The sequence below is a fragment of the Cariama cristata genome, unplaced genomic scaffold, assembly GCF_000690535.1.
Source record: "Cariama cristata isolate BGI_N322 unplaced genomic scaffold, ASM69053v1 scaffold941, whole genome shotgun sequence".
In the NCBI taxonomy this organism is placed as follows: Eukaryota; Metazoa; Chordata; class Aves; order Cariamiformes; family Cariamidae; genus Cariama; species Cariama cristata.
This window is the reverse complement of record NW_009600772.1, coordinates 27335-99423: the sequence shown is the minus strand read 5'-3', so window position 1 is coordinate 99423 and position 72089 is coordinate 27335. Positions and strand designations below refer to the sequence as shown.

At 38.1% G+C, this 72089-nt stretch overlaps 2 protein-coding genes across 2 annotated transcripts; one reads left to right on the top strand and one right to left on the bottom strand.

Moving 5' to 3' along the window:
• Positions 1–17030: 17030 nt before the first annotated feature.
• On the bottom strand, positions 17031–32813 carry PDPN (podoplanin). Its single transcript, XM_009710128.1, has 5 exons — positions 32744–32813; positions 20393–20478; positions 19667–19799; positions 17542–17577; positions 17031–17146 (listed from the first exon to the last, which is right to left on the bottom strand). Exons 1-5 carry the CDS (start codon positions 32811–32813, stop codon positions 17031–17033), a joined length of 441 nt encoding a protein of 146 aa, XP_009708430.1.
• A 20062-nt stretch (positions 32814–52875) lies between these two features.
• On the top strand, positions 52876–67015 carry LRRC38 (leucine rich repeat containing 38). Its single transcript, XM_009710127.1, has 2 exons — positions 52876–53611; positions 66762–67015. The coding sequence occupies exons 1-2, from the start codon at positions 52984–52986 to the stop codon at positions 67013–67015; spliced, it is 882 nt and encodes a 293-aa protein (XP_009708429.1). The 5' UTR covers positions 52876–52983.
• The last annotated feature ends 5074 nt before the right edge of the window (positions 67016–72089 follow it).

Genomic DNA, 72089 nt, shown 5'->3' with positions numbered 1-72089 from the left:
GTACTGCAGCTTCGCAGGGAAGGTCTCGCCTCTGATTGAAAACGAAATTAAAAAAAAAAAAATCAGTGGCTGAAGGGAAATTATTTGAATTACTGGAGGTGATGTGTGGAAAGATCCTCACCCCCTGAGGAGGCGCGGGCGGTGTCTCGGGGCTGAGCACCCTGACAGGCTGAGACCCATTTTTGCTGCACATACGTTATGCTGTCCCGTGTAAACCGAATTTTGCTCACTGTAATTTCTGAGCAAGTACCTGAGAGGAAAAAGTCGCATAGTCACCTCCTGAGAGATACTTGGGTTTGTATTGCGGGGTGTAACAGTCTCTCTCTTTAATTTGAAGAGAGAAAGAACTTTCTCTCTCACAAGAATTTTGTAGTGATAATACTATCAAGGAGATGTAATCCTCCTGGGCTAGGGCTATTTTTTACATGGAAATGTTAAGAATTTGCTGGTTTTCCAGAGAAAAACCCTCCGACTTAAACCTGTAGGAGGTGGGAGGCATGAATACAGTTACAAATTAAAGTTTAGAAGTGTTTTACATTTCTTTATTTTGTTTTCACATTCATTGTGACTGTACATCAATGAGTAACATAAAAACTGTCAATAAGCCTGGACACACAAAATACTCATAGTACCAGGACAGAGGAGTCCCATTCCGGGAAGCTAGAGGGTTTCCTTAGCAAGCAGCGAAGCAAATCACATGGCTACCCACTCCTGTCAAACTGAAGTTTTTTAAAACACTCTACCATATTTCCAACAAACATAGCTACAAAGATAACCTCTCAAGCTTAAGGAAAATGCACACTCTGAAGCCAGAGAATTTGAATGCCTCTGTGGTAATGCTTAACTTTGCCAAGCAACAGGAGAGTGAAAAATAACAGTCATCATCCCACCTGGAATACTCAGAACATGTTTATATCTTTAAACTTTGCTTATGTATACCAAAATCAGTTTTGAAACCTCTGATTTTAGTAGTAACAAATGCTCATATAAATATATTTAAGCTACTTTAACTTATTAGGATAAATTAATTATAATTTAGCTGTATTAACATTTATGTTGATAAGTAAGCTAGACTAATTACACCTGTGTAAGTTTTGGGGTTATTTTAAGAAAAAACAAGGCTCCCATTTGACACATCAGAGCCTTATACCTCTAAAAAAGAAAACAGAAACATAGAACAAAATACATACCACATCAGCTAAAGTACAAACCTTTCTACCTTCAAGATTAAGTGTAAGGTTTCCCAAAAGTATCACAAATAACACAAGTTATAATGTTCCTCTACTTACTGATAGGTCTAGAAAAAGTTTCCAGAAGAGCTTAAAACACACACACCTTTTAAAAAAATAAATTACCCTATTGCCTTTTAAGTTCTTGAACTTTTCTCCCCTGTATTCTAGAGTTACTGTTATTGAGATAAATGAGTCAGAGTAGGTATCAACAAGTTAACCAAAGAACTTAGAGTGCTAACTGCAAAATACTGAGCTTTTTAATGCTTCCTTTAAGCTTATTCATTTTACTTTGTTTTTATAACTTAACTACTACAGTATTAATGTTTACTCACTTATTTAAGGCTGAAAGGAAGAAAGACTTTTAGTCAAGTACCAATACTACTTCTCTATTCCATCCTGGTTAAGACTTGACTGACTCTTCAGAGGCTTAATTTGAAGACTCACCCTGATGCTGATTGGAGGATGTCCCTTTAAAAGTCATAGTGGAAGGCCATAGTAATTTTAGGCTGATGGCTAGAGTATGAAGGTGGGTATTTTCAGTGAGGTTGGTTGTTTTTCTTTTACTTTGTTGTGGTTTTGTTTTGTGGGTTTTTTTACAGATTTTGCTTGGTTTTGGCATTTTGTAGCAATAAAATAAAAGTGTTGTATAGCTGAAGTTATTTTCTTGGTTTATGTTTGGCTTAATTGAAGACTTTTAAAAGACTTTTTTAATAGATTTTAGTATTAAATGCTTATTCTTAAACAGCTTTTTGATGCATGTGTCTTAAACTCATTGTTTCTCCTTGCTCAAAAACATGATTTTATTTCTTATTCTGTAAAAACATAATGCCAAACCAATAGGAAATTCTTTATAGCTGTATAATCACTTATGAAGACTATGTAACACTCTGTTACTTTTAACACTTCCTACTTATTTTATTAACTGTTTTTTGTTGTGCAGTATTATATTGTAGATGAAAAACAGACTCTTGAAAAGCAGGAGCTCTGAAGTAAGTAGAAACAGTCTTTTCTCAGGTAGCTTATTCCAGCTGTTTGCTTTTGTGTATGTAATTGCTACCAATATAAGGTTATAGTTTTGTGATAACAAAGGCTAATACTTTCAAAAAAGTTCTTGTTAAAGTTTATAGATTCTTGGGAGGTTTATGTTATAAATGTTAGAAGAATTTTGAATGCTGAGACAAACTATATTACTCAAACTTTTATTTTTTAGTCAATAAGGCTCTAACTGTTATAAGAGTAAATAAAACCAAAAAATCTAAATGCTGAAGAGTTTGCTAATCACTCTCTGAGACAGGATAGGCTTTTACACTCACTTGCATTTATTATTTTATCTGTAAACTAAGGAGCTCATACTTGTACATGTTTTAAAGAGCTATTAGTTCACTTTCTTTGGTCAAAATTCTCAGAGTAAAAAGCAGTAATCTTCTTTCAATGTCTGTATGAAATGTAGCTGTCATAAACATACTGTGTATGACCTGAAAAAGTGGAAAAAAACCACTTGCCTGGTGCTGTCAGTTTTGGTAACTAACACTTGCAACATTATTATCAGAATGAATTGTGTGTAGTCCTGGTCTTTCTGTAGCTATTCCTAAGCCCTTTTCTCAACTGTGTCATCTATTTGGTAGTAAATTTGCTGTTGTATCTGTATCCTATTTATTTTCTTTCTTTTAGAAAAGGGTGCACAGTCTCATCTAGGTTTGATATTTGTAATTTTCAGTTTGAAAGGTCTTGGGGGATGTTTTAAAGTCTAAAAGGATACTTAGTGTCTTAAAGAAATAACTTTTGACCAAAAAACCTTACTTTTAAATTGTAAGTATTGCTACTATATGTAGTAAAAGGCTGTTGTTTAGTATTGCATAGTATAGCATTTCTATCTATGTCTTACAGTAGATTCTTTTTCTTTCCAAAATTCAGGATGACTGAAGTAGTATGGAAAACAATAAAGCATGGAAGAAAAGTGAGAGGAAAGAGGTAGGGTACTTTTGTCTGCTAGAAGTCTTATCAGAAGCTTCCAAAATACTGTACTGAGTCTGCCCACAACCCAGCCCCTGCATCACAATAAAGAATTAATAATAGAAATATGTATGACAACAAGTCAATAACCAATGCTCTAGATCTCCTTAGGGTAAAGATAAGAATGCTTGTGATGAATACTAGCTTGTGGGTGTAATATAAGTACTAACCTGACAAAGTTAGTACAGGAACCTCTACTGTACGGAGTAGAATAAATGAACACACAAAGGATGCAAATAAACCCCAGTGCAAATATAACACTATCTATGTCAAATGCTTGGTGAATTTATAAGGGTATCCTTGAATGATAATGTATTGTGTGTGATAATAAATCACATGGAAAATATACACTTTGCTTTTGCAATTGCTTGAAATAACTTGAGTGTTGTTGTTAAGCTGTCTAATAGTAATGCTGATCTCTTCAGCTGTCACTAGGACTCATTAAACCAAACAAGGGTAGACAAGAAGCAGTAAAATTGCCTTGTAGAATCTTTGTATGGTTCATGTGATGACTTGTAATGGATTAAATCCTATCATCATCTTCACAAATGTCTACTGCTTTTTGAGAGGGAGTAATGTGGTATCCACAAACTTTCACATTATCTGTGAAAGTAGACTTCAAGGTTTGGGGAAACTTGAGACATAAGGCATGATTTGTCAGCTCAGTATTATGTATATTGAACTACAGGGATTCCAATTACTCTATCTTAGGGGCCTCTCCAGTAGTTTCTGAGCCTCTGCATTTTTGGTTTATCCCATCACTCTTACCCTAAGCAGCTATGCTTTGCTCAAGTGTTAGTAGACACTATTGTTTTCCAACTAGCCGTCACTAAACCAGGGTCTATATATTTCCTCTTGCATGCATTGAGTGTCAGTAAAATACCTCTGTACTTTCAGTACAATTTTTTTCCATACGCTTCTAATGTAATGAGACCCATAATCCTGTAATCAAGTATGTTTTTCCCTGTTTTCTTGTTGATTATCCAAGCTCCAAATCATTTATACTTTTCCATGCTGGTGTGATTCAGTTAATATATAGTTTTTAAAAATGAAAGGTGGACCAGAAAGGCACTGGTATTTAATGCCCTTTCTTTTAAAGAAATGCAAGAGCTATGCGAGATAGTTGAATCTGGCATATGTCCTTCTGATTAAAAGTGTATTAATTTCTTTCATTAATAACTGTTGCTTTTCACAGATGGAATGTTAGGTGTTATTTCAATACTTCACTTGAAACAAAACATCACCAAAGGGAAAGCTTGGATGAGACTCACTCCTGTTTTGCTGTGAGGCCTTACTAACATTTGAGAGGAAACTTGGGGGGTCTTTGTCGGGTGGACAGTGTGGTTTTAAAGCTACAGTAAGCTCCAGCAGGACAGAATCTTTGTCTCAGTTCAAAGCTACATTTCTTTCTGGAAATAACTAGTGTTTATCTCAACTGCGATAACCAAAGTACTGACACAAATGGAGTTTAAGGGGATGAAGGGGTTTGTAGTTTAGGAGTGTCATGCTTATTTGCAAAAGGTGAAAAAGGATGTAGAGGAGCAAAATACTGTTTCATCTCTGGCCTGGGATTAATATTGCTAGTTTAGAGTCATTAAACAGTAGAAACTCATATTATTTATAAATATTTTGATGTGTCACTCTTGATGTAGAAGTCTTCCATGTATGAACTCTAGGGCTCCCAAGCTGCTTATTTAAATTATAAATGTTTCTAGGAAGCTTACTGCAACATGCTACCTTCTCAGAGTGAGAAATGCTATAGCAGGCCAATTGCTCCTTGTTTTCAGAGGTATCCAGGACCAGTGAGGCTAACAGACTGGCAGCTTTATTAAAAAGGCAGGTGACAGTTTTTGGTTAACTGTGAGGGGAACATGATGGAAACATCCATTGTTACAGTAAACATACAGCTTCCAATATCAACCTTGTCTCAAACACTCTTGTTCTATAACTCAGTTCCTTGTACTATTCTTTACTTGTATCAGGGCACATCTGTGGCTGTTAATACTGTTTTTCCAGAACCCATCATTCAATCACATTGAATGGGAACAAGCTGTCTAGCTTTTGCATAGTCTGTGCTGGTCTTTGTTCCTCTCTTGCCCCTATGTATTGCCAGATAGACTTCTGAATTTTCTTTGCCTGGAAGTTTTTGGTTTTGATTGTTGTGTAGTCGTGTATTTGTGCTTGAAGTTTAGGTAGATCTGGCTATGAGTGTACAAGTCATCTTTATTTTCCTTGCATTTATGTTGAGAATATATACCCCCTGGTGGTGTTCCAGTGGACTTGCACTTCGATTTATGCTATTTCTGGTGGTCAGAGAAGCCTACAAATCTGTAGTCGATTAAAGTTCTGAATCCTAAAATTTTTTGTATTCTGAAAAAAATCAATATTGCTGCTATTGTGCTCTCTACAATTATGAATTAGCCTTTCAGGTTACCTGGGTGTGCACAAGCACACAAACACATAATATCAACACACAGTAGAAATAAAGACAAGCAAAAACTTTTTTCTGAATCTGGATGTCTTGATTGAATATATTCAGAGTGACTGAAAAGGTGACTCTTAATGTGGTTAGAGGCAGGGAACTTCTTGTACGTAGAAGTCAGTGAGCCATGGCAGGAAAAGATATTTCTAGCCAAGATTTTTCTTGTCAAGGGGTCTAAAGTAGCCTTGAAACTAGCTAGATCCAAGTGATACCAATAAGGCAAATTCTTCTTTTGTTAATTGGAACAAGGTCTCTATTATCAAAACTTTCTGTGCTATTCTAGTTTGTCCTCCTAAACATTGAAGACAATGTGCTGCATCTTATGGCTTAAACTAATAATTTATTTGAGAAAGACTGATACAGTTGAACTGCCGGGGTTACTGGTTACTTAATAGCTCTGAATTTAAGTAATATTACCATTTTTTTCTGAAAGAGCATTTTTGGCAGATAAAACAAAGAATTGGCTGAACTTCTAAGATATTTAGGTAACTTGTGCTTGAAATGTCCTGGGGAATGGGACTCAAAACTCAAGCACTTAAGCATTCCTGCTTCTTTCAATTCTTTCTGGTTTAGGTGATCCTTTCTAACTTAGCCTCAAGGTTCTTTGCAGTCCTTGTTTTTATTTCTGCTTTCTACAGCCTGGGTTATCTTTGCACCAGTAGCAGGTTTTGTTATAAAAAAATCTGATTTTTTTCACAAGTTAAAGCAGTGTCCAAGCTTATCAATGGAGTTTTACACTACTCACAAATGTCTCATGATTTGCTTGTCATTGTTCTGAGTTTGTTATTTGCCTGTTATACTGTACATAAGTTCCTCATCTGCTGGCCAAAAAGTGCTTCTTTTCCTATAGCTATGGAGAGGTTCCTTTTCAGGACCACTTCATGGAATTGATGATATGGTTATATCGAGTTAGTCTTAGATAATTGGCTTCCATATGCGTGCTCCAAGTGACCTTCCCACAATTCCCATATGACTGACTTCAGCAAAAAGGTAACCAGGATATCTGATGGGGCAGAGTAATGGTGTCAAGTCAGTGAAGTCAGTTCACTACCTCTTGATCACAGGCTGTGGAACCTAAGACTTTATTTTCTCCATTTTAAGAACGGATGACTTCTGTCCAAGACTGAATAGACATGCTTCACTTGAACATTGCCCTCTCCAGAACTTGACAGCTGCTGAGGTCTTCAGTCCATCAGGTAAGTTATGTAGGACTTAGTAGACATTGCCTGAGTACTATTCCTACTAACTAGCAGTGACATAGGTGTAAAGATAAGGTCCATTTAAATTCTGTTAAATTTATCAGTTGACACTGAATGGTATCAATTGCAAACTAGTTCAGATGTTTTAGGACTGCCTCTATAAACTGATCCAAACACTACAGGATTGGGTCCAGAAAATGGATGACCATGAGTTTTTTTAGCTGAATTAATCACTTAAACTTACTTAAACATAAGAAATACTTATATTGAGAGAAGTTGTTGGCCATACTCCGTGCAAGGGAAAGCATGGTAAGAATAGTGTTTAACTCTTGTTTTGGCTACCTGCTACTTGTGTAGTGACAAGCTGGCTCTGAGGATGAAGTAGTGCTGAGTATGGAGAAAGCATCTGGCTGCTGTCTGTACTACTGCTTCTTCCATCTTCTAGTAACTTGATCAATCCACACACTTGAGGTGCTGTATGAGGTGGTGTAGGCATACTCTTTGAAACTGGTATGTAACTTTGGTTTTGTTGGAAGCATTTTAAAAATAAAATCAGGCTTGGTGGCTAGGAGGCAATATATGATAATCTGAAGCTTTTCTATTATGAAGCTTTTCATGTTCATTTTTCTTGCAAAAATGGCCTCAGTCATTCTTACCACTAGCTGGTGCTAGGATACAGTTTACTGAGTGTGCAGTCGTGGTGCATCTGCATTATTAGCCTGCAGTGAGGAGTTTTTCATGTTAGCATTCTGTTTGTATATTTCTTTATACAGTGCTGCTTGTCAGGTGTAGCAAATGTTAAGTCATTCTTGTGGTTCTTGCTCAGTTTTCTGCATAGAATTCAAGCTTGCTTTACCTTCTCAGAGACTTCTATTATTTTCACTCAATCAAGCGTGCTTATTGTGGACATAAGCTAATTTTTAATCATGACAAAATGAGCTGGGAAAACGGTTTTCAAGGAGTAACTTCATAATTAGGAGTTAAACATTTCTTAAGTTCAGCACTTCTAGGTTTAAATGAACAGATGGCAGCATTTGCCTCCCTTTGAGTTGTGGTTAATAGCAATGTATGTTTTCATAATCTCATTAATATTTTGTTACTTGAAGACACAGATCTTAATGCCAGGAATCGTTTCCTCAGGCTAAGTCCAGCTCTGGATCACAGAAGTAACTTTATGCAGCAACTTATACCATGTAAATTATTTCACTACTTGGCTAATAAAGCGAAGGCTGCCTGTTAGAAAAGTAAACTGTATTTTATTATACGACTGAGCCTTTAAGGGCTGGGGTTTGGGTCAAAATCTCTTGTACCACCAATTTCTAAAGCTATGTCTAAGTTGTGAGAAGAGGGCTTTTCTTAATTCTCTTAAACTGTTTATAGGGGTGTAGGCAGGAAAACACTGACAGTTCTGCAAATGGCTGTCCCTTATTTCTCAGCAAATTGCATCAGTGCTAAAGTGCACAGGAGAGGACATTCCTTGAAGAATGAAGCTAGCTTGTGTTATGCTATGCTCAGTTATTAATGCTTGTTCAACTCCTGTGTGTTTTTCGCAAAATAGTAGATAGGAAATGAGGAAAAGCTGACATTCCCATCTCTTTTCCCATGAGTACACCTGCTGACCCTGCTAGTTCCTTCCCTGTTTCCTGCATAGGATGAATCAAAAATGTCATAAGGCAAAATATCCACCAGACAAGGAATGTGTTATTTGAGGATAACATGGCTGATAAAAGCAGGAAATGGAGTTGCTTCCCAGCTCAAATGAGACATACAGTACTAATTTCCTAAGACAAACATCAGTACATTTAAAATTGCCTTGTTAGAAAATGTTTAGTCATTAAGGAGGAAGTGTTTTACCAAGGATTTAGGTTCATCCACTTCTAGGCAATGATTTAACTAGGTTGCTGCTCAGTATTACCTTTAAGATGTTACCAGATATCAGTCTTATTGTAGGAAAAATTAGTTAAAGGGCTTATGTAATAAAGAAATCCATTTTCTTGAAACATTGGTAGCTTCTTCCTCTGCATAGGAGAAAAGAAAGAGGAGTTCTCTGAAGAACAGGACAGATTGTTTCTACCATTTTTCTCCTCAAACCAGAGGGAGCTTCTATTTTTACCCAGGTTTTATTGGAATTGTTGCTGCGTTGCATTAGTATCACTCTTACTGTGCTCCCTTTCCTACTGGAAGATAAGGTTGCAATTACTTTCTGCTATGGCAGTGTCTTCCTAGACTGCCTTCTCTTAGGAAAACTAAACCTGGTTTATACCACTGTTGCTGTATCATTTCAGAAGAGAAATAGTCCAGTTCTAAACTAGATGCAGAGCACAAAAGATTTAAGTTTACCCGACAGAACTGCATTATAATTAATGGTACTTCCAGAAAGATGAGCCATGAAAAAAATCCTTCTTTCCCTTTTAATTTTGCTGAGGTAGATTTAGCAATGGGGAGGAGAGGTGCAAAAATATTTTCTGTGAACTCAGTCTTTATTGACTAAAAAGCAGTTTTTCATTTATGGAGCAGTGCATCCTGGGTTTTTATATAACTATAAGCACAAAGAGAAGCTACGTCACTGATATGCATCATGAGGCATATTGCAGGAAGAATACATTTGATTGTGGTCTGTACTTCGTGTCAAAAAAAAAAGGAAAATACTCAGCAGAAATCATCAAAGCCATCTGACTTTCTAACGGACTATAGTTACTATAGTGAGGGAATTTTGCTAATTTTTGCTATTCATTTGCTAATGAATACAACTCTAGTATAATGGAACCAGCACATGGCTCAGTAACTCATATCTGGAGGAGCTGAACCTTTCTGACAGGATGGTTAAGTATTAGTACAGTTTGCTAGAGGGTGTGGTGGACTATAGAACTTTCAAAATCCTGTTTTTCTTTTGAAAGTTGTATTCTCATTAAAAAAAATTAGCTTGATTTGAGGTAAGTCTTTTGAATTTCTAGGTTGAGGAAAAGGTAACCTTTAAATCAAATTTTTCTTTTTGGAAGAACCTTTTTGTATGCACTTATTCAACAGACTTGCTGTAGAAGGAGGGGTCTGACTTTGAGTGCTTTGCAGAGAAATTCTTTTCTACCCTTCTGTCCTAGTCAATATTCCTTTATCAGTGAAACTCATTTCTTTATTTCTACTTGGAGAAAACTTGCAATGGTTTAATGTAAAGGAATGCCTTCTTCACCCCTTGAAGAACCATTTTCAGAAGATTTTAAGGTAATTGTGGAAAATAATAGCTCAGCCATATACAAGTGCATTTAAGTGAACTTCAAGGCATAATGTTTGGTAATTCATAGGGTCCTGATTGCACATAAAAATACAAATATTGTGTGTCTATGCTGTAGAACTCTCTAATACTGCAAGAGCAGCCCAGGATGAATCGAGTGGTTCCTTATCCTTGGATTTGCACTGTGAGATCCCAGAGAACAGTTCAGTACTATGATTCTATGGTAACCTGAGTTGTAGACCAGGAAAAGATCAGATTGATAAGCTAGAGCCCCTGTATGCCTGACCCTGGACAAATGTTTTGTTCTGACAGATTAGATGTTTGTCTCAAAAACATTTAATATTTTTCCCCCAATGCAAGTTTGTTTGAATACTGATGTAGCTTAACATCTGAAATAGCCCCCACAGCTGGGCAAGTCCATTGTTTCATTTTAGCTCAATCTGGAAATGTGAATGATAATGAAACTAAATTAGTGAAGAGAATGTTTTGCAGTTCTCTACTTTCCCTTCTCTTTCCATTTTCCACTTTTTTGTGAATGGCACTGTTTGGGTATGGTTTTGAACTCTCAAAATCAATCATCCTTGCCAACTGCTTTCTGGAAACAGAACACAACCTTGAAAATGTGTGGAATGTGCAGCACTCTTTGCCTGCTAAGACACTTGCCAACTCTAGCATTTACCAGAGTCTGAAAATCTGACTTCTCCAGCCTGGAATTGCCTAACAAGCTGCATGATTGAATGGAGATCTTTGTGTTGCAGTCCAACTGTTTGTTGCAGAGCAGGGGGAGCTGTGGGTTTGGTCTGATGCCTAAATCCACAAGGCCTGGACAAAGACACATAGCTAGTGTGATGCTGGGTTTATTTATACATAAATGCCTCCATGCTGCAGGTATGAAAAATGTACAAAGCACTAATTCAAACTTCTGATTATGGCACCTAGTGTCAGGTTACATATTTACTCTTATGTTCTGTATCCATCAGTAGTTGTCTAACAAAACTAGATGCTGAGAACTTCAGTATGATTAATACTTTAGGTTAAAAATGCTGTCTGGAAAAGGATGGGTATGGTTAATCCAATACCTCATCTAGTTAAGCAGATGAGTATAAATAGGTATAACAATGTCTTCAGGCATGGTATAGGCCGGTTATGACTTAAGCTTTAAATTGCAGTGGTTCAGTAGCATCTATACTGCAAAACTTCAGTTGGTGGAGGAGTTGTTTTTAGATGGAACAGTTTTTAATCAAAAACAATTAGAGCATACTTCTAACCTGAGGATTCTTGGTAGATTCAGTAAGTTCCTTTTCCCCTCTGTGTCCTTGGTTGCTATCTTATATTAAAGAATATTAAGGATCATGTTACTATCAAACATAATGGAGCATCGCTTCATTTAAACTAACATGAAGCGGTGACAGGACTATTGTTTAAAGATTCCTGGGTTGGTGACTTCTCCCTTACCTGTGGTTATAACCCTTGGCAAGTCATTTAATTTGTGCATCATACTTGCCTGAACTGGAGGTAGTACTTGCCATCCTCATGTCAATGGTACATCAGTGCTTTTGAGTTTGAGAACTTTACAGAAAGTGTTAATGTCCAAGTTGTATTTACTTTTTAATGAAATAATACGTGGTTAAGATGCTTGCAATAGCATACTCAGGTGCTCTTAAAATAGTGAGTAATTCCATTTAAAAGCAGCTGCTGCATGTTTTAATTGGTATTTAACTATAAATGAACACTTCTTAAATTTATGGGAGTAACTTGAGATCTCCGTAATTCTTCTGGTCCATACTTAATTATTGCTAGCTTTATTGAATTCATTCTTCTGACATTTTCTGTTCTTACAGTAAAAACATACCTTAGATGAACTGTTGTCAGAATTGCTGTACTGATGCCTAGAAGTATTATAAATATTGATGGATCCAGTCATTGCTTTCATAGTATACTACTGCTGTGTATCTTTCCCAGACACAAATACAAGGGAACAACTATGTTTAGGATATTTTTTTAGTGACATCTGGCAATCTCACAGGAAGCCTGGTGCCTGCTTGTCTGTTATGGAGAGCCACATTCATGACTCAAAGCCAAGCTGCAAAAGGGAACATTACTGTTACTAACTATAAAGGAGTGAATGTGATCAGGAGTAAGGGCTTTAAGTTAAAAGCAAGTGTTGATATATTGAATGCTGTTCCCTGTGAATAAAAATCAAACCTGGCCAGCTGGTGAAAGTATGGAGCTGTTGTTTCCTGATGTGTTCTCATGCATAGGAAGTCTCCTGACCTTGGGCCTTGATTCTGCAAGCATGTATACTGATCACTCATTTTGGCTTACAGAAGTATGTGCCCTAGGACAATGTGCTGTTTGACTTCTTGCAAAGCAGAAAAGATTCCATCTTTCACATAAATGCTACAAAAAAACACATAGCTTGTGTTCAACCTACCTTTGAAGTCCTGAACTAGTAATGGGAAGTTAGTTAATACAAGTCAATGAAAGCTCAGTCACAGAACGCTGCAGTAGTTTGCATATGGAATATGGATTTCTGCATAGATTTTTAGTCTATATTTCTAGAACATTTGTATCATGAAGTTACAAATTTAAGAATTTTTCAGTAGCATATAAATACATAACAAGTATGACAGATTTTCCTGAAGGAGTCATTGTTTCTTGAGGTTTGCTTGAAGCTGAATGGAATGTTCTACCTTTGAGATATCTAGGCAGCAAGGTGGTATGAATCATCAGACTATTAAATGTATCAGTGTAGCAGCAGCTGCTGTTTCTTCATGTTGATGGCATAATGGAGGTCTTCTGATTCTTCAGAGCCCTTACTTTCTTTAGCCATATACTGAGTATGCCGTACTCCAACTGATAATCAAAAGGAAATGAATGTCTTCACGTTTTTGCGGGTTCAGATTTAGAGCAGCGCAATAATACTGAGTCTCCAGTGCTGGAAGTCCCCCAAATAATGTTTCAGTGGAGCATGGGCCATTTGGTTAGGGATTGATTTCACCTAAGATTAATTAAACTTTCCTTAAACTAGAGGGCAGAATATAAAGGCACAGTTAAGACCATAAAACTTAGTTGGTGTATGAAGTTAAAATGGCTCTTAAGAGCCATTCTGGAGTAGGAGCAAAGCACAGTTTACTTGAGCAGAATGCAGGCTGTTCAGCTGGTGTTCTGTACATGATCCAGGAAAACTCGGAACTTCCCAAAAAAGGCTGTCTGCTGTAATACTATGCATTTTTCAAATGGGCTCTTGTTAACCAATATTCAGAACTGGCATATGAAGTTTTCTCATTTTGTGGTATTTCCAACTTAGGAGCAACTGACCTGATGCAGAAGAATCTGGTAACATCTGTGCTATTCCCTACAATGGTTGAATAATTCATAATTCCATATGGCATGCATTTGGTCAGACATCAAGTGCATCTTACAGGGTAGTTTCCAATACAGACATGAAATTGTTAAATCTACGGTAACAGAAATTACTATTCTTTTATGTTGCCACAATAAGAAAAAGCTGTAATCTTCCTACTTTCCTATGAGTCTACATGCATTTTAAGCTAGTTCATACCAGTCACAGAAGCAAATAGAACAGTTGTGCATGAAACTTGGTCATAATTCTCTTTCAAGAACCAGTGGTATGTATGGACACTTGGAAACAAAATACCTGAAGTGATCTGGCCTCCTTTAAGTACTGTAACCAAAGAGTATGGGGCAGCAAAGGAGGATAGTGTGGGAAGTTAAACTCTTTCTAGCCAAGACAAATGTCTTCAACTGAACTGAGTCACAGGAACTGGAAAGTGTATTAAGGTGTGTGTGAATTTTATTTAAGGGATGGGACCTCATGTGCTCATCTGTAAGAGACTGAAGACTTGCTTTCTTGAAAGATAACTAATTTAATATACCAGAACTTTCAGAAATCAAATTTTACCTTAACTGTGTGACTTTGTTACATGAGTAGTGCTGCAGAGTGCAATGAGTCATAGGTAAAAAAATTTACTGACACTTAACTGAAGTAGATGCCTTTAAAAAATAAGTGAAATTGAGGTCCCATGGCTTTAATAAAAGTAGTGAAAACTTTGCAACCTACTTCAAGCCCACTTTTGGGCCTTGGATTTTGTACTTTCAAAAAGCTCAATATCATCTTAGCATTAGTAAAGAACTGACAAGATATGCACTAGGCTTAAACTCGTTACAGATTTTCATATAGTGAATACATGACTTTGTACAGCGGTATCATTAATTCTTCCCTTATACTCAAAAGCTCCATAAAACTGAAGTAAGCAGAAACAAACCAAATGAGATTATATTGGAGGTGACACACGAATGTATTATTCCATGGTATTATACTACTGTGGACAAATTCTGGGATGCGTATGCCCTGGTGTATGAAGTTGTGCCACAGAGGATTAGTACTTAAATGCAAACACATGGTAAATTCCTTAATGTTAGCTGTATCCTTGTGTGGGTCATACATATTCAGTAATTTCACTCTACATGTAACAATCTTGATTGTGTTTTAACAGAGCAGACTCTCAAAACAAGGTATACAAGTTAAGCTATGTTTCAATTTCATTATAAATTGCCTACCTGTGCATACTGCTTGTAATATGATGGGAATAGTTATTCAAGGGGAAAGTCATTCCTGTGGGGAAAACTGTAGTTTAGGATCCTCCTTTGGTAAGGGAGTGACTGTTCCAAGTGAAGTATTACTTGGAGTATAAACTCAGCAATTTGGAGACAACTATATTTACTGAGAGCAAACTACAAACCAAAACCTTGTATCCAAATATGATTTAATTCTGAGATTGACAGACTTCAGAGAACTAGTTTCTTTTTGTAGATGGGACAAAAAAAAGCACCCATATCTAGAAATCACAGCCTTTGGTTCCAGTCTGCAGTTCTCAGCACAGACCAGTCTGAAGATAAAGCTTACTCACTGGTCATTGCAGACTGAGTGCCCCATTATATGAGCTTAAGAACTACACTAAAAAGACTTCTAGATTTATTTTTTCTCACATGTTTAGTTTTTGTTAGTTTTATTTATCAGTATCAAATGAGTTGATTGTAGACACTCCACTGACAAGACAAGTACCAAAATAATTTAGGAAAATTGAGAGAACTTTAAAACACTTTATAAGTTTTTTTTTAAAGAAAATAAAGACCAATTATTGTAAAATAAGACAATTTACATTAACTTTTATTTCCAAAGCTCAGATTGATATGATAGTTCATGGCACATGAAAGAAACAGAAAAGCAAATATAGATAAGTTGACATGTTTAATAATTATTGACCATATGGATTATCATGATTTTTACACCAAACACTTAAGTGCCTTGAAGTTTAGAAAACATGATGCATTGCAGCCACTTGACATACAAAGCCTTTGCTTTGAACTCTGTACATTCAGGTACTGCTGCATTAAATATGCCACAGAAAATCTGTGGACTCCAAAGATGCATTATACTTCATTAACATATTCTGATCTAGTGTTGCACATGTTACCAAACAAGCCAGCTATACAGTTAAAAAATGAGACTGTTAAAGAAAAAAAAACCTGTATATACTACTTTAAAAGCTTCTACATGTCAGCTCTAAAGTGTTCTCAGTAACTGGTTAAAGTGACCCATCAAAATTGGGTATTTTCCAAGCACCCTTTAATTCAGGATGTGTATTTCAATCCCTGCACCTCTCTGCAACACGAGAAGACAGGAAATTCCTGGTGCGACAGTCAGATGAGCAAGCTTTCAGTTGGTAGGTCAGTTCCAGCTGGGCCTACCATATTTTGCCACATAATAACGTAAGTATCAAGAGCAGAAAATCTGTATCGATAGTGAAGGACTTTTAGCTTCCTAGTATTTTCTAAATTTGTAAATAATTGATTCTCTCTGAAGCTAACACCCCCTTTTTGATACATCATTTGGTAGATAAGCATGCCACAAGCATTTAACCAGCCAAAACCAGTGAAAAGATTCTGGATATGTTTTTTAAAGAAATGCATAAAATGTAATGTGAAATAATCTTTGGTAGCATTTAAGAATCAAGCTGGCATATATTACCTGCAAATCACATTTCAGATGTAAATCTCATTGCTGCTGGGTTTTTCTTACAGCATAATCTTCTTCTAGTAAACTCTGGGTTAGTAAAAATCTTATGAAATGTTCCATACACTGTAGTCTGGGGCAGGGGGGTGGTGGTGGTCCTCAGTTGTGTGGGATCCCCATAGATCTGGAATTCTTCCACCATATTTTCCATGGATCATCTTCTCACACCAATATAGGAATAGTCTTTAGTTCTTATAAAATAAGAAGCACTTGTATTTTCTGGCATGGAATGGCATGGTTGCTTGTTTCAACTATTTTCAGGGCCTGTAAAACAAAAACCACAGATGTGTTAGTTACATGATCTTTTTTCCTTCCTCTCCTTGTCTTTCCTGTGACCACTTATATTTCTTCCCATTTCATATTTTGCTTTCTCCTAATGTTGGGTGAATAGTATTTGTTAAATATAGTATGGTTTTCTTACTATGGACTAATAACGATTGCTCGTCAGTGTTCACATGTTATCCAGCACTTCCAGAAGTTGGTCCTGTAATACTTCACAGTGAATTTTACTTCTGTGCAGTACAGTAATCCAAAACCCACGCACCCAATGAATATTACAACAGCATGCATGCAGTATCTGGCAAATATTTTTGAAGCATGTGAGGGGGTTTAGATCACCTGCATCATATTGGCATCTCTTGCTGAATCAATAGGCGCTGTGTGACATGAAAATAGGTTATTTTGTCGAAATAGAAGCCTTAGAAACTTCCAAAGTGATTCCTGTGACCTTGCTTAGAGGATGATGCTTGTTTGAAAAGCCTGATAAGCAATTTACTTACGAGTACCTGCCTGACATCTTCCTTACAACAGCAATTATTATTCCTGCAAGGATTCCAACTGCAACTATGATTCCAATAATTATTCCAACCAGGGCAATTGTTTCCAGACCACCTGAAAGAGGAAATTGGGAATGTTAGCATGTTTCTTGTGGAGACCATTGATAAGAGGCTACTCATAGAACTAACTGACACTGTTCTGCCACATCCCACTCCTTGGGGAAAGTTTCCTTATCTTGTGAATGCTGTGGTAGGTTTGATAAGTTCAGGAGGCTGATTTGTAGCCTGCCGGTCTGCAAGTGTGCCTTTGGGCTGGAGGGCTCTGTATGGGTGCAGCTATGGAGACAGTAATTGGGTGAATTGGAGGAAGCAGGTCAGGGAGCAGCAGGTTGTGGCTCCTCCTGAAACTTAAATATAAGAATAGCTTGGACATAGCTAGTGGCTTCTAGAAGGGTTTTGCTGGCAGTTAAGTTCTCCATTGTCTTTATAAGCAATTCTTCTGTTTAATACCTTTTTCAGTTTTTTCTGGTTCCTTGCTCAGTCCACCTGTAAAGCCAGAAAGAGAACAATTAATTAATTACTCACTCTGATTTGTACAGAGTTTTGCATCCCAATTTATAATGCTATATCCAAGGAGAACTTTTACTATCACAATGGTTTGAGGGCTGTGTAATAGGTTGTTCTTATGATAAGAAGTGAGCAAATGAAAAGCTTGAGAGAAGGAGTGCAAAGAGCTCTCTGAAGTAACAAAGAAATGAAAATCTAAGGGACTGATTGTGATCTAATATATACTAGTGAAACTTAAGTGTGATCACATTAAGATCAATAAAGATATACGTGGTAGAAAACAATCATAATGAAGACAGAAATCAGATTTTGATTGTCTGAGACTGATTTATGCTGGTAAAATTTTGCCTTGCTCTCAGTGTATTTGCTGAACAATTTGTTTATTTGTAAAAGCTTATTGTCAGTTTAAAAGTTCCTCAAATTCCTTAAGTAGTTTTTTTGTGTATGGAAGATTCTACAAAATCTGTTTAGTACGCTTTCTAATTCTGGAATTGAATTTGTAGCTGAGTCTCCATCAGAAACAGATGAAACACAAATGCTACTTTTAATTCATTAGAAGTATGTCATCCTGAATCTTTAGCATATCCTTCAGGAAAAGTCTGAAAACTCTATCTAAAATTCAGATCTGCTAAACACTGTTTCTATTATTTAATGGTAAGCTAAGACAAGAGGTCTACACTCAGTGGAGACGAGCAGGCTAGGAAAGGAGATAAAAGCATGTATGATTTTTAAACAAATGTGTCTGATTTACTGAGATATGTAACTGCTGTAGAACACGGAAGCTTCAAAAAGAGGCTAGCCAAAGAGAAGTGTTGCTTATAGCTGTTATCTAGAGCGTTGGCTTAAGCTACTTGGGGGAGAAATAGTAAACAATATACATACTAGAGGACTTTGTAGAAATACAACTGCCACCAGATTTGATTTGACTGTCTCTTTTGAAGCAAAGCCTATATGCTAAAAACAAACTGACTTGAAATGTGATTGACAGACTGCCATTCGTGCGAATTAAGTTTATCACTAATGTATTCTGATAGGTGAATCCGATGTACTTGTGAGCCTCACAGCCTTCCAATATTTGTGATCTGGTTTTTGAGTTTGTGCTTGAGGTAAAGTGCACTCTGAGCATCTGTTGGCAACAGCTACTACTGTTCACAAATCAGAAACCATTCTTCATTTATTTAGACACTCTGCTAAATTTGTATTTGGTTATCAAAAAGTTGGTTTGGAAACAAAGACCTCTTGTCATAAAACAGCTCATCTGACCATGTTAAAGTGAGATTCATTAAACTTGCAACCAGTCATTGATACACTTACAGGACTGGAATATCAGAGCAGAAAGTATGATGTTTGTGTTCTCTTACTTTTTACTGGTATACACAAGAGCGAACCACTAAGAGCAGTTCTGGTCCAAAAGCCATACAAAGCATGTGCCCAAACGTTCTTCTGTACACAATCAGCCACAAATGCATAGGTACTCAGCAAGCTGTCTGGAAGACAGCTAAGCAGGCAGAAGGTAAACAGGTCAGAATGCACTTGATCAACCTTTTGGACCAATCTGTTGCTCATTGACTCCTATATGGACATGGGTGCAGCTTGCTTTGTATGCATGTGACAGTAATTTGTGTCTCCAGGGAAGCCAAGGCAGACAATCTGGCAAAAATCGAGAGGGCAACCAGGCTGTAACAGTTATGTTTTCTGCATTTGAGGACCTTTGAGTTGGTCCAAAAAAAAATTTTTTTCTGGAGTACTGTTTGATTTTCATACTAATCCTCTGAAAAGAAAGTGAAGGCTTCAGAGAATTACTGCCTGCCTTGGAGTACAACTGGCAGTGCACTGGTGAACTAAATGGTATAGCTACATGTTCCTTCTGTCAGTGCACATCTGTTATGAAGTTAGTATGTGGAGTGTGACTATTAAGAAATAATTTTAGAAGTCTTTTCTCTTTCAAAAATCTGCAATGCTACCTTTGAGAGCACCTTAAACTGGGCATTTAAATTTTCCAGATATTGTTTAGTTGATGGCAGTAGAACTTTGATATAATAAAACAGAAATGAAAGATTTTTTTTACCGTCAACATTTTCTGTGTTAGCTTTGTAAACAGTAGAATTATCACTGTGTTCATCTGGGGCCAATGGACTTTCTGTGGTCATCAGTTGTCCAAACTGCAAGAGATTTGTTACACTGTGTAGTCTTGTGGGCAACTACAAGAATTGGAGGGGAAAAAGAGGGAAAAGAAGAGCTCAGTACATTCAGTCTATGTGTATGAAATAAGCATTTAAATTTCTTGGTCTGTCAGGTGCCCTGTGGATGCTTTCTTAGCTATCACAGTCATCTTTGGCTTGTGTACAGTGACAAAAAAGTAAGCTGATTTGTCTTCCCAGCTAGAGGCTTTCTAGATCAGATGACCTCTCACTAGGACTACAAAAGGTGTAGGAGAGGACTGCAGAATATTGCAGACCTGCCTTTTTTTTTCTGGTTTTTTTACACTAGTTTGTCACTTTGATTTCACTGAACCTAATGGAAAGATTCTGAATTAGAAGAGGCAAATGACAGTGAATAAGCAGGTTATGAAGGCTTTTTGCAGCACGAAGAACTGCCAAAAACATTTTCAACTTTGTCGCCTTCAACCTGATTGCTTGCAAAACAAAAGTATTAGTGTTAGATCTTTTTTTATGTTAGAACTCAAGCTTATTCTTTCTAATTTATAACAGTTATTGTCTTGTGGCTTAGATACTATACCAGGAATAAGAGATCAGGGTAACCTAAAGGAACCTTTATTTAGAATGGTACTCACCAGGGTTGGTAATTCTTCAAATTCTGTGTCATTTCTGTCTCTGAAGTCAGTTGTTGCACTTTCTTCTCCTTCTAGAGCTGAGCTAGCTGAATAAAGTTTTTTAAAATGAGTTAGCATTTTACTTGGTAGTCACATGGTCTGGCTACTTTGACATGTAAATTTTGTTAAACATGACAGCTGTGTAGTGTTCCATCTCCCTGCCACTGCACACTTAGGTTTGCAAAATTATTTGGAGTAACTTTGAATTCTGCTATAGTTTTGTATAAAGCTGTAGGACAAAGAGCTTAAATACACATTGCTTAACTCTGGCACAACCTTGAAACATATTGTTTACTAAACACTTTGTCCAAGAAAATGTTTCAAGAAAAGATTCCCCCTCCTCCCTACCCTGGTGGATGTGACTACTCCAAATTTCAAGTTAAGCATTAGTTTTATTTGGATAAATTACTTAAAGCATCTTCCACTTGCTAAAATAGCAAGAGCTTTCTCCCATCTTTCAGCTTAGTCCCAGCTGCAACCTTTATTTTTAGAACTATCATTAATGTTTATGGGTGTAGCTATAATTTAGAAAATATTCCTATACAAATCTATTCAGAGATTTTTCTAAAGTTGCAAACCTTACTTGCAATAAATTGAATTTTTAGGTAACAATGTAAGGTCTCCCTTTTTATTCTAGACCTATATATGTCAGCTGTGCTCTTTGGTATAATGGACGTTTAAATTTTGGCCCACACAATGTTCTTTCTTCACAAATATAGCCAGACTTCATCAATAGGAAAAATGAGATGGAACAAGGTAGAACATGGAAGATATGGATATGTGAAGATAACTGGCAGTATTAAGAAAATGTTGACAACATAAGAATCATTTGATTAAGTTTCTTGCTGTTTCATAAAATTATGACCATACACAGTATGATGTTAATGTAGTGTGATATCTCTTGGGAGTTTCTAATTCACCATGATTACAAAGTTGAGTGAGGCTGCTTGTTATGCTGTTGCCTGAGGCATAAGAGTTCTGCTAATTCCAGATACCACTGTTTAAATTTAAGCAAAGAGCTAATAATAGACATTGTCCTGAGCAAAAACTTCAGGCAAAAAAACCCCTAAAACTTCTGAAAAAGTCTTTCCTGGTTTCCTATTTACTTTAGCAATCACAGCAAAAGTTTGTCCCAACATTTTTTGAATCCAGTTTATACTTTTTCAGCATAATACTGAATTATTGGTAGGAAATACTGCAATGATAGCTGAAGGTTATGTGAATAAGAGCCATGTTCATTCTCTTCAAAAAACCCAGAATTTTTACAGGGAGTTAGAGAAAACTCTGGATGCTTACACATCATTTGCCTATGATGTATGTAAGGTAACAGTTGTTAGCTGCTATTAAGTTAATTATGAACAAAGAATACCTAATTCTTTTTGCTTTGCAAGATAGTTTGATACTTCTGTAATTTGGTAAATAGTAAGGGGTAGATTGGCAGTGCTGTGCAGTGATCTCTTCAGGGAAGAGGACAGCTATTCACATGCATTATTTAAAAACAGATTTACTGTATCATTTGAATATTTTATGTAAGAGAAATATTCATGAAATGTTTTATTAAATCTTAACACTTTTTCTACTAATTTCACCTGTTTTTATTTAGTCACCTAGAAACATTCTCATCTCCTCTGTATTTGAAGTTATACTATTTCTGAATTGTTAAACTAGTTCCAAATAGTAAGACTATTTCCTATGAAAGACTTTAATAATCCTAAAAGCACCATACTTGTGTTGTATATGATATAAAGGCAAGTCAACAGAATTTTTGTTCTGTAACTGAAATTAGAAAGAATGGGCATTTTGCTTGATATCAGTCAAAATTGAAAAAAGGATAGAATGACTTTGGATCAGCTGTGCATATATCACTTGGAAATTATTTTTCTTTAATTGTGAGTTCCATTTAACTTTCCATTTTTTTAACTACCCCTTTTAAAATAAAAATGTCATTTCAAATGAAAATGCTGATGCTTAATTTTGAAATGAGTAAAAAAATGTACTGGTACTTTAAAGGAAATTTTTTTATACAAAGGATGAAAGATTTGACATTGAAAGCGGGGGGGGGGGGAAATCTGTTTGTGCTTGACAGTCTCATCTGAATTCTACTGGAAATTTGCAAATATTTTTCCTTGCTCCTAAAGCTCACTTTTTGAACTAAACTAAAAATTTTTCATCCACCTCTAGTAATGTAAGACTGAGAGCTTTGTCCCATCACCAAGAGACTAAACACTGATCTAAACTTAGATTTTTAATTCCATGTTTACTCAAGTAAATAGAACTTTATATTTTTATACCTTTAAGCCTGAATACAGATACACTTTCTATTTAAGAGCCAAAAGGGTGTGCAAGTAGTACTTTAGGCACTAACAGATGAAGAAAGTATATTCATGTTATGCCAACATGAGGCCTAATATAGTGGCTAATTAAGCCAGCCAGTCTCCCAAAAATCACCTTATAATCTATGGAGAGACTAGAACAGGCCAGGATAAATCATATTTCTCTGTTATGGTAAAATGGTAAATGGTAAAAATAATGCTTTGGTAATTTTTGATTCAAATACCCCAAGTAAACAGCCTTGAAAATGTTCTGTTGAGATAGTATAAAGGGGGCTTGACTTTCAGATGTTGATTTAGCCACCTTCTAAGTATCGGGACATTTTAAGATATGGCACTATTTTATAAGCAAAAAATAAGTATTCTAAAGTAATGTCTTTAAAGTACAATATTGGGATTATGCTATGTAAATCTGAAGTGTAAAGAAAGAAATATCAATAGAGCTCAACAACATGTATTGTGTAGGGATCAGTTTACCTTGTAATCCCAGTCAGAACTGAAAAACCATCCTTTATTCACTAGTTGCAAAATAAGCACAGATGGAGAAAACAAATTACCAGAGGAAAAATCCCAAGTAGAAAGTGAAATAAGTTTTGTATGTTAACGACAAGCAGCTTATTCAGAGAAGCTGCTTATACTCTTGGCATGGCAGTAGCTTTCAGCCCTGAAGAATTACATGATAGTGAAGGCAGGAAAAGAAACAGTGTCACAGAACAAAGGTGTGGAGAATTAGTGAATGTCACAAAGAAACATAAAATAATTATTCCTTGTGTGATAGTTATTGCAGATTCTTGGCAATGAGTGACATGTAGAAGATCTATTTTGGTGCATTTGCCCTCTGTGTACAGTGATTGACAAAAAGAGGTGGCCCAGATTAATCTTGCCTAATTTTAGGCTCTTAATAAAGGTGCCTAAATAAGGTGTCTGCTTGCCCTTTTACAGTCTGTAGGGACAGATAAATACTTCTAGAAGGTAACTGAGCTCACTTGAGACTTAGGTCATCATTGGTAGTACTGCCTTTCCTTAACTGTAAAGGGAAACTAGAATAATATGGCTGCCCTATTAACTTCCTAAAGCTCAGATCGAACTTATTTCTGACAATGTGAGGCTCTTGTCCCAGCCCTACCAAATCTGCATAATACTGTGTTCAAGCTGAGGTCCTGTATTTGGAGAATAGTCCCTGGGCTCTATTTCCAGGTTGGTTTTTCTGGACAGACACTGGAGGTGGTCTGGGTGGTAGTTAAGCAGACACTACTGAACTATTACAAAAAGAGACTGGGAGGTCATTTGTCATCAGCGTATTGCACTTGTAGGAAGGAATATTTGATACTAGACAACTCTTTGTCAGAGGAAGTCATAAAGTAGTAAAAAAATTTTAAATTAAGTAGAAACTATTGGACTCTAAACTTCTTCCCCTGTACCAAGGGAATACATATGCCTGTATACAAGGCATATATACCGCTAACATCAAAGAGAATATAAATGGGATATAAGGGTGTAAGTGCTTTAGTCATTTGTCGGTTTTGTCTGATGTGGGCCAAATGTAGAAAGAGCCATAGGGTTAAGCAGTGCTTCTGCATATGTTCTTAATATTATCTTAGAGGAGGCTGTAAATAAAAACAGTGACTCACAGTGCTATGATTGTCTCCAACTAGTACTATGGCCTCTTCTGTTTGCAGCTATATGTTGCTGCAGATGTGAATTAATCATTGCATCTCTTTCTGCCAGAGTTCCAGCTGGGTGCGTTTCAGTTCAAAGTCCCCAGCTGCTATCAGGCTGCAACTTCTCACACCAGGAAAAAATTTGATGTCTGTAAAAGTTTAATACTGCTTTCAAAACATCCCATGGTTAAGCATCCCATGACCCACTTAGAGGAAGATGAGCTCACTACTTGTTATGCATGGAGTGACAGTTTACTAGAAAAACCTCTTAGGGTTACTTTCAAAGCACAGTGGTTGTGTTGGAAAGGAGAGCAAGTTGTAAAACTGTTGTTTATTAGCATTTCTTTCAGGTATCTCCAAAACCAACAAAGATACTTTTGAAGATGAGAAATGTGGGATCTTGGTTCTTTCCCAGCAGTCTGAATAAACCCAGACACTAGTGGGCAAAGGCAGTTGGATGCCCATATTTTAGCTTAGACCTTGAAGTAGGAAGCCCTCAAAATAGAATGAGTTTCCAGCTCTGTGATAAGAGACGAGAAGCTAAAAATTGCTAACCCTAAAGGATTCCCTCTAGCAAGAGCTTAAATAATCTTTATTGCTCATTGCCCCTCTGTTCCTATTTAAAAAAAAAAGCATCTTCAGTTATAATCTGCTAGTTAATTGTTTTAGCTGTTAACTGTCAAGCAAAAGCTTTACTCTTAAAATTCAAGTGTATTTTTATCTGTATCTTATTAATAAATCATATCTTATCCAGCTATGCTGGGTAGATGCTTTGTGGAATGCTTCTCCAGAAGAGCAAGGGACAGAATTCAGTGGGACTGGTCACTTGGGAGATAGCACTCTTCTGTTTGAGATATTACTGAGCTACCTATCTAGAGCTGACTGTTTTTCAGTATCTGTTTCCTGAACTGTTACAGACCAAGTGGTGGTGTTTGAAGGACTGTGTATGGATGTGTGTTAGCCATCTTCTTTTGGCCATATTTTACTCAGCATTTATATCCTGAAACAGGAATGCACTTTCTGAGGAAGGATTCTTCACTCACAGACCTTACTTTGATTGTCAGCAAAGTGAGTCCTGAAGTCAGTATCTCATTATTGAAATTGGTTTGGTAGTTCAGTGGAAATGCTTATTCATGGTGGTGGAAGCTTAACAAAAATGTGTGATTTGATAAGGTATCTGCCTTTCGAATACATAATGTCTCAGCAGCAGTTCTGTAGTTTTCAAATACAATTTTGCCTGTTTGGCTTCATCCTTAATTTAAATGTATTCCACAGTCGGGTCCAAAACCTACCTCATCAGTTTAATTTTCTCTGAAAGTAGTTTTCCATTATTTTTCTATGATTGCTTAAGCATTTTGGGGTATCTAAAAAAAGCGTATAGGTGTCTCTCTCTTGTGAAGTGTTCAACACTGCCAAATCCAGGCTACAAAACTTTTTGAACTCTGAAAATTTGAGGTTTTGAAGAATATAAGATAGTGGATTCTGGGTTTTGCCTTCTGGATTTAAGCTTTTGGACAGTTAAAATTTTCAGACTTTAGAACAGCAAGGAAGTTTCTTAATGAGAACTGAAATTCTCATTTGTACCTGTGGCTCCCGCAAAATTCATGACATCTGCAATATCCTGAGAACTTTGTATCCTCATCCTGTTCGGGGCCACAGCATTGGTATTTTTTCTTTTGCTGTTAATTCTTTCTGGAAGTTGTAGTAATGTATCATACCATAATGAAGAAATGCCTTGGCATATGTTTAACTGTCTAGACTTGTTTGGGAGAAAGCATGTATTGCTTGTCTAAATCCTAAAGTGCTTACTGCAGTTTCCTTATGCAAAGACTCACAGCTTAGCTTTATATAATGAAGGAAGCTGGATGACAAAATACCGTGAACTTTGGGAAGTACCTGCCAGTTGAAAAATGGTCATGATGCACAAGGAAAGATTTAGTGCAGCCTTATTTAGAGTATGACTGACTTTGTTCGGGTATTCCATGTAGCTGATGATGACAATGTGTTGCTGAATTGTCAGAATCATTTCCTTTGTTTGCCACACCCTACTACAGATGGTTTCCATTGCTGCAGCTGGCTTAGCTGAAAGGAACAAAACCAGAATTTAAGTCTACAATGCCAAGTGGCAAAGAACCACTCAGCTGATTCTGAAGCAAGTCACATGTCTTCTGAATGTTACAATATTCTACATTGCCATATATAGGATAGCCACAGAAAAGCAAAACCAAATATATTTTAACTGGGCAGATACAGAGAAAAATAACTGCTCTTCGAGTGCTTGCTTGGTATGACCCACAATGAAAGTTAAGAAACAAAGCCAGAAGAGGAAAAGTTGGTAACTTACTAAGCTTTCTCTTATGTGTGATAAAATCAGCCACAAAGCTGTGGGCATTCAGAAGGATGAGATTATTTAACTCCATTATAAGACAGTCCTTTAAAATATTCCTTGCAGAACTGGATGGATCTTCTAAGGTTTATGCTTTTAATCGTGTTACTGTGTCAATCTCTGATTTCTTGTCTGATAAGAATGCTGACCTCAGAGTTGCTATCACATGAATGTGGGATAAAACCACTCTCTTACTGGTATTTGCTGCCCCATGAGACCCTGTTGCCCTCTTTGCAGTCTTACCAACAATTTTGTTGTTTTCTCTGAGCAGTAAGGGTTTGATTGGGGCCAACAAGACTGGAATTGTGATCAAGGTGTCTCTCACATCTTTCTCTAAGCGACACCTAAAACTGCAGCATTACAGTGCGGGGTTTATCACTGCATGGCTGACAAGGAATGAGTGTTGGAGCTAAGACAAGTACAAAATTTTATGTAATGTATCAGCAGATTTTATGTGGTGTGTAGCAAAAAGCAGACAATCTGTGTACAAATACTGAGCTATAGGCTGACAAGGAATGAGTGTTGGAGCTAAGAGAAGTACAAAATTTTATGTAATGTATCAGCAGATTTTGTGGTGTGTAGCAGAAAGCAGACAATCTGTGTACAAATATTGAGCTATATAAATGCAGACAAAAAGAATTACAAAATGACCTCTAATACAGTAATAAACTAATCTTTTCCCTGAATCACTTCCTTCCCAAAACTCTGAGGCTATAGCCATATGCCCTTTCACAGCTGCCTTGATGAAGGTTATTAACCCCTTGTATCTGACAACAGAACTGTTTGCATGATCATTTCTTGACTCATTTGTTTGAAATATGCATGCTAAACACTAAACTGGAAACTTTTTGGCTTTAGTTTTGTTCACATGATGATTTTTGGCTAGCTGCTTTATATTGCCACACAGTAAGCAAGATCCATTCAAATATGTTTAGTCTCACTTTCATGCTAACTAATAACATACTAGCTAATATTTGGATGGGTTTCAGTCATAAAAACATTGCAATATGCATTTGGAATTAAGTGTGTCCCCTTTATGAGATACTGCTAAATCTGTATATTACTTAAGCCCTCCTAAAAGAGTGTATGTTCACCTGAAATGGTGTACATAGCTGAATTGTGCCCTCACAAAGGATTATTCTGATGCAATTTATGCTGGATGTTGTAGTTTTTGTAATCAGCAAATACAAAGATGGAAAAACACGAGGAAGTCAAAGCCATGTGAGAATGTGCTCAGCATCAGTTTCTCTTTCCTTTCAGAGTCTTTGGCCAAGATTCTGAGACAGTGAGTTGGAAATCAATAGTAAATTTGTCTCTTATTTTTCTCACTTGTTTCTCTTTAGAACATCCTAGTGTACTTATACTCGCAATCCTACACCTTTTTCTGAAATGCTGTGTAGAAAGTTGTGCATCACACAGCTATGTGAGCTGTGCTGCAGCATTAATTCAAACTGAGGGTATGATATGTGCACACACAAATTGGAGGAGGCCCTTTTAGAGGCTGCCTGTCCGCAGCATGCATCTGGGAGGCAGTGAATAGTAGGACCTGGCAGCATTTGGGTTCCATCCTGTAGTCCCTGACCACATCCAGACAAAAAGCAAACAAACCAACAAAACAAACGTGCAACTGAGACAGACCATATGTTAGAGCTGGGCAAACAGTAGTCATTTCTGTGGTATGCATGTATGTATGGTTTGCCTCAAATGACACAAGGAAGAAACACCGCATGCTCCTATCGGAGCCCAACACCCTGCATGCTATGGGCTATCCTTCCTTTACTGTTTTATTTTCTATTAAAATGCTGTCTAGGTTCTCAGCTGCTTATTTTTGCAGATAATTTACAAGTACTAGATCTGGGGTAAATGCATGGCTTCAGTGGGAGCTGTTGAATTACAGGAGCAGAAAATCTGGTGTCCTTGTTTCCAGTTTTCACTGTGCTGCCTGAGTTAATGGAAGGTCCGCTTGTAAGCTTTTAAATATGACTATTTCCTTTGTAAAGTTACACAGATTTAAAAACTAACTTTTGAGATACAGATGGGCCAGCTTCTCTGCTTTCCCAGTGAAAAGGAGAAAGCAAATTTTCTGTTCTCTGCTGGTCTTTCTTCGAGACACTGCAAAGTAGACTCACTAATTTGCAGACCCACTAATTGAGATCCAGTAAGGTGGTTTTTCTCCTTTTTGTGATTAAGTTTTGGGTATTGGACATGTAGAGCTAGATTCATGTCATGCTGATGTAGTTTACAAGAGGCATGTATAGGGACATATGTACAAGTGCACTCATCATTCATGATGCAGCCTGAAAGGTTGTGTTGTGCTTATTTAGTAGAAAACTGGTTCCCTTTTGAGTCATGTGTGGCTGTTTGTTTTGGTGGTTCATTTTATTTACTACCAGCAGTTAGAGAATTTGATTTTTCAGAAGAGTTTAGAGTTGCCTGACTTTATTTCATTTTGCCACTGAACTGGCAACAGAGTTTGGGTAAATCAAGATACTTTTGAAAATCTTTTCTTATGATTTTTGTCAATTTTGGTTTTTATGATTTTGAACATAAAACTTTTCGGTCTTCATGGTTGACTGTAAATTTCAGTTTCCTTTCTTACCGTATAAACACTTTTCATCTGAATTATCCTGTCCGTTTGCTTACTAAAAGCAAGCAAACAAATGTAAAGTAACATGACCTAGTATAAACTGTTTAATTTTGAGACTTGCATAAGGAGCTGTAAGCTACTATTTGCATCTAGGGAAGATCAGGCATGTGGACCGTTGATACAGCTGAAGTGACGTGACAACTTGTTAAACAATCATGTTAATATTTGTTCATGTCATGCAACAGCAACTGGAGTAATCACCTTCTCTGCAATGATACTTGCACCATGGGAAAGGTTTCAAATTAGGAGATGTTGCCTCTGTAAAGCACTCATTTGAATACTTGTGCTTTTAATTGTTTGATTAATGCAGTGTCCAGAAAAAAATTAGACCAACTTCCATTTCAACTCATTTGGTCTGATTCTGTGTGTGAAGATTTGCCTGAGTTTTTTATATGCTGAACAGGATCACAGAAGGACAAAAATGTTATCTGCTAACCATTCAATAGGAAATGCTTTAGTCTAAAAATTCATCAGCTTGCATAGAATGCTGAGGGCTGTCCTTGGTTGTAAGAAAGACAAAATATCTAGCTGTTTCAGTCAGGATTTAAACCATGAATGGATAACACAAATAGAGCATGTGTGAATGTGTTTTAAGTAGACAGTGATACAAGATTTGTTACTAGTTTTTCTTTCTGTATTTTTGCTAATTTCTGCCATAATTTTATTTGGAAGCTCACATATGAAGAGTGAAATGACTTAACAAGTGAATTCCCTTTTCCTCTTCCACATCAGTATAGTATTTTATGCTTTTACAGCTCTAAGTCTTGCTTTGTGACCCAATTAAAGGAGCCTTTATCCTTTCTTTTGGAAAGCATGTTGCTGACTTTGGGACCAAATATTCCTGTTAAGGGTAGTAGTAAGGAAAGTTTAACAGAAATCTGCATTCATTTTTAACCTACTGATGTTAGCTGTAATTTGCGTGTTCTCTATGAGCAAAGAATGTTTAAGCATTTCTGACTTTTTTACTGACAGTTTTTTACTGAAATGCAGTTCATAGGTTGGCTGGTAGTCCTGTTATTGGGTCAGTGGTAACTGCAATTTATCAATCACGTTTCTGGTTGACAGATGTCCTCTGGCTTTTTTGTAAAGTTGCAGCAACTCAAAGACAGCAGATACAAATGAAACTATTCAAATTGTGGATCGCTACCTGGAAGGGGAAAAATGCTATGCTTAAACCTAGGATCAACAGCTGAATTCAATTTATTTGGCAATTCAAGGAGGAATTTGGAACCAATAATAATTCTTTTGGAAATATACTTCCTGATCGAAACAAACCTGCTTTTCTTGATTCAGTCTCAATCCATAAAATGGAGTGCCCAAATCTAACAAAAGCGTAGCTGTGGATTGATTTATGGCCTGGTCAGGGTTAAGAGGTATCAGAATCTGATAAGGAGACTTTTTTCCTCTAAAACCCTCAGGCCAAATTGTCTACCCCAGAGGTTCGGGTATCTGAATATAACTATTCCACCTAGTACTATACAAGCCAAAAAAATTCTCCCATCTTCACTGTCAGTGCAGGCACAGATTGCCAAAGGTGGCATTGTCATTTTAAGTCTGTTCTAACTCGTAATTGCTGATGGTTATCAGTAGACAGCAGTGATACACATGCTAAATGTTTGCACCTTGCTTATTTTATATCTGGAGTCTATTTTCTGGTGTATCCTTTGGAAATTATCCTAAATGACTGGCTCCATGTGAAGAAAAAAATCATAAAACCTAAACAGGCACAGAAAGCCTTAAACACAGCAAACCATGTTCTAGATCCAGCTGTGGAGTTCAATGCTAACTACACTGGCAATAAAACAGAGGTAGAATCTTGGAAGCAGGAAATATTTTAAGTTTTTCTGGCTAGTAGGTTTTCAATCTGATTGTTGCTGGAATCCTCTCAGAGTTGAGAGAAGATGTGCTTAAAAATTCCCTACAACCTGAAGATGAAAGACCTTTTTTCCTGTAATTCTGGTATCCTAGAAACTGCTTAAGGTAATTCTATAAAATGATGTTAGTTTTGCCTCGTTTCTCATGGCTTTAAACTTTGGTACATTTAATATTGATGCTTTTTAAGGATAAGCTAGACAGATGGGCCTAGAAAGCAATATTTGTGCCTAGCCTAATATCTGTAGATTTTAGATTTTCTGTGAAACTTTGAAGCATAACTCGAAACTTTCGACCTCATATTCTGCCATACAGAACAATAGGAATTGCGATTAGAAGTTTCAAGCCATTCTCTACAGGTAGTGTATATTGATATAGCTCCATTATTTCCAGCAGAATGATACTGATTGTCACCAGGCCAAAATCTGGTCATATGTTTCACTTAGGGTCCCCAAACCCAAGTCAGACAAGTAGATTTTGCTTTGGAAGACTACTGGGTGGAGTTTTGGGTTACTGTTTTCAGAGTAGTGGTACTTGGAACATGTTCTGTAGTGATGGTAGCTGTATTTCACTGCTACAGGCATACTTTGTGTGTACATTGTACCTAAGGCACGTTGCCTGATGGCCAATTTGTTCATAATGAGTCAAATACTGCACTGAAAGACTGAATTTGAATGTGATGGTCCTGGAATCAAGTACTGCTCAGGGTAATTCTAATTGACTGTTAATAAATCAGACTCTACTTTAGCTGTAAAAAAATTTAAAGATCTGTTTTACCTGAAAGTGTATAATGTATTTTTCTTATAAAATTCAAAAGAAATAATTTGCAAAAAACTTTTTTATAAGTAGATACATAACACTCTTCAACCATGTCTTTGGTAATAATTCTTCCCGGTTTAGTTTCCCTCCCTTGTATATATTGCTTATGGCTAAGTTATTATTAGCAAAATCCTGCATAAGGCTCAAATTCTAAGATGTTGTAATGCCTCCAAGTACAGAAGCTAAACTCTTGAACGGAAAGATTTACAAGTTACTTTCATAGAGAGTTTCACCACTTAAAGGTCAATTACAACTAAATTATTGCTTGCAGTCTCCTTTGCATATATCACAATGAAACTGCAGGCACTTCCAAGGGTTGCTGATGTAATGCCTTCCCTGACTCCTTGTACTGTTCTCCTTCCCTTACACAGGCACACACAGAAAATTCTTTTCTAATAGAGCATCACTCAGCCCATCTGAAAACTTTTGATGTTTCTTTCCCGATTACAGCCACAGTAGATGCCCAGTAGTAGCTTAAGAATTCAAAAGAAAGTTCTACAAACAGGACAGAGCAACTATATTGCCTATGACTAAGCACACAAACTGTTAAATTACAGGAAATTAGGGGAAATAATTTTAACCAAAGCTGCTTCTTACCTTCTTCAGCAAGTGCTAGGAAAGGCATGCTCCCTAGAATGAAGATGAAGAATTGAACTTTAATAAACATCTTTGATCTGCTCGGAGAATAGCTTTCCAATCCTGAGACCAGATGGTTTCAAATTCTGATTAATTTTCTGAGAGGTAGGGGAGAATTCAGATCACAAAAAGAAAAAATACTTTGGTATTCCAAATATTCCTTTAAGTGCTGTAGTCTAGAGGGGGGAAGGCTTTCCCAGATAACTGTACAGCTAAAGAAAACTGAGTGGAGTCGGCATTATTTTCTTTAGCCAAGGGGTGGGAGCATGCCTAAGGTGGTCCTCAAAGAGGAGCCCGGCCCGCCCTCTGCACTCTGTTTGGTCAGTACTAAAATTATGATCTCAGCCCAGGTTTAAAGTTACAGGAGCTGTTGTGGCTTCCAGAAGACTTTTTTTCTTTAGCAGAGAGGGAAGGCGTATTTAGGCAGAGCAAGGTGTTTGAGTTCTCTCCCTTCTGCAAACTGTCCTTAAATATTTAAGGAACAACATGAAGGACATTTTTCTTGTTATTTCCAGCAGTGAACTGATGTTTTTTTCCATTTCAAAGTGAGCTGTCATGTTTATCTGAGCAAGTGTGTTAGTGAATGTGCATTTAGGGATACTGAAATCGTTTTAGAGTGGGTTATTTGATTCTGCAGAAATACTGTCTGAATTTTTCTGCATGTCCTAAGTTTCTTTCAGCTTGTGTCCTCAAGTGACGTCCTAGCTGTACTCTAGCATTTATCTCTGCCCACAGGCTTGCTGGCCTCAGTGTGCTAGTATCACCCTTCGGAGACTATTTTTCCTTTTTGTATGTAACTGTTAGTAGTACCGCTGTACAATGGTCTGTACAAGACTAGCTACTTTTTTCTTGTATATGTTTCTGTGCATCAGCATTGCATGGCATGTATGCAAGACTAGATTAGCATGCTACCAACATCTGTAGCTGGTGATGGTTGTTAGGAACTGGGGCTGAAGCAGGACTTGGGGAGCAATGTTTTATATTAATCCTTTTCTGAATCTTCCCTTGTCTTGGGCAAGTAATACTTGACTGATTTACATTTAGTTAGGAACGTGGTGAGTTTTAATCGGTGCTCACATGTGAACTAACTATACCAGTGTGCCCCATAGCTGAGTGGAGGAAGTACGTGACCGTCTCCCTCAGTTTCTGTACCTTGAAGTCCTGCAGTGCTAGGACATCAGACTCCAAAGCACAGCAGCAGAAGCATAGATTTCTTTCCTTTCTTCTGACAGTTGTGGAGGAGGTAACCTCTGCAGAGCAGTCAGGGAGACTTGTGGGAGAGGTTTTATCTTTTTTCAAAAACAAAAAACAACAACCTCAAAAAAACCTCACGCAAAACCTAAAACATGGCTAGGTGGTTTTATTTGGTGAATGTGAGTTGGAGCTGTCATTAAGACCCCACAACACTTTGTAAAGGAGCAAAGCAAGTCTAAATGTAAACAGTGATAGTGATGTAGAGAGGGCTGCAGATGAGAAATGCAACACCTTCCATATGGCTTTTGTTTACTTTTGAAAGTGATAGGTGCCAAAAGAATTTGTTTGCTATAGGTATAAATTATGTTGCTGTAATTGTGTTCTTTGTACAGAAGATCACTTAGGAGAGAAGCATGAAAACACATCTAATGCCAAGGAACAACAGGCAATATTAGCTTATTGTCTTCAGAAAAACAGTAAAATAAATATTCCTGTATGCTAACTTCCAGCATGTCTTGAATCGTAAAATCTGGGATTTATTATTCCTTGATAGTGCTTTCTCAAAGTTATTTAAAAGAATGTTTGCTTATTGGGAAATGCCACTTGTGAAACTGAAACTTTCTAGGGGAGTACATCAGTTTCATTAAAACTTATTTTGAAAAATTGCAGCAAATAATTTTTACCTTATCAGAATTGAATGTTTGGAATTCTGTGTGTATTTTCAGAACAAAAAAATGAATGTAGTACGCTATGAAAGACAAACTGGAACAAACAGTGACTTTTTAATGTTAACAAATTCTCATCAGGATCAAAAAAGGTTTTTTTAGGATTTAATTCAATTTTCTTTGAAGGTACTCTGAAGACCTTTCAACTTTTATGATTATTCATATAAACAAATTTGTTTCAGGTTTAAGAATAAGCCTTTCTAAAGAAGGATAAGCTATTTACTGAATTAAATAATTTCTTCCTTTAAACTGTACTGTATTCTGGGTATAGAACGAGAGCCCTTGAGCTTTCAGGAATTGAAGATGTCCACGTTCCAGTGGCTGCTTCAACACTTGTTAACATTTTTGTTATTCTTCCCAATAGTGAACAGTTTCTCCTATACCAACCTATTTCTTCTGCTTCATCCTGTTACTCAAAAAAAACTAACCTCTTTACATAAATCTATTGAACTATGAAGAATTTAATAAAATCAGCTTCTATCATGGTATCAAAGTGCAACAAAGGGCAAGAAATTTGCCTATAGATGCAAAACAAGTTAATGGAAAAGCTAGGAATGCCTTACTAATTATCATCTTGAGATGAAATTGTTCCTGAAGGACAACCTTGACAGGAACTTGCCTTCTAGTGAGGACAGCATGTTGCTGACTAAGGAGATGAAGGCTGGGAGCCATTGCTGAGCCCTCTGATGTAAAACATCAAGAAAATTCCTTCAGAAGAGCCAGTATACCCGTGGGAGAGGGTATGGAGCCAGAGAGGGGTGAGGGAGCAGTTTTCCTCTGAACTGTACAAAATTAAATTTTTTATGAAAGTATAGTTCACTGTATTATAATTCTGTTAAACCAATAGGTTTTGTGAAAATAAAGGAGTTATTCTAAGGTTCTGATTTAACAATCCATCTATGTTTAAAGCAGCACCTAATTATGTGGTCTATTTGTTTCAAACTAGAAGGTAAGTGCCTATATATATGTAAGTGTATGTCTTTGCTGATTAGTAGTGGACTTGTGCATGTGCTCAAATGCTGTAATGGAAAGAGGTTTAGGTCTATGCAGAGATGCTGTAATTTGGTCTTTTATGTTCTGGGTGTGTTAGGACAATTCCCACAAATGGGCAGGATATGAGTGCGTGGGTCACCTTTTTTTTTTTTTGCCAGGCAGCTCTGTGTTTTTAATCACAGTGGTTTAAGGGAGGAGGTGGAAAGGGTCTAAAGTACAAGCTGCCCTTATGTTTTCATTTCATAATCTGTTCTTTCTGTCTGACTGTATCGTCATTTGCACAGCCTTGAGAGGCTTAGGCTGTCTCTAAGCTCTTAGTCTCTTCAGTAAGAAGCAAAGAATGAAACGTAGCTGGGGGCGTAGAGGACTACTGACTATATCCTGCGAAGTGTTATGCCTCAGTGGCAGAAGTCATGTGGGATGATACGTTTCCCCCTGAATCAGTCAATGTTGCAATATGAACCCAGGAGCACTGGAGTCAGTGGAAGAGTCCCTGTTGCCGTAAGTGGGCTTCGAACCAGGCCTTTAAACAGTGACTCCAGTATCGGCAAGGGCAGCCTTGCCACTGATTCTGTGTAACTCTGCTGCTGAGATGGATGTCATGCTGGGGGTAAGCGTAGGCAGCTTGGTTGCTTTGACTGTGTGTGACTATGTATGGTTGCTCACAGTATTAGGGTTGGTCAGTCTGCTGAAGTACAGTCTTCTGAAAGTGTAGTGCTTTATGATGATCTCTTCTCTGGTATTGGTTTGGCCTTGTAATTAGCAATTTGGCAACTTATCCTGGAATTGATTGCATTTCTCTGCTGAACGAAATAATCGGAATGTGTATGCTTAATTCATTTACACTGAAAACCTAGCTCCAGATTTCCTTTCCCTGCAAGTGGATGTTATGATCCAGAAAGTAAAGCAAAGTGTGACAGTGACCTCTGGGGACAATGCTGATTCAACTTCTGGGGTAAATGGGCTGGAGAGAAGGAACTGTTGTTACAGAGCTTCAGGTGTAGCATGAATCTGTTAATTGAACTTCATCTCAGATGACAACAGAATTATTACTATTTTCCTGAAATATCTCAGGAATGATTCCCCTTTCACTACAGCTCTCTCTAAACCACAAGGAATTATACATATCAAGGTCTAAACTTTCTAGGGCCATATTACCAGAATTGATACTTGATTTTTTTGTTTGATTTTTTTAGAAACCCTTTGAGGACACCTGTGTCTTCTAGGATTGATGTTCAGGAGTGCCAAGCATGCAGGTCCTGTAAATTGTCTAAGCCTGTGCATGCTTGTCCCCTGTGCAAACCAAGGCTATTGTGTCTCAAACTGGACAGAAGGTTTGTGTGGGTTTGGGTCACATGTTGCAAGAAGCTGCCAAAACATCAGACACAAAAAATACAACCTGTGAATAGAATTCGCTTTCTATTTCCAGTTCCAGAAGAATTTGTTTTGTGGACACTCTCTGCTTGTGATGTGTGTAATGTTTTCTCAGGCTAAATCTATTGTGTGAAGGATTCAAAAAATTAAGATGGGCAATTCTATACAGTGTGATTTGCTGAAAGATTACCTACAGCAAAGCAGAGTTGCCTTGTTGAGAGCAGGTACTGAAAAACTGTAGCTATCGTTCTGGGTCTCCTCCTCTTTCAAGTGATAGAACATTTCCTCAAACTGAATCGAGTGTTTTTGTATGTCAGTACCTGCCAAAAGGGGTGGGTTTGGCTGCAAAGGGAAAACAGGAAATGGCTTGAGAATTAATAAAGCCTGCAGAAAACAGTTTTTATGCTTCTGACCAAATATTGCAGGGCCCACAGCTGCCCCTGGGGTACAGAAACAGGAAATTTGGCAACAGAAAGAGACAGTATCTTTTTAGTTACAGAGCAGATTTGCAAAGGGTATAATCAAATTGAATGCTTAATTTACACCTTTTGAATGCATTTTTAGTGAAAGAGTCAGAAGGGGAAAATATGGGTTTACTTTCTATGTACTGGAGATATTGTGAGCTAACATTTCTTGTGTACTGGAGATGGTTCTGTAGAAAGAAATTCTAGCAGCACATGGAGCTGCATATTCATGGAAAATTTTGTAATAAGTCAGGTAGAAGCCAGGACATTCAAGTCTGTGACCATGTCACAATCTCTGACAACTTGTGAGACTGTGCAATAGAGGGGTAATTCAGGTATTTCTCTTTCAAGAGATGAGACATTCGTGTGGCCTTTTTATATATGTGTGTGTATAGAGAGAAGTCACCCGTGTATGTACATGCATGTACTCGGGTCTACATAGCGGACTTCAAACTGAGAGTATGGATGATTATATTCCCATTTTAAGGGGTTATTTATGTGGAAGTCAAAGATTTTTAGAAGGCTTTTGCAGAAATACAGACCCTTGCCATCAGAAACAGCTTTTACCTTCCCTTATTTACAAATTGTTAAAGTTGAAGTCCATCGTCTCTCTTCATTGATTTGCAAAGGCTTTAAATAGCTGTAGCTTTGTGAAGCTTTTGGTTTTGAGTCACTGTGCCTTTAGTTTCTAATTTCTGGAAAAGCACTTGGTATGCAAGATATGAGAATGTGTTAGCCGCTAGTTTTTAAAATGGCATCCCGAAGTTTTTCATTGGGCAGGTGTCAGGGAATGGCAGAACTGGAAGATTCTGCTTTCACCCTATTTGTGTTTCAGGCGGCCTTTCCTGACTGGCAGGGATGCCACTTTTGATGTGAAGTCACACTTGCAGCTGATGCAAGACAAAAGAAGAATTCACTATTTAAAAAGTAAAATGTGTCCTATAGGAAGGGATTGGTATTAGTGTTGACAAACTCAAATATTCATATTATGCAGCTATCTTGAAGATAAGAGCTATAAATCAAATCTTGTTCCTTGACCATCTGTGCTCCTGACTGTAAAATATTATATGCACAGATGTGTGAGCAACCCTAGCTGTCAGATGTAGAGAAGAGAGGTTATTGAATCAGAAAATTGAAACAGTGCTTGAAGTTGATCTTAAGCTTGAAATAGTAATGATATTTATCAGTCAGTTTTGGAGATGGGGCTAGATTTTCAGCTGATATAACTCATTTCACCAAAATCAATATATACCAGTGTTCACAGACCAGTGCTCCAATCTATGGGACATAAAGACAACCTAAAATATTTTGTTATCTGATAAATGGGCACACACTGAGCCAGTGCCTCTGGGCTGTACAGCAGGCTGACAGAGAGAGCGCAATTCTGAAGCAGCCAGTTCCCATCCTAGCCAGGAAATCCTGATATATTGAATTGACTCTCAAAATAAACTAGTATTTAAGGGAAAAGAAGCAAGCATCTACACTTGCAATAGTTTCATTTTAGATTTATGGGCAATTGTTCTTTGTACAAGCTGGTGTTCTCCATGGTGCCATTTCAGTCAGTCCTGAAAAGACTTGATTAAGATGAGCTGGGAGAGGGAAAGGGTGAAGAGGGCTACATGGTAATTTTATGTAAGAGCAAGTTGATCTATATAGAATGTCAAGATTTCTCTATGATGTTTCAAAGTCTATGGTTTGATGTTGAAGTGACTTTATTTCCTGCTTTTATCATTTCAAGATTGAAATTGGTTTTTGTTCATACTATAAGGCTCTTCCTTAGAAGCAGATGAATTTAGGCTGTTTAACACAAAAGCATGAATTATAATCTTTTTTTGATTAATTGCATATCTGAAGCAAAATACTGGTGTGAAGGGAGTAGGACACCTTTGGTAGAGAGTCTACACTGCCTGTCTCAAGAGGATGTGTATGTTGGTTGGTTGTAAAGACCCCTGGAGCAGAGCTTCTCAGCTGCTTTCTCAGTAAAGCTTTCTCCTGTGAGAGTGAAGTTCTCTGGGGCCACAGTGCTGAAAACAGAAAATTCACAGAATGCAACAGGTTATATATGGTGTAAGAGCTGATTGTAGGGAGTGGGCATGCTCCTGAGGGCAGAGTGGAGTTGGGATTTGTCAGTAAGTACTTTATCCAGAATAAGTCTTTCCAAAGTCTGCCAGCAGTTGTCTCTACGTGACATACAATGGAGTGACTCAGAGTTAAATATGGAATGCCCACTCTTTACTACTTTTAAACCTGTGGATGACCACCATGTATTTAACAAAAAATTATAAGGTTGATGTAGGTTTTCTTAGGTCAGGAGTGTTCTTTTAACCAGAACAGTTATATAAGGAAAGCAACATAGCAATGGAGCCAAAAGGGGGGAAAACCACATGTACTGTGTACTCAGTCTCTCATTTATTACAGAATGGTTCTATGAGTTTGTTTCTTAATACTTTCAAAGACTTTCACTGCTTTTATAGTGAGTTTATACAGATAAAACAAATGCCTGTCATCAGGAATTTACATGTCCTAATTTCTTTAAATAAGCATTGTGTTAGTGTGCTGGAAATGCAACAAGAAGTGTTGTAATCCTGACAAGGTGGCTGAGATCACACCTGCTTGGAATTTGAGCAGAACCCAGCAGAGAGTCCCTGTGTCTTTGAGGCCATTCTGTGTCCTAGCAGCCAGGCCCTCGGCTCTCTGGGCGTCTTCAGCGTGGGGCAGGGTTTGCCTGGGTTTACAAGGAGGTGGATGGACCTAGGTGCGCACTGCATATGGGTGCAGCCAGTTTTTCTGTAAATGAGTAATTGTTTCTTTGAATAAGCTTGTGTGTCTTTTAGAAGAAATTAAATGCACATGGATAAATAAATGAGAAATACCACCCCCATTAAGTTCCATGACAGAATTCCCTTTTTAACTCTCACTTTAGAGAGGAATCACATATTAAAAGAACGTGGTTTCTTTTCCTTTCTGTACACAAAGCATGTTCCCAAGAATAAGCAGCTTCATGAAGGAAGTGCAAAGATGAGCAAAAGCTGGTGGAAAGAATAGTTATATTTCAGATGGTGGGGTAGCAGGTAGGGACAGAAAAGCAGGCTGATTGTGAGGATGGATACTTAGAAATGGGGGGGAGGAGTGAGCGCAGAGTGGTGTTCTCCAGTGGCCTTCCTGACTCTGTGACACGTTTCATATAACTGGGATTTATCTGCAAATAGTGTAAGTGAATAAACAGAAAGAGAGCATCCACATTGGACTCTGCCGCAGCCAGAGCGAGCAGTCCTTTTGCAGGTACAGGGGTGGTTAATGTGCACTGGCTGTGGGGCTGGATTCCACCGCTGCCTGCTCCCAGTGAGGAAACTGAGCAGAGAAATATGCTCCAGACAAGTAAGGTTTGGGGCAGCAATTTTTTTGCCACATCTTCAAGCAGGAGCACGTTTTTCCACCCTGGCTACATGTCCAAATGGGTATGAAAATAATGCTGCGGTGAAGGGTTCGATGAGAGAAATAAGGTGTAGTGGTCTTTCAGCAGTAGAAACTGAGGGTTTTCTTGAAGTGACAGCTGTTGTGGTGACCCCAGCTTACCTTTCAACTGGCAACTAAATTCAACTGATAACAATTTGAAGAATTTTTTTAAGGGGCAAAGCATACGTGAAATGAAAATGAAACCAAGCCCTGAAATCGGAGGAGTAATCATGAGTGTTTCAGCTGTTTTGCAAAATCTGGATTCATTCATGTATTATTTCACAGACATGTAGCTGAATCATGTACTGTAATCTCTTAAAATGGAACACTATACCACTGAATTTAATAAAGGGTCTCAGCTGCAACTGCTAATCCTTTGTCTAGGGGAAATACTAGACTAATAGCATGGCTTTACAAACATTTTTTGCCAAATGTTTGTAATATTGTTTTCCTGAAAAATAGTGAGTAAGTATCATAGCAAGGGAAACAAGAACAACAGAGGACACCAAAAATGTAATGAATGTTCATCATAGTTAAAACAATAATTAGATTGAGGGCTTGATTGTTCTTTGAACTATGCTATAAATCATTGATGTCTGGATAAAATAAAATGATGGCTTGAACATGTGGAGGGGTGGAGTCCCAATTTGAGTGTAGAAGGTGGACCTAGAGGAACATGATTAAACTGGCATTCATAGACATAAATAAACATTATCTTTGCTTTACTCAAACCATTGCATGAGATCACTTCTTGTGATATTAACTTGTTGGTAACAACTCAAGGGAGAGAAGGGAAGGCAGTTCAAATGCAGGATTTTCCTAAGGGGTAAGTTAATTCATGCTTTAAATTAAGAAATTAATGTTTTATGCTTTACTCTGTATTTGCAAGACCTGTCTTGCATAAACTAACTCTAGGACACAAAGGAGAGTGAGATAGTTGCTCTCTTAGAGGCTTGCTCACCACTTTAATAGCCCCAAGCCATCTACCTGTGTCTTCAGCTCAAGGCACTATTGTATTGTTAAAACATAAATATTTAAAAGCCCATGCCTTGTAAAATGGAAATGCTGAAAGCTTTTGAGGTGACTATCATTTAACTTTAAAGCTCCATCCAGTTCCTGCTTCTAGTTATTTCCATGTGAAACGATGGGGAAACTGAGGCACTGAGCCCTGTAGTGCCTTTTCCAAGGTTACAGGGTAGATCAGGAGTGGAAAATAAGTATTGTAGATTCTCCCTCCAGTGCCAACACTGTCTCTATTCATAAATTATTTGATTAAATAAAAGTAATGAATTAAGAGTTTTTTTCTTTACTGGAATGTTAGTATCTTCTTGGTTTCACTGCAGGAAAATGAATTAGAGGACTGTGATTCATGTATTTGTAGGCGTAGGCAGCTGTACACCAAGTACAATACAAAGAATATTAACAATTTTAATTGCCTGCAAGCACTTTTGATAATACAGCACCTTTCGTTGCAAAGATTACTCCTCAAATAAAGAATTTGGATCCATATATCTTGTAACCTGTGTAGCCTGTAAGTCTTATAGCAGTTTTATCCCTTCCCCTGTTTAAAAAAGGAAACTGAGATCCTAAGGCATGACATTGTAAGTGTGAGTAAAGGCGAAATGCAGGGTTTTAGGTGGATTTTTTGCCTTAGAATGTGTATCTGGGGAATTTGACCTGTACTTTGTTAACGTGTAGAATATTTATGTGGCATGAAACAAGTCTTCCAGAAAGCTCAACAGGAATTATGGAGCTCTACTCTTGGCTCAGCACTTGTGACCCTGCCTCCTTCTGCTCTTGCCCTCTGTCACTTAAGGTAATAATGATGTGCCACAAGGCAGTGGGCAGTACTGGACAGTCCTTTTTAAAGGTAACAATAAGGTGTCTGCTCTTCTGAGTGATGCCCAGTAGCTATGTTAGCAGTGACAATGTTTGTCTACTATATTTTCTAAAAGCAAACTAAAAATTATTAGGGCTTTCTTGTACACTTGCATTAACTAATCCTTTATTGGATTACTTTTTTTAAGCATCAAAAGTGCATCTAGAATGATTCGTCTTACTCAAACTAGTTATTAAAACACTTCTCAATGGTACAACTTGTAACTATATTCCTTTGGCCATCCCAGAGAATAGCACGTAATACCTGGTTGGAATAGTAGCCAGAGGAGAGATGCCTTTCTGGATAACATGTGACTTATCTCATTTTGGTGAAAAGCAAGATCCCATTTTTAGGGACCCAACAATAGCAATATAACAAAAAGTAACTTTAAGTGCCCCTCTCACCACCATCAAAATCTTTCATTGTTGTAACTACAAACGTGCTAAAGTTGTTTCTTGGTGGGTAACTTTTGAGGACGACTGCACAGATGCCATATCAACGCCTTGACAGCTATTCCCTGCCTGTGTCCATGACAGTCACATAAATGCTTTGACACTGGTATAGTACAGTCGGTGGTAGCTTTGAATAATTGGACTGCTTATGCACCTACTAAGAAGTTGACTTCAAAACATCTTCCTTAAAATAAATAAAACCTTCTTGATAAAGGAAAGCAGGAAGCTAGACTTGTATTTTCAGGAAAAGCAAATAAAGTGTTTATAATGTAAAATCTGTATCAGAAGAAGCCACATGTATAATTTTAGCAAGTGTTTGCCTAGCTTCAGCAGCAGGAACTATGTAATTTGTGTAAGTGTCTGTCAAGAAATAAATTGAAACCTTTCATTATATGCTTAGATAAGACAATTCTGACCATAAGTTGTAGCAGATGACCTTTTGGAAAACTCGGAAGATGATATCCTGCTGAGGAATATCATAGAGAAAAATGTAAGAATTAACAAATAACACTTCCTAGAAAGAAAATAGAAATTAGCAGTTAAAATTAATTTTTCAATTTTAGTTTTTTGTTGAATGTATTTTGTTGGACTTTTTTGGCTTCTCTATTTTCAGTCTGCAGCCATTCCACGATCCCTAAAAACATCTTTTTGCTTATAGCCTGAGAAATTGGAGAATATAGTACATTCCACATGTCACCACGTGAACAATATTTTTACAATATCTTCTGTGCCATTAACTTCCTGCAAAATTGACAGAAACCTGAAGCAAACATACTTTTTCTTCTGGGTTCCCTTCCAATTTGAGTTTTAAGAGACTTCACTTATTCCATTTTTGTGCGATTGATTTTTTTATATATATTTCTAAAGGAAAAAAAATATGTAGAACCATCCCAGAGATTGTGATGACTGAGAATTACACTTGGCATACTGCCAGCACTAATGCCCATTAACTTCACTAACATTCCCCAGGGAGGAAGTTCTGTGTTTTACCTTCTTTTGGTGATGTTTCTCAGCTTTAATATCTTTGAAATGAGGCAGCCCCTGCAAGTGTAGAAGTGTGTATAAGCAGAGGTATGAAGGGGTTAATCCAAACATTAATTACATACACAAAACAGCTATGCCTCCTGACAAAGGGTGGTGAGTTATGCTTGCACAATAGCACTGTGTAGTAGTGTGGGACAACTCCTGGATGCTGGAACTGTGCAACCAAGTACTAAGACATCTCCACCTCTCAGTACTCAGGATCCTACTGGAGTTCTAGTATTTAAAACTACTATGTACCACTGCAGTATCAGCATGCAGGCTGAAAGAAGTTGTGTTAGAGACCAGCTGTGCTAGTGATTACTAATGCACCACTCAAAGTGTGACTGTAATAAAATTCTGGAGGTTGTCTGATATCACTGAGTATCAGAGAAGTACCCCCAATTTGTTATCAGTGAGGTAAGTAATTTCTGAGGCAATTATGAAAGCTAGTCACTGTAATAATTAGCATTGGTTATCAACATGTTTTTGAAAAGCAAATCCAGAGGCAGTATTACAAAGCTCCAAATATCTCCCTTTTGGGGATTGCTGCACTTGCTGATATGATTTCACCTGACATTTCACCCATCTTATTAACAAGGCAAGTGAAATGTCAGAAGGCATTAAGTCAAAATACGCTGCATTCCCTAAGGGACACTATACTTCTGTATAGCCAGAGAAACTTGTAAGAGGATGGAAAGATCACTTTAGAGTGAAGACAAGTGAATGATTAGGTTCATCTACCATGAACAGGACTGTAAATACTTCAGTTATACCAAGAGATTGGTAACTGTAATGTTTTCATCATCTTGCAAACATTTTTTTGCATACAGTAAAGTGTGCGAGCCTTTCAACATTTACTTTACCCTTCAAAGGTGAAAACAAGTCCTTTGCATGAGAGGATTTGATCTTATTGGTCCAAGGATCTTTGTCACCATTTTGTTTGGTTTTATTCTTCATGTGGGTATAAAAGAACTTGGTATTTCTTGACTTTAGAAATGGAATTTGGTTTGTTTAACATACAATTAAAAAATATGACAGATCTGTTCACAGAAAGAGCTCTACAGATAAAGTGTCAGGGCCAAACTTTCAGTTGTTCCTGCTAGATTGCACTCTCTGGATTTTTTTTAATAAAAAAGGAACTTCACATGCATATGGACACATACACACAAACATACATTTGCACACCCTTATTCTATCAGTTTACTTCCATTTGAACATAGTGCAAAATTCTAGTGTTCCTTGTCTTGTCTCAAGACCTAATCTATTATTTGTTGTCCCTTTGTACTTCTTAGTGCTGTATGGTTCCAGTGCAGGGATGGATGCATTTCTGTGGAGTAATTATTTTGCAGAAAGCTAGTTGTACAGAATTAACCTATAAAATACAGAATTGCATGCTTGTGGGGATGGTGCACATCATTTAATGGGTGTGCCACTCCCTTCAAAGTGTAGTCTGATCATTTAAGCACTTAGTTATATTTTTCATTAAATATTTTTATGGTAAAGGGCAACAGAAAGGGTGTGATAATTATTTCCACTATTTATGACTCAACTGATGCTTGGAATTCCATTGACACAAACATGCTTTCTGCATATTTAAATCCATGAAGTGTATATAGCAAGTCAGTATGGGAGAAGGGAAGTAAGCACAAATGACTAATTTTTTTTTTCTCTGCATTAGAAGAAAGATCTAGAAGATCTAGCCTGTTTTGTTTTGTTTCCCCCCCCTGTTGTGACGTTCTTGTACCACATCAAATAAGTTAAATTAATACAGCTGAGGAAGGTAGCTTGTAATGTCTTTGAAATCCCCTTATCAAAGCAAACTGAGGAGTCATTAAAAGACCTTGACCTCCAATTAAATTAGTTGTGCCTTTGTAAATGGAACTGTTTTCTTGCTGGGTGTATATTTGGTATGAATTTGCATAATATCTTCACAAGTACACCGACTTTTTTGGTCTGGAAAAGATATTCAGCCTATTAATGTTACAATGTTAATAGCAAAATGAATTCGAGTCCTTTTTTTGGTGGTTTTTTGGGGGTGTTTTTGGTTGTTGGAGGTTTTTAGTTTTGTTTTTTTTACTCTCTCCTGTACCCATGCAGACTTGATGATCTGGAGGGGTTTTGTACTTAAAGAATATCTATGTGGTGTTTTTATAAACATTAGCTGTCAACTGCTTTAACTGCTGGAAATCTATTTTCTCTTTGTTAGAACAAAGAGAACTCTCCAAAGGGTTTTCTAGGTGACACAGCGTACAAATTAAAACTATATACTTCCTACTGACAGAATGAAAATTTGCTTCCCAGATATTTCAGAATAATTGTTTTGCCTTCCTTACAGGAAAGGAAGACTTGCCCTCATTTTCACTAGAACATACACCATTTGTCATACTTTACCCTCTGCTCAGCCAGATTGCACAGTGGCACGATCAGCCTCTGAGTGCTTTGATTAAGTGTTTAGCAGTCATTTTCTACAGCAGGGCTAGAAAGAATGAGTGTGGAGTGCATGATTTGGAGGAAATCAGTTCCCAAGAGTTGTTAGTTTCCTGTCTTTTGAAGCAAATATGCCATGTTTATAATTATGGGATAAAGATAATAATCTACTTAGCTTTACATCAGAGCTGAATTAAATTTTGTGATATCTTGGGGCTTTGAGAATTTGCTCAAATTTCCTTCTCTGTTTAGCTTCACTGCTTGAAACTTAGGTGCAGGTTGAAACAAATTTCAGATATGGAAGTTCAACTCCAACCGCTGCTTTAAAGTCTGACTTTCATAAATTTTCTTCCACAAATACTATGTTGGATTTCTTTATATATATATTTATTCAGAAACTCTGATCCTCTAAAGCACTTCAGATCTCTCATCTCCTCAAGGTTTTTCAGATCTTGACAGACTCATTGGTGAATCTGACTAGATACATAGCATTTGAGAAGAAACCTGAGACCAGCTTTACTCATGACTTCATTACATACAAAGTAGCAGTGGATATACATGAGCATACCTTGGTTCAACAGCTTAGGAGAACTTTCACTTTTTAGAAGCCTTTAATTTACTTTAAAGCTGTGGTAATTCTGGACCTGTATTTGGAGTATGTAGAGGTCAAACAGTTGTCTCCACTGTAGTGGCTGGATACAAACGCCTTCCTGAGGGGAAAAAGGATATATAATCTACACTGTCCCATCTCTCAGGAATGCTTTTAGTGATTGTGAATGATTTACAATAAGATAGTGACCACATGTCTGCATAAACCACGTTGTCTAGAGCAGATGATGGAAGTCCTTTGATGGGTTTAGGCTGGTCTCATTTGGCTGCTGAACTACAGTGTCTAAAGTTTTCAAATTCAATCATTGCTGCTGCCACATTGATTAATTTTGATGTAATTTCCCTCCCAGTGGCATGGCAGCAGCAGTGACAGCGGCAGTGAAGGACTGGGCAGGTGTAATACAAGCTTCAGTTCACTTCACAGTTTCTATCATCTCAGAAATTGTAAGACAAAGGAATATACCCTTTTTATCTTTTGCTTTTTCAGTCCTCCTTAGATGTGAGATCAGAGGGAAAACTGTTGGAATGTGCCCCTTGGCTGCTTTCTTAAAAACATGCCTGGTCATGGCAGGGAAAGATTTTTCTCCAAAGAAAAAAGTACTAAAGTCAAAATGGTAAATATCTGAATAAAGATGGGACTTCTGTTCAAAGATGTTGTTTAGCACTTGGTTTTGGTGTTTGATTAGTTGATTAACATACTGTTAGTCATTCAAGTTTGAACATTCGTTCCCATGACACATTGCTAATGTACGGTAATGAGGAGGAAAACCCTTTGCAGTCGTCATGTGCACCTGGTACGGCAGCCTTGGACATGACATGTACCTTAACTCAATGAAGCGTAAGCCTGGAATAATAACTTTCTTCATGGAAAAATATGCTTAATTAGCTGTTCAAAAGTATGAATGAGGATGGACAGTTTTAAGTTTCAGTCTCTTGTAAGTACGGATTTATTGGCTGAGATCTGAATCCTTCATTTATGTTTGTACTATGATTGCTGTTTCTTTTTTTTTCCATTACTCAAATTATTCTGAGAAGTTTTGAGCACTTGTAAGGGGAGGGCTGGAAGTTTCTAAGGGAAAGATGAAACCTCTGCCATTTTTCTGCAAAGCTTTTTCTTACTTCACTAGGCAAGGAAGTGCATGGTTTTTCTGTTCCCTACTGCTTGCCATGATATTGTACTGCAAGCAGGCTAAAGGTCCCCAGGACTAGCGTGGCTTGTCACTCTCCATTTTATTTTAGAGGTTTCTCTTAGTAGTATCCTGAGTAGAAAATTGAAGAAATGGAAAGCCAGATCTTTGTTGTTTTAGTCCAAAGCCTGCCTACTGTTGTGCTTGTTCAACTCCTACAACTAGGGGGTATGGAGATGAATTGTTTCTGCTTCTTCATTCTCCACAAAAGGATTTGCTGCAAACTCCTCCATGGTTCTTTGATTATATGAAATTGTTACCCTGCTTATTTTACGAGCATGTTTTTCAAACCCATCCTGTCTCTCTTGTCTTAGGGAAGGCTGGAAGCTGGGATCATAAATAAATGAGCTGATAGCTGAGATTTGATCTATGTGGGATCCCATCTGTGTGGAGAGAAGAATATTTGGTTTTTTGTTTGGCATCAATTTCTAATTGGGAAGCTTGTGCTTTTTCAAAACTATATGAACTAAAATTTAGTACTGGAGGTATTTTTGGATAGCAAGTGAGAAAGCTGTGAGGGCTTTGCTTGGGAGTACTGAAGAAGCATAGATTAGAAACAAATATTTATTTCTGAGACTACTCACTGGAGCACCATAGTGGCAGTTGAAGCTAAACAAAGTCCTGATATGCATTATCTATTACAATGTACTTTAAAATTTCCTCAAAGAAAATAAATAATCCAGATCCAATAGGTGATTGGCAATCTATGATCTCGTGTCTCTGTTTCTGTAACAAATAGCCCAAAGGTATGACAGGCTGTGCAGGCAGAATGAAATTCAAATGACAGGAGTGGCAGCATACAATAGGTTTGTAATTTGGCTCCTCTGACTTAGTGCCATCAGGGAATTAGAAGCTTTGCTCCTTGCATTTGCTTCCCTTCTCAGGTCTATGCATTAGTTAGGCTTGCTCTGACACCTCTGCTGTCTTTCTGTACGCCTCTAAAATAGTGCAAAAACCCACTACCTGGATTATATCTTTTATTTTCTTGCATGGAGTGATCGGGGTTTCTTTAATCAGGCTACTGGAAGAGGAAGAAGTGAAGTTCAGAGTATTGGTAGAACATAGGAATATGGTAAAAGTTGCTAATAGTTTATCAGGAGAGACGAGTGGTTGTGGGATGACCGCTGGTCTGCAGGGCACAAGAGGGTGCTGTGCACTTAGCAGATAGCAGGCTGAACCCCTTCTTTAGTAGTGCAGGTTGCTGTAACTGACTGATGCAAATAAAAGATTAAAGTAGTAAAGCTTTAATATCTTACTAGGTAGAAAGCTGTGCAGAATCTTCTTCCTGCTATCCAAAATAGCCTGCAATGTCTGGCAAGTGAATAAAGCTTCAAAAAGATTCAAGAGAATTTCTGTGCTGTGAGAGAAACAGATGAGGTACAGAAATAAGCAGTGGCTAAGGAATGAATAAAGCTGAACAGGCAAAATGAAACGGGAGATGTTGTATAGAGAAAGACAGGTCAGGAAGAAACTGTCCGAAATCAAAGCCGGCAAGAGAAAGGTGTCTGAGCGTGGCAGGCATGGCAGCAGGGCTAGGGGTGCTGTTAGGGGTTGGCAGTGAAACTCTGCTCGCCTGCATGCTGTGGGAGCAGGGCTGATGTTTGACAAACCTACAGGATACCTATCCCAAAATATCCCCAGCCTGATAGTAATTCCCAGTCTCCTGCCAACCCCTTCACAAACATCTCAGGAAAGCTCCACAGATTCTGCGGAGAAATGGCAAACTGTGTATGAGTGTGCAGAATAAGCTGTGAAGATAGTGTTGCTTACAGTGCTTCCCTTAGAGGGGGTAATAGGTAAAGAATACATGTGAGCAGCTGAGCAAAAGGAAGGTCTGTTTCTTACAGAAAGGAGCAGTGGTTTTAGCAAGGGCTGGTGGAATTTTTAGGGAAGCCGACTCCTGTTCCTACCCCTGCTGCTAACATGTTCTTGGATCTTTCACAAATTGTGCCTTATTGTCTGTAGTTTCCCATCTGTGAAACAGGCATAATAACACTGAGGCATCTCTGAAAAGAAAATGTCAGAGTCTGATGCTGTACGTTTGATAGAAAAAGAGTGGATCTGCATAGGAGGAGCCATAGGGATCCTGAACTCCTGTGTGTTGATAACTTCACTGAATAGTGAGCTAGATCTCTCTACATAAAGTTATTACTACAAGGTATCAAGCCAGTTCTGCTTTCCTGTGTTAGGAACAGCTTTATCTCTGACCTAAACCCTTAATTGAATTAGGGACAGAAAAAGGGTGAATTACAGCAGGAGTAAATACTTGCAAGATATGGCCTTAAAAGTTTAAAAAGCATCAGTTCTGTATGAGAAATACCAGTTGCAGTTATTTGTTGATGCTGATTCATTGAATCCTGACCACAAGAGTTATTTTACATGTTGTGTTTTGTTTTTTGTTTTGGTTCGGTTCTATTCAGAGGCAGCCCATCAAACTTCCACTTCCTCTGTAATTTAAAGATAAATATTTTAAGTAATCATCTCAGGAATTTAATTGGGCTTTGCCCTGGTGATTTATAGAGGCAGCTGTGCCCTTTTCTTTCTGGGTGGTAATTCAAAAGTAATTCAAGACATGAAAGACACCTGGAGCAGGATGTGTGTTTATGGGAGGGATCTAGAGGCTGGCTCAAGGTGGTTTAGCTAAAAGACCTATGAATTGGGAACCAGGTGTGTTGCAAAATGTGAGAGGGGGGTGTTCAAAGGTGTAACCCTTCCTGGCATGTTCATTTCTTAACAGCAGTTCACAGAACTGCTGAGGTTGGAAGGGACCTCTGGAAATCATCTAGTCCAATCCTCCTGCTCAAGCAGAGTCAGAGCAGGTTGCCCGATGCTCTCTCCAGTTGGGTGTTGAATATCTCCACAGATGGAGACTCCACAACCTTACTGGGGAACCCTTTCCAGTGTCTGACCAGTCTCACAGCATAAAAGAAGTGTTTTCTTGTGTTCAGATGGTTTTTAATCTGTGCCCATAGCCTCTTTTTCTGTCAGCAGGCACTAGTGAGAACAGCGTGGCTCCCTCTTCGTTCCCCCCCAGCAGTTCAGTGTTTCTACATGCTTAGTGAAGGAGAGGTTGATAATACTGCTTTCATTATTTGACTTTAAGTGCAGGTATCTTGGGAGGATAGGTTATCTTATTGTACCCTGTCTTGGATGAAAGATACTCTGAATTCAGTTATGAAATATGACCTTAAATCAAGATTACTGGCCTCTCTTTTACCTAGGAATGAGCTTTCCAAAGGTGTTTGAGTTTGTGCTCTAATCTTCAGGACACGTGCACCCAAGTACAATCCGTCTCTTTAGAAAAATCTTCCCTCATAGCACATAGGTGTGGCCCAAGCACTACAGTCCCATTTCTCTCTGCTTACACAATGTGCATAAAGAGGGGAGGGATGGAGTTAAAAGTTAAGCTTGCAGCTGGCAGAGGACTTGCCTTTCTGGGTGTGGATTTGGGGATGTCAGAAAAACACAGATGCCTTGTTGCAAAATCATCTCTGCTGTCCCATGGGAGACAAGCTGATTGATTCTCAAATATTTTGAGCCCCTGAAAATGAAGAAAAGCTGTTCAGTTTTAACTAGCTGAAGATTTGAGCCACAATTTCCACTTTTGTGTGGCCCAACAGACATTACTGGTGCTGTATTAGAAAGTAGCTCTTTTGGTCATTAAAACAGGAAGGAAAAACTCCTCACTTTTGAGACCATATTGCTTGTTGCTACAGTGGGTTATATTTCTTGGTTAAAAGATAATGAGTCATATTCAAATAATGTGAACATCCTTGCTCTAAAAGCTGAGAAGGCATCGAGAAACAGCACAAGTCAGGGTTCATGGTCTTTGGGCTCCCCCCTTGCTGCTCTTCTGCTCCTGTTTTACAAATGAAAGGGAAAACAGCCCTGAGCAGTCAGCCCGGATACCTCCCTGGCCTTTGCTCGCATTTCTATAGGGCATTGATCCCCTTGATGTAGGCTCATGCAAAGAAACAAAATAAGTGATTTCATCGGGGATTATCACCTGAAGAGCTTTTTAAGCATAAGCTGTTGCTGTCAGAGGCACAGGAGCAGGTGTGATTTCCCCCATTTGCTGGAATATGCAGCAAATATGCAAACAGGCTCTCAGCTTTTTTTAGCTCACAAAAGCAAGGGAGTCCTTTGAAAGATCCTCCGCTTACCCAATCATCGCTGTCCCTTACACTGTACAGCATTACAATATTCTGACAGTGTAAATCCTCACATTTGCCTGCCTCCCTCTTTCCTTCGGTCCCTCTCCCTCCCCCCTCCCAAGACTGCTGCCATCGGATCTGTGATGATATGTGATCTCCTGGATACAATCACACACACACACAAGTACCAGGCACTACTGCTCAGCTGAGCAAAATGTCTTTCTCTTAGAAGTGGTGCTCATCACAGCTTTCAAATCCTTGACGATGTTGCCATGCTTTCCCTTCTGCCTTCTGCCTTTTTCTGTCTTTGTCTGCCTGCTTTTCTTACCGGGGGGTCATTTTTGCCCTGCTGTCTGTAGCTGTATGGACTACCACACCATAGACTGCCGGGATCAAGGACTCCCAAGTGTTCCTAATCCATTTCCATTGGATGTACGGAAACTTCTTATAGCCGATAACAACATTCAGGCGATACCAGCTGATTTCTTTATATTTTATGGAGATCTAGTCTATTTGGACTTCAGGAATAACTCCCTCACCTCTTTAGAAGAGGGCACTTTTAGCAGTTCTACCAAACTGGTTTATTTAGACTTAAGCTACAATAATTTAACACAGCTTGATGCTGGGATATTCAGATCAGCAGAAAAACTGATAAAATTGAGCCTTGGAAACAATAACCTGGTGGATGTGGATGAGGCTGCTTTTGAGAACCTGGAACAGCTCCAAGTGTTAGAATTGAATGACAATAACTTACAAAGCCTAAATGTGGCAGCCCTCGAAGCGCTGCCCTCCCTGCGGACTATACGCTTAGAGGGCAACCCTTGGGTCTGTGACTGTGACTTTGCCAATCTTTTCAGCTGGATACAGGACAATGCATCTAAGCTGCAGAAAGGTAAAGCTCGGTGGCTTACGGTGCAGTATGTACGTTTCTCTGTATGTGTGTCTTGGAGGGAAGGAGGGTTCTTGGTCAGATTGTCTGTGTGCTGCCTGCAGTGACCCAAACTGCATTTTGGTCGAACTGTAATTGCATGCTTTCAACAAATGAGTCCATTAAAATGATGTTGGCTTCCTTTTTAGCAGCAGGTCCTCCTCCCAGTTAAGAAATAAAATTTTAAAATAAAGCCCTAATAATTGTGATTTATAGACTAAACTTACCTAGGCAGTGAAAGAGCCTTTTCAAATCATTCAGCCCAGAACTGGTTCTCTTCCAGACTTCATTTTCTCTCTGGTAAATATATTTTCTACAATAAGCCCTTTGAGCAGCTAGATATTCTGTGCCAGCTCCTTAGGAAAACTGATTTTTCTCTCACTTTACTGATCAGCTATAAAGCTGATACAGAAGAGTTAAATCCCCATTTTATGCAACTGTGATTGTCAGCCCTTTCCTGGAACGATTTTGTTCCAACACTGTGTTTGAAACTCTCTTCAGTAGCTTGATTTGGGCTCTTTTCATTAAAATAGCACTGCTTCCAATATTAGGAATAAATTGAAATGGCTCTGGAACACCGCAAAATGCAGGATATATAATTCTCATATTTGGGCCAGTAATTTTCAGAAAAGCAAAAGTATTAAGTCTGCCATGTATAGGGAATCCAGACTCTTGCTCCATGTTTCCCACCTGACCCCAAAGCCTCTCTTAATCTAGCTTTAGGAGGAGATCATCTCACAGTTCATGCCTCCCAACAAGCACAAGGGCATAAGCTCATGCCACTGAGCTGCCCAGCTGCTCGCAGAAGGCAAACTGCTTGGAGCATAAAAATTTTGTAAGGGCTACAGAGGGTATTCAAGGATTGCCTGACATGAAATCTCTGGTGTCTGGGCTGTGTCTGGGGGGGTGGGGGTGTCTGTGCAGAGGATGGTGAGAACTAAATGGCTGGGGGAGAAGAGCTCAGGGCTGAGGTAAAGTAACTGTTTCTTTGAATTCAGACAAAAAGAGAGAAGAACACAGTGAGCCTACAAATTTCAGAGGTCTGTTCTCTCCTTTCTTGATTGTCAGAGTCTGTAGTCAGTATTCAGGTTGTTAGTATGCTCATGACCTTGGGCAGCATTTTGTTAATATACTGATCTAGGTTGCCCTAAATATTCTTAGCTGTAAAACAGTTGTTTTAAGGAAGAATTCATTTGAGGAAAGAGTGTTGGGTTTTTTCCTGTCTACCTCAGTGAAACTTTCATCTTGTTTCTTTCTCAACTAATCCTAGGCCTGTTCTCCCACTTTCCCTGATGCTTTATCTAAAATTTGCTCTATTTGAACCAAGTATTTGCCTGTCTCTCATGCTAAACATCAGTTCACTTTCCCCGTGCTTTCCATCTCTTTTAATGAACTTCTAGCTCCTTCCCTTTTATCCAGACTGAGTCTGTTCAGTTTAAGAGTCTGTCCCAGCCCATCTCTCTTTTCTCTTCTGCCCTGTCAGTGTTTTAAAGCGTATCTGAGCTTATGTCTGGAAATCTCAAGTGCTTGAGCTTTCCCATAGAATTGCCAGTGTTCCCCAGTGTTTTGCAAGCTTACAGATGCTTTCTTACAGTGTGTTCTCTCATCCACAGTTGTGTTTTGGTCAAAGAGCTAAAAAATGACTAGCTTATCTGGATCTTCCAAACTTTCAGTTAGATTTGATTTGGGAAGACAAGTAGAGAAGGTGCAAATATTCAAATGGTTGCTTTTATCAGAGCTGTCCGGCCAACACAGCCTAAGCAAATGATTTACATTTGTTCCCAGAAGCAAGTCCCCTTATATCTTTGTAGGCAGTCATATCAGTGAGATCTAGCGCATGTATGCAGAAAAGTGTGTGAAGTCAGCGTTTTCATTGCTTGTTGTGAGCTGCTGCCACAAGAACACTGGCTGTCTCCTTTTAATAAACTAGCAACACATTATTAATGAATGTGAGGGCAAAACTAAACCCAAAAAGGAAAGACTCTCTCAATGACATTTTAAAACCATGTCGCCACAATTAAGTGCTTTTCAAAAGAACTTTTGGAAAGTCAGTGTAAAACTAATTCTTAGAATTATGATTTTATTGCATTTTATATCCAATTTTCAGTTTTTAATGATGTCACGATGTTATACCCATTAGGAACCTATCACATTAGCATTACTTGTCTGGATATGCTTGTCCAAAGCCACGAAGCCTTTTGTGGGAGGGGTGGGAAGAGCAACTCACAGAAAGATTCAGCATTCAGACTCCCTAGCTTCCTCATGCTCTAAGGCTGGAGACAGAAGTATCCTTGCAGCAAACACATCAAGGTAAGTAGGGCAGCAGGCATTATGTCTGGAAGGAAATAAAGGGGGGGGGAAAAAAGGATAGGTACACATTTTCAGGGTCCAAGAAAAGAGCTTAGTTATCTTGGCAGCATGCTTTTCCTTTATAATTCTGCAGCAGCTCAAGCATTTGCATTGCATGGCCTATACAAATGGGAAATGCAGAAAGGAAAAAGGAGTTGAGTGGTGGTTTTCTTCTCTTGGTTTTTTGTAAGAATAAGCTGTGACTAGCAGTACGGCCTGGTCCCATGGCAGATTGAAGTTCCCCAGCCTTTAAATGGCAAACCTGGTAACCTGGGTTTACTGAGAAGGCAAACAGTGTAGAAGGGTGAATGAGAGTAAACTTGCATCGGTGATCCCTAGTCCTTTCATGAAAAGTACAAAGCACTGCAAAGAAACTGAAGTACACTGTCATGTGTCTTATGCTGGCTTGGGATGCTTCAGAAAGGGTTAGACAAGAAAGGATGTGCCAAAGCGGAGCAGCAGCATGCTCCAACCAGTCTGTGATGAACTAGGATCTGGGCTGCCACTTGCAAGGGTCACTGTAGCATAGCAGTCCCTCAAAATTCAGAACTGGTAGCAAGAAACAGGAGATAAATGGCTGGGAGAAATGTATTGACAGATAGATTTAGGTTCTGGGCATTCATTTTGATTCCTCACTTTGAATGACACTTAAAATAGTTTAATGTGCCCTGTCTGTGTGTCTGAGAGAAATCATTCAAACTGTTAACTATTTACGAAGCCCAGCTGCTGTTCCACCTTTTAATTTTAGCACTGCAGTAAAAAGGCATGTTAGTCACAGCTGCCCTTGGTTTTTTTGCACAAGAAACACCAAGTTGATTTAAAAATTGGAATTTTTTCAATGTGAACTGAAATCTCAATAATTGATCCTGAAGCTCTCTACCTCTCTGATTAAGGTCTCTGGAGAACTCGGTGATCTGAACAAAAGCCATACTTCAAGTCATTAGTTTTGTGAAAGCCAGGTCTATTTTCTTTCTGGCATGCTACCAGAAATAGCTTGTAAAGTTCTAACTTACGCTGACCTGCCTGACTAGCTGACCATAAAGCCTCTTCCCAGCTGAGCTGCCTTTGCACATCCAACTTGTCACTTCACACAAACAACTGGGATTTGAATCATTTTACAGATACCAGCATTTATTTGTCTCACCTAAATTTCTAAATAAAGGCTTAATTAGCAGTAAGTGAATACTCTTGCATGCCAGACTTGCAGGCAGACTTATTAAAGAACTGCACTAAAAGTTTTGCAATTAAACTCGGCACTTTGCCTGCAATCAAACTTAGTACTTTAAAACATTTTTATACTCAAAGAGATATTAAACCCAGCATTTTCATCAAATTCAAAACCAAACCACATTTTTTCCCCTCTGATTTGGTTATTCATTCATTAAAAACAAATTAGTGTGTGTAGTGCAAAGCAGACAACAAACCATGAAGATCGGTGGAATGTCGATAAGTGGAGAATATATAACAGTTGTTCTTTTTCCTAAGGAAGGCAAAGCATTCACTATGGGTCAAAATTGTTAAGCTCTAAAACTTAGGAAGATTTTCTGTAGAAGGACATTTGATTTTTATAGGCATTTGGTATGCCTGAATGGCAGCCTGGTGGCTGGTGATTCATCTTAAAGGCTTCCCATTAGGAGGAGCATGGAGGTTAAGAATATTGGATAATTTTGGGGAAATGGAAAAGTTGCTCTAAGATCTCTGTCCCTTCAAAGATAGGTATAAAAACACTTATGGAAGGTTCTACTCCATGGGGGGCATGCAAACTCTCAGAACAAAAATGTCTTGAAAGAACAAAGGTCTAAGTTGGTCTTAAACATATTATTCAAAGGATTCAAGGAAATCATACATCTGATGTGTATGCTATTATGTTCTATCCTCTGCTTGCCTATATTTGATCCATCTTGAATTTTACAAAAAGCGATTGACAAGGCTGACATTCTCTAAAGTGAGAATTGGAGAAAGCAGAGGAGGAAGAATAGAGTTTGTTTGGACTCTGACAGAAGAAATTAAGAAAAATTATTAAAAGCAAGAGAGGTACTGAATATAGGGAAGGATGGTTATAGGTTGAGTTAATTTTGGGGGCATAATGTTTCAAAATCTTTAATTCAGTGAAGTCTAAGGAAATTTGGCATTCATTTTTTGAGATCAAGAGTCACCTTTGAGATTTCTTGCATTTTCTGCTTCAATGGGAGCTGGAAATGCTATAAAAATGCACTCAGCAATTTCTCATATTTGGAAGTGCTTTCTTCTGCTTTCAGAGCTTGTTCTGTGTCACGTTTTATCTTGGCTAAAAATGCACTTTTCCTTTCTTGCCTCATCTCTTAACCTACTTTTTTTTGTAGTACTGTTTGAAACTCGGGGCTCATCCAGCAAAAAGTTGGTCCTGGTGCACATGACATACAGAACTGGGGTTTATGAACCTTTCCATTTCAGTACTTAAATACAAATGGCTTTGATGGAATAAATTTTTGATGAGAGGCACTGTTTAAAATTAGCACGTAGCACTGCAAAAGGCAGTTCTTGATCCCCTCTGAGGATCCATCTCGGTGAAGGGACTGGATTCAGCTAAAATGCATGTAACAAAGAAATACAAGTAGTCTGCGATGGCCATGTTGAAGTGCTTTGTAGGGATCTCTGTTGCTGATTTTTGCTTTCTGTGAACATCCTTTGGGCAGCTGTGCCTGTGACCTTGTTTGCTAATGACTAATGCATTTTTAACATTACTTTTAATTAGTGTTTAAGTATTCCTTGGAGTGTGACTAGTGTTTCCTTTCTGTCATCTTGCCCTCGTTTTGCTGCTTACTTTTTTTCTTCTCAGTGTCTTTGGAAAAAACTTTTGGGGAAGTTGTGTAGTTTCTGGGATTGCAAGAAATAGTCAGCATCTATGCTTTTTGTGCAAGATGCAATGGTTTTTTCTCAACCTTTTGTGTTTAATATGTACTGTTTATGTTCCCTGCTATCCATTGCAAGAATGATAATTTTTGCTGCCCTCTATTAAAACAGTATTAGAAAGCCTTTTAACAATTTGATGAGAAGGTTTAGACTGAGAATTTTGATGGATAGCCTGTGTGCACTGGTGTTTCCAGAAAGGCTTGAAAAATTCATTCAGAATTGGCCAGCAACAGAATTCCAAATCGATTTGTGCTGCCTGTGTGATCAATGAAGGAAACAGATGTTCTGAATGTTGGAAATTAAAGTAGCATGAGTTTAAGTGAGGATCAGTGTTAGACTTCCCTGTTACAGAGGGGATTAGCTGGCACAGTGTCAGTGCACCATCCTGCTGCATGCCAACATTTATGTTCACACCACTAGAAGCAGAACTGGTAAAAGAAGCCTGAAGAAGACAGAGCTGGTTCTACTTGCAGAACTGTATCCTAAAGCAAGGTAACTGCTGAACTTTACTGGAAGAAAGTTCATTAGTGGCAGCAAATCCCTTGTCACAACACAAAGGCCATAGCTAGGACTATGTTTTCCTTTTCATTTGGTCAAATGTTGCTCCACTTTGGAAAGTTGTGTGCACAAAACTACGAATTTTTAAGATACTCAAAGAGGTGTTTAGTGCCAGTACTGACACAGATGCTGTTTAGCTACTTTCAAGACTTCTGTAGCTAGTACCGCCTCAATATGGATGGATAGGTAAATTCTGGTAAAGTGGCATAGTTCCAGGTAAAGACTGTCTATGCAAAAGACTAGGAGAGAAGGATGGCAGTGAAAGGAGGTAGGAAAAAAGCAAGAGCAGATGACAATGAGACTGTAAGCAGCCTTCTGGAACAGGAGACTCAGACTGAATTCAGTACTAAAAGCAAGCAGTTACAAGACCCAGAAGTAATCAGTGTAGTGAGAAGAACGGAATGATTTTTGTAAGCCTGTTTGAAAGACTGTGCCATGAGGTGATCATTTCTTGCTTCTCAGGCTCTTTCTATAATCCCATTCCAATCTAAAATCTATTACTAAACTTACTCTGTAAATAAAATGTCTTCACTAGTCCAGGCTTTATAGTAGCCCTGGGCTCACTGAAAATGTTAAACATTATCTTCAAAACAAAGCATCATAATTACATGAGAGGACAGGTTTCATTTGACCTCCTAACCTAACTAAAAGCCAGTGAAACAACTGAGCATTTTGTAAGTCCTTGTGACTTATCATTCTTTATCAGTACCTATTTATTCATCTGCTAAGTAGAGAAGGATGCCTTAACTTCATGTACTAATATAGAAACAGAGCAAGCTTCAGCTAGAAAGGACAGGCTGTTCTGTCCATTACAGCCATTCGGTTCTTCCCCGAGTATCATGCACATGCTAGCACATCACTAGTACAGAACATAATACCAGGTTTTTTGGAAAGGAATTAAAAGCCTTAAGACATTTCACACATTCAGCAGCTTTTATTCTGTTCAAGCAGAAACTCCTAACAGAAATTAGATTCCGTAACAAATGTATCAAATCTGTTTCTATATATACACATGTATAAAAACATAATTTGATATCCTAGTCATTTTCAGTAAAATGATCTGACTGCCACTGGCTTTTCACTGTTTCTTCCACCTTAAGGTTTTTTTGAGTACTTCCATCTTTCATGGATTTGAAGATGTCAGGACAGCATTTGTAGATGTGAACACCTAATGTTAAACTTCATATTTAGACATTGAGACAAACCGTTAAGTGCCCTCTAATGTTGATCTGTGCAACTCTAGGGCACTTAGTCATAAAAAGTTTTATTTAGGGACCTAAATCTAGGCTTCAGGATTTTTTAAGCCTTACTGTTCTGATAGCTTGAGGCTATTTCCGATGAAATTTCATGTCTCTTCAGAGGCAATGCCTCTCTCACTGCTTATTAATACATCTAATACATTAGTGACAGTGTTTAAGTAGACTAAAGAGAACTATAGCTGGAGGCAAAATACCATACAAGAAATAAAATGCCACATTTAAACACTTCAAGTCTGTGTCAGCTACATTCAGCAACATGAGAGAACAGCTAAATTCCACCCAAAAGGGCAAATACCAATTTTACTTTTCAAAAACAAACGAAAAAAAATGAAATAGCATATTATAGTGCTCTTAGATTTATTGTATAGATAGTAATGAACACATGTGCATGAAATTCACTTAAATGTTTATGGCTTCAGATATTTTTCTGGATGTATTTCCTATACATACTACTGTATGTATGAGTGGGCATTTTCATTATCTCATACTATTGTTCATTGCTGAATGAGGCAACTATTTCTCTTGATACCTGCTTTTGTGAACTGTACAAAGACCCAACAGAATCGAGGCCTCTTTTTCTGGTTTTTTTTTTAAAAAAAAAAAAACAAAACTGAGCATCCAAAATTATAGCTGCAAAATCTCACCCTGAGGGTGAACAGACAGACCATAATATTGAAGTAATAATGAATTTCAGAAGTTCTCCAATAAAAGACATAGTTAGCATAGGTATTAGAAATAAGCAAAGACAGAAATACACAAGGAGTCCCTCAAAACAGAGTCAAGTAGACCTGGAGTAAGTGACACCTCTTGCTGCTTGTCTTTAGCTGGAGGAATATAAGATGACATTCACAATACAATATGTCAGCCAATATATCTAGGGAAAACTCGTGTCAGATCCAAGAGCAGGCAATTTCAATGCACTCAATGGTCCAGCCAATGTACTGTTTGAAAATTCCTGATCAAACAGTACCTTAGGAGAAACATGGTTGAATTATGGCTACAAAGTACCAGCAGAATGCTAATGAAACTTGGTATCTGGGTTTTTGTGGATTTTTGGGATAGGAAGATCAATACAGTTATAACTTGGGGCATTACAGCATTGTCAGTATGTTTTCATTAACTTACAAGGACACTATTAATTATTTGTATAAAGGCTCGTTTCAGGCTGCATCCATTTTCTAAGAGCTTCATTTTTACAGGGCAAGTATTTCATCCTCTGACTCTGCAAGACAAGAAGGCCTGTGCATAGTCCTTTACAGAAACAAATGCAAAGTGTTTATTAGGCGCTAGCTGCAGCTTAATTGCCTGCAACTTATCGTCAAGTATTTATTGAAGTGCTAGACTTCACTGGGGTTCTAATTCTCTAACGGTAAGGCATCTCAAAGTCATATTGTTCTAAAACCTATTTAGGGAATTTCATTGAAATAAACTCTACCTAGAACCCTCCTGCATCACTTCTTTATAAACACAAACACATGTATCTTTTTTTTCCTTTTTAAAAATATACCTCTACTTTTAACATAATGGTTTTGGAATTCCAGCATTTTCACACTTGCTATGTTACTTGGATGATCTATTCCTCAGGGTACAGACCCACATTTTCATCTTATCTTATTTTTTCAGTGTTAAGAGACAAGCCTATATAGAATCTAGCACCTCTCCCTTGACTGGAACTTCAAAGCACTCCCTTTTGAAAAGCAAACAATACAATACAGCTTGCCAGTATAGTACATCTGCTTCTTCAGATGACATAGCAGAAAGATACAGAGCGTGTGACATTGTCCTTGGGACAGCTGGAGTTGTTACAGGTAATGCGATGGCCCTGACCAAAATACCATAAGCTATATATTTATAACACACTCATCGTTTCATTTACAGATTTATTTGGTATGAAGAAACAACTCTTTGAACATGTTGTGGGAGCACTGAGATATATATATATACACACACTATCATCAAAGGTTTTCTTGATGCAGCCAAGCAGTAAATATCAAACTTCTTTGAGATACCCTTTACAAGAAGCCTGGCTGATTTTTTTTTAAGAATAAGTTGAACAAGTTCTACAGGATTTAAAAAAACAAAACAACAAACAAGCAAACAACAACAAAAAACCCAAACAAACTATTAAAAAATCAAACTATAAAAAAATTATTCAAGTGTGTGAAAGTGGAGCAGTAAGGTTAAATGCCACCCTCCTGTCCTCTGGAAGTCTTGTGTGTGAGGGGATGGACAATTTGATTGAGCCAGTCTACATGCAACAGAATCACCCAGAGATAAAAAACACACCTTATAATTAATACTGATCACTTTATAGAAGCCTTTCTTTAGCTCGTTGCTCCTGCAGAGGGTGTATGATGACCTGGGATTACTTCCTGCCCAAGCAGAGAACAAAATTGGATCGACTGCTAGGCATGAATGTAATAGAGCAAGTGGAGTACAGAACCTCTATTCTCCACACACACTGGATTCTCGTGTCACAAGAACAATCTCATTTTAAAGAATCTAACATATTGCTATGGAAGGAAGCAGATTAAATGGTATTGTTTGTGTGTCATCTTAAGCAGACGTGCATGTGACCTTCAGATTATGATGTTTTCAGGTCAGCAGTTAGAAGCTCCGGTGCAATAATGACTGCATTAGCTTTGGGAAGAGAAATTCCTTGTGCCACCAGAGATATAGCTGCTAGTCTTGCTACTCTTACAAATGAACAGTTTGTTCCAAATTCTCTTTGGAGTCGAAAGAAAAGCTTCCATTAGCTGTATTGGGTTTTGCAATAGTGTCACGACACAGCAAACAAACAGTCACTGAACAGGATGGACTAATAAATGTTCCTCTGTCCCTCAGTCACTGGCATGTCCTTCCACTCCACAGTCGTCCTAGGTTGCTTCCGGCACAATTTTAGCGGCCTACCTTGTGTGTGGATAGGAGAGGTCAGTTCATTGCTGTCTTGTTGAAAAGATGGTGCATACGCAGGGTGGCTGAAACTATAGCTGGGAGCTAGCAAGGCTTCTCTACTGGCCCCTAGTTTATGGTGCTGTATTTTGCCTATTGGCTTGTGTTATTCTCAATGACTAAGAGTTCTGTAAAAAGGTGAGACTAAGCTAGCATGTTGGAGTGTCACAGAATAAAGCAAATAGAAAATTCCCATCTAATCTATTTGGTTTGAGAACATGACCTAGATTCCAGTACCCATGGCTACATGGAAAGGAGCTTTTTTTATTTCTTGTTATTGTGTAATCGGACTCAAAATCATTACAGTACACTGATTCTCATAACAAGAAATACCCTCTAAATGACTTGGTATGCTGCAGATGCTTTTCTATTTGTATTCTGTATATTGTGATGTTAGGTGAAAGTGTCTGGGAAACAGAACTAGAGCTCACAGTCTACAGGCTCAATTTTGATCTATGGCACAACTGCTGTTGGTAACGCTAATAAGTGGGCTCTTACTTTTCCATCTCTAGGATCCTGGGCAAATACTACCATACTAAGTTATTTCTACAGGCAAGGGATGCAGTATGTAGAACTGCTTAGAACAATACTTTTCTTTTGGAGCCTTTTTTGCTCTGTCTCTTTCTTTGTAATATATTCTTTTTCTACTTCCTTATGGAAGCTTAGATCTGATACTTCAGCTCATCAAGACCACTCCAGCACAGATGTTATTTAAAAAGCTGGCAGGTGAGGACACTAGAGAATTTCTTTTGCGGTTGATCAGAAATAGAAAAAAAGTAGAGTTGTTTATGGTCACCTGTGCACTCTTTCTTTAGACATGCTGTAAGCACGGCTCAGCTGCTATGAAACCAGCAGTTCTTGTGAGGTCTCAACAGCTATTGTAGTGATTTTTTTTACAGAATCATAGTTGTATAGAAACTTGTTTGTTCTTGTGCTTGCTACAAGTGAAATAGAATTTGTATAGGTGCCATATTCGCTTGGACCAGGCTTTTCAGCCAAAATACTGCGAAGATCTTTTCCTGTTAGCAAGGAACTTCCTCTTCAAATGAATTTGTTATGTTACATTCATTTTCTTGCTGTTTCTACACAACAGCAGTAACTGCTTTGATTACTGTCAACTTCATGTTGATTAATTGAAAACTGTGTGCTTTTTAAAATCTGATTAAAAAGACACAGGTCTTGGAATTCCAGCCTATGGCTTTTTCATTCCTCCCATATTTCTCATCGTTTTGAACAGGGAAGGCTACCCATTTGCGTCCCCTTTTGCTTGTTACTCTCTTTATACCCTAGAGTTGCTATTCCCAAGTCTTGATGTAAAGAAAATATGGACTCAGTGAACAACTTTCACTTCTTTCAGTAGAAAGGTTTGTAGAAAGAGCTCTATCACAAGCTATAGAGTGCAGGAGTGTGTACTTTCTCTAGCCACCCGTGCAGTCACAGGCATGCTTAAGTGCTCCAGTATGTCAGCTTGTATACAAGACTTGATATATATCAATACTGCAGGTTCCAGATTTCCAAAAATCTCAGAGGGGGTTTGAAACCATGTGGCTCCTTTACCTTCTGGGCCAGTTCCATAGACAGGAGGTTTCATAGATCTGCAAAGCAAGTTGCCTCACCATCTGGTATATATTGCCAGTGCACTCCAGGCTCAGAGAAAAAAATGTAGCATGTATTCAGGTGGCAGTCTGCCTAGAGGAAACCATTCAGCCTTGGGCATGCTGACTGTTGTCCTGTTCTGCCGGCAGTGTTTATTACCTTGTCAGTGAGAGGAGCATGAGAGAGAGGGAAGGCAACAGAACTTTATGTAAATACAACAGATACAGGGTGGCTTTTCGGGATCAAAATTTAGTACAATCATCATTACAAGTTCAGGTAAGCCAGGATGATAATCGGATCTGTGGTAGACTTAGCTAAAATTCCCTCTCAAGTCAACGTAATAGCTGGGCTGGATCCAGGTAACTACTCAGGTTTGCACCACTAACCCCAGGTGCCTGGGTTTAATAGAAAACATCATATGCCATAGCTATTCAGCCAAAAGAAAAATGGGATTCACAAAAGCAGAGGAAATCTTATCATCACCCATTCCTTAAAGTGACATAATGGTTATATGGTAGAGCTGTGTGATGGAAACGCCCTATACGCCATGTGCACGTAGCAATGCAGAGTCAAAAACTGGGAGTCCATTCTGTGATCATTAGCAGACAAAGAATAAAAGTGTATCAAGTAAACCAGCAGCGGTTCTTGCGTCATTAATACACAATTCTTGTATTTCCCCTCTACATTCATCTCCTTAAGAGCAAGATAAAAGCTATCTTGCCAACAGCCATACAAACTTAATTCATTTCATTATTTGTTCCATTCTAGCCCTGTTAATATGCTTTCCTAGTTTTCCCCTGTTGTGAACGAAGAGAGAGTTGGGCATGTGCAGTAACTGTATGCTTTTACTGTCCAATATCAAACTGTATTCTTACCAGTTTTTAAATTTTTTTCTTTCACTATGAAGAACCCAGCTCTAGGTATTCTTCAATAATGTGTGGAGGAATAATATCTGCTAGTCTGCATGTTCTTATGACAGTCAGAGAGAAAAGGTGAAAGCAGGTCATAGACAAACAAGCATCCATTAAACCTAAGCTGTTGTTTTGACCAGAAGAAAGAGACAACTGTGGTTTTGGAACTAGTGGAAAAAAGTAGTGTAGGAAGGCACCAAGGTGTGGAAGGAACTTCAGTATTCCTGTTAGCCTGTTTTGGGGTCAGAATTTTTGTTCAGATGGAGTAGCTGGGAAGTGCTTCCAAGTCTCCAGGCTTAGGTGCATCCAGGATTCAACAGTCACTTTTTTAAACCCTCAAAATCATGGTCCTAGGTCATACCTGACCTCCTGGAAGACTGAAGGCGAAATAACTTAATTTCCAGGAGCCACGCAAGGGGGTTATGTAATGGCTTTTGGACAGTGACAGATTTTGTTCCTTTTTTCCTGAATTTTGTACAAATTCATAAACCTAAAATTAACCCTAAAACTTTTCTTCAGCCATTCAATCTATGACCAGAGCAACAGAAGGATTCATCAATATTCTGCTGACTTGTTTCCCTTTTCTCTTGTTTGCAGGTCTCCATGAAATCCAGTGTTCCCTGCCTGTAGAAAATAGAAGGATCTTTCTGAATGAATTATCTGAGGTCAGCTTTAGTGAATGCAAATTTAGTTTGTCATTGACGGACCTTTTTATCATCATCTTCTCTGGAGTCGCAGTCTCCATTGCTGCTATTCTGTCAAGCTTCTTCTTAGCAACTCTAGTACACTGCTTCCAAAGATGTGCTCCCAGTAAAGATGACGATGATGATGAAGACGACAGTGAGGACTGAACTTAGTCTATATACTTAAGTTTCCTTGGTTTATAAGTTACTAAATCATCAGCCAAAGACTAGGAAGAAAACAAGTAGAGTAAAAGCTTTAAACATGAATTAAATGAAATCACAATGTGTAAGGATCCCTTCTAATCTCATGATGGTTACAGGTAGGAATTAGAGTTTGCTGCTGAGACTGTTAGCTTTGCTTACTTATGTAACCTGATGCAATGAAACTGGGTTAATTTCTATGATCCTTAATGAAACACTGCATTTAAATTTGAAGATTGGAAGAAAAAGGGGGAAAGGCAAAAAAAAAAATTCCAGTGTTTTAAAAGACTAACTCGCAGCTTCCAGATTGCCCTCCTGATGAGATGCAGATTTCTCTAAGTCCTTAATAGCTTGTTCAAATGCGCTTTGAAAAGGACTGGCTAGATGGAGGCATTTCAGCTGGAAAATACGGAAGCAATTTAAAATAGCGTCCTTCCTAGATCTAAGTAGTGGCAGATTTTATCAAGCTCACGCAACTTTATAAGTAACAGAATGCAAATAAAATGATTCCTAGACTTGTAGAAGGCATTATAGGATGGTTGGCATTTTCTGTCTGCAAATGTTCTCTATAAGCATTCATCCTCCATTTAATGACAGCAGTTGCAGGCATCATTCAGCCAAAACCAATTTTTTCTGTAAGCGGATATGATTCTAGATCTGAGTCATCCACTGCAGCTGCCTAGCACCTCTTTGGTCATGGCACAAATACTAAATATAACATTCTTTTGCATTTTTAGATGCAATGAAGTAAAGGATTTCCCTTCCTGGTAATGCTAGGCACAAGTTACTGTTGCAGTATCCAGTCCATTTAGTTATTTTAAAACACTAAGGGCTATATTCTGCTCCTGATTATACTACAGTAACACAACTGAACACCATGATCTAAATTGGCAACTGTATAAACAAGAGGGGAATCTGGCCCAAGGTGTTTCTGACTGTATTATAGATTTGTCAAAACTTGAGCTCTTCTATACAACAGTAGATATTTTTGTTAAAATTAAAAAAAGACATTTATTACAAGAGATTTTTGGAATAGTGCTGGACAGCTTTTTAGGATAAGTATATTTTTTAAATATTTGTAATGGAAATATTTTTTTAAAGCTCTGTGTATTTAAAGTATTAGCTAGAGTAGCTGTTGGGGCTTGAAGTAATGAATAACATAGTAATAAACAATCTAAGGACTGTATGCTATTATAAAAGAATTAGATCTGATAAAAAGTAGCATCTATTTAACTACTGTAAATGCTATTATTTCTTTAAAAACACTCTTTGGTTTAAAATATTGCCTTGCTCAGTTAAAACGAATGGTTTTTTTATGGACAGTTCGTTCCAAATCTCTTGTGTCTGTTGTGCTAATTGTTCAGGCAGACAGGAGTGAATTCCACTGTGTGCGTTAAGGGGTGACACAGTCGGGTAGACAGGGTATGAGGTTAGGGCTCAGCACTCCTGGGGGTTGTCCCCACCTAACAGTGATCGGCTAGAAGACTCTCAGCAAATCACTATCTGTCTGTGCCTCAGTTTCACTACCTATAAAATGAAGATCATAATAACTATTTATCTTTCTCAAGTGCTTTGAGATATGCAAGGGGGGGGCACTATATTGGGGCTATGTATAATGATTATATATGTTAGGCTGAAGCAGATGTTATGCAGCAGGTCTAATCTGATCTCGTATCAGCATGACTTCACTGACACCAGTGGAGTTACTCCATTGGCTAACAGAGTTTGCAATGGAGTTTGCACCATGTTGAGGTCAAACCCAGGACAAGAGTGTTTATTTCTGTTACCTCTACAGCTTATTCAATGTGATGTAATGCTACCATTAAGATTATTATTTCTGAAAACACACTGAAACAGAATTAAGTAGGACAGTGAGAGGCTATTCTGTATCAATACTGTCTTATTCTGATTCTTTCAAGAAAAATGAAATGACATGATTTTCACTGTATAGTGCCATGATTATAAATAACATAAATATATTTATAATTTCAGCGTGAGCGTTCATGTTTGTTTGTATGTGGGTATGGAAAAAAGGAGGAAAACTCTGCCTGATTCTCTCATCGTTTATAAGCGGGGTTTTGCAGTATGGTTGGGAAGATACAACTTGTTGCCTGGTGCAGTTCATGAAGGACGGTCCGTTTGCAACAAACACGGATATGTTATCGATAGTTTTATATTTAGAGCTGTGCAAATTGCTCAGTCATGGAACAAGAAACTGGGTCACTCTTTTTTGTCTGCAAGTTTTATTATGGACTCAAAACTTGCAGCCAGTTAGCAAAATTATTTGTCCTACCAAACTTTTCAGTGAGACATCAGTGAACATTTTAGCAAATGTCTACCCTTCCTTTGGTAACAAATTTATGGTTTTGTTTTATTATTCTGTAAGGCTGAGTAATTTTGCAGAGGTGACATCTCAAACTCAACTATTTTGACTGGCTTCTGCTCTTACTTGCAGGTTCATCCTACCGTGGTGCCTCAAAATGAAGATCTAGATTTGTTTATAGTTTGTAGCATTTTGTTCAACCCAACATAAAGCCCTGAAAGCACTGATTATATTTGGAATTTAGCACCCCTCAGAACAGCAAGGAACAGATCAAGCTGACACCCATATAATCCAGTGCAAGCTGAAGAGCAAGGCTTAGTAAAGCTTTATTTATGAAGCTGCCATTCTGGATACTACATCACATCAAAGTGATTTTGCAATGTATGTTTTTTTCCTGGATAAGGGACTTTAATGGTATTTTCCCGTACTAAGTAATGTATATTTCATAAGTATTGAACTCATCCAGTTAGTAATATTTATTCATTGTAAGCATCAGCAGTTATCTACTATTAATATTGATTTTGCATAATTCTAATTGCTAGTAAAGGAGACAGAACTTGGATTTAGTTCTTATTGAGATTTTTTCTTATTTTCTGTAATCTTCAGAGCAAAACATTCTCCTGTTGGAATATTGCCAGAAGTAGTGATCACCATAATGATTCCCTGCAAAACTTTGAAAGCCAATTTAATCATAAATAGAAAGCAGCCTGAAGGCTGCATTATTGTTGCAGTTTTACCTCCACAAGGGTAGTAACATGGAGGTAATCCCATCTCCAGCTTTGTGGACATGGGAATTGTTCCTGTGCAAGGATGCCTCTCTGAGTGGGATCTAGTGAGTATGCACTCCCTTGTCAGCATGCGGCAACCCCCATTAAGATTAGTGAAGTTACAGTGGTGCCGAGTGTAAGAGCTGAATTTCGCTCCCTGCTCAATATATCGCTAGCTCAAGAAGCACTGCCTGCAGGTGATTATAAATGTGCAGTAGCAAGTTTGTCCTCATTTACAATTTTCCTTCTAAAATGGCTTTACTTTAGTGGTGGTATCTCTCTCTGTCAGAAATAAGCAGACGTTTTACCTGCTTCAAGGGGAAGGAAAGAGAGTATACATGACCCAAATAAAATGTTGCAGGCTCAAAGAGCCAGGAAGCAGCTGTCACATTGCCTGCAGATATGTCTCCTTGATGAAATGCGGGATATTGGTATGTGTGAGGATCCAAAAAATGTGCAACAAAGCAAATCTGCATGATGTAATTGAGATAGTCTGACTTTTTAGAAGTGTGCGCAGTGGTTTAAAAAAACTCTAATCCACAGAATATTAAAACAAAGATCACCTGAAGCAACTGCCCAAACCTAGCATTTCATCCTCAGTGAGCCAGCATCTTTTTACGGCAGCTTCAGTCCTGCTGTGATTCTTACTCAGATGTGAATATTAATGGATCATTTTTTAGAGCAGCATAAAAACGCATTGGGAAAGTACCTTGAAGGGGTGGTTCTGGGAGGTCATGAAGAGGAGCATACTGCTTGCCTACCTCAGATATATAGTAGAGAGTGAACCGTTGTGCACTGACAGCTAAAATTTAGCCTGGCATACTGAGGTGTGACCAAAAATTATCTCATCTTTCAGCTGTGGGAAGAACTGCGTGCAATCACCTATATATGTGGATAGGGCACGCACACTTGTGCAGTAGAGCGAAGGTGTGTGTATAACAATACTAGAGCTTGCTGTAACTATCACCCCTGTAGACAGCCTCAGTGGAACAGCTGAAGCCTGATGGGGATGCTGAGCCTGAGACAGTCCTTCATCCCTAGCGGAGGTTCCTCTGTGCTGGCTTTCAAACCCACGGGAGCAACTCTATGCAGAACCTTTTACTGATTCAGCATGCGCTGCCTACCTGCTACGTGAGTAAATTACTTCAGTTTCCAGGGCTGATAGCTGGGGCATTTCTAAGTTCAGCTTGTGTCCCCCAAAATAAAGGAGCAGAGGTTTTGCTAGCTTCCAAATCTGACCATTCCTCTCAGAGAACGTTGTTACCGTTTGTGGTGTAACCTGTTTTACCCACCTCTCGTGGCAACTGAGATGATCTACTGTGGAGGTAAGTTGTCGTGGTTCATTGTGGTGAAGGTAATGTTGAAATGCTGAATCCTTGCGTATTCTTTCCCAAAAGAAACCAGAAGTATACATTAGGAATTTAAATTTCTTGAAGAGTAGGATCTGCTATGGACTCTTGAGTGCCAAGCAGCCTATAATATGCATGAGCCACCAGAAACATTTATTTCACGTCCTATCTGTTAACATTGGAGCAATATAACCTTGTCATAGAATTGTAGAAAATAGCTATGGAAGAACCTCAAATAGATCTTCTAATGATAGCTGATGCTTTGTAATAAAACTACTTGGTTTTCTAATCAGATTCCTACTCTCATCTTGCCATCGTCTTCCCCATTGTGTCTTGGTTTCTGTATCTTCATATCCTGACTGTATCTAGAACAACAGAATCCCAGTTTGGTACTGTCTCTGCATGGTACAGCAATACAAATCACCATCAGCAATAACCAACCAGCAGACTAGGAAAAGAGAGTTTTGTTTATGCTGATCAACTATCCATCTATGATTGTAAAGAGCTAGCAGGAAAAAAACTATTGAAATTTAAGCTGACAGAGAGCCCAACAAGAGACCTTCTGTTGCAAAGCAGAATGCCTGAATTATGATGTGTCTCTT

What these genes read in the sequence shown, in the direction of transcription:
- PDPN (XM_009710128.1), bottom strand. Translation starts at nt 32,813, where the DNA reads ATGTTTATTAAAGTTCAATTCTTCATCTTCATTCTAGGGAGCATGCCT. An exon ending in TAACACAGAAAATGTTGACG is followed by an intron (nt 17,578 to 19,666) that starts GTAAAAAAAATC and finishes CTGGCTTTACAG; the next exon opens with GTGGACTGAGCAAGGAACCA. An exon ending in ACCAGAAAAAACTGAAAAAG is followed by an intron (nt 17,147 to 17,541) that starts GTATTAAACAGA and finishes TTCCTCTTTCAG; the next exon opens with GTGGTCTGGAAACAATTGCC.
- LRRC38 (XM_009710127.1), top strand. Translation starts at nt 52,984, where the DNA reads ATGTTGCCATGCTTTCCCTTCTGCCTTCTGCCTTTTTCTGTCTTTGTC. An exon ending in TGCATCTAAGCTGCAGAAAG is followed by an intron (nt 53,612 to 66,761) that starts GTAAAGCTCGGT and finishes TCTTGTTTGCAG; the next exon opens with GTCTCCATGAAATCCAGTGT.